Below are 62,771 nucleotides of genomic sequence, written 5' to 3'. Positions count from 1 at the left end.
TGTTATCTCTTTTCGTACTTCAGTTTCCCTCTATGCTTGTAACTTTTACTTGTAATTCTTTCTCCACATTTTAATAAAATTCTCTTTTCTCAGATCAAAAAAAAGAAAAAAGAATATGCGGATGAGTCTCGTGGAGCTTTTTTTTTCAGATTCATCTGAAACTAAAACTCACGTCAGATATCTCTTTTCTCGCGATCAATACTCTGGATCGATACCTTTACGTAAATTTTGTCGCCAGAAAAGAATTCCAATTGGTAGGGTTGACTTGTTTGATCATGTCCGGAAAATATGAAGAAGGCTCTGCGGCAAAAGTGGAGAAATACCTCAATGCAGCAAACCATGTTTATTGCAACAAAAAAGAGATCCGAGATATGGAGAGATTGATTGTGAAGAAGCTTGGATGGAATTTAAGCTTTGTCAAGGCGCTGCTGAAGCTGATACAGAGATGGAGAGGACAATGTTTTGGTTGGCGGCATAGGGTCTGATGAATTATGCAGCGGTAAAGTCGTATTCCCCCTCCATGATAGCAGCATCTTCTATCTACGCAGGAAATCGCATCCTCGAAAAGAACACCCTTTGGAATGCAACTCTGCAGCATTATTTTTGAAGATGTGAAGTCAGATTTTATGATATTTTACTCGAAGTCTGCTCCCTTTCTTTTTTTTTTTGAAGATATGGGATTTCTGTGGAACTAGTTTCAACAAAGCTGCGGTAGCTTTGTTGAAACTAACTCTTAATGTTTCAACCGAGCAAAAAATAAATAAAAAGCTGGGATAGCTCTTAATTGAAGGTAATAAACTAACTCTTCTGGGTTTTCTTTTTCGTTCAATTTTATGATACCGAGAAAAACAACGAGATAGATTTAGTTTTGAATCCACTTATTAGTGTTACATATATGTCTAAACTAGAAGTGGAGTATAGTGTAGAATCAGAGATAAGCTTTAAAGACTGATGGTTCAGGGTGCAAAAAACAACTTGCGTAAAAAAATATCTGCAAAAACAGTTGCAAATTTTTTTTTTTGCACAGGAGTCGGTCTTTTTAGGTTGGATTTGAGTTTTCAGTATACAGAACTGAAGGTAGGATAATATTAATGCTAACAGGTCAAATAGGTGCCTGCACTGCAACTAAAACAGTGTAAGTGGCCGTTAAACTGAGGAAGGGTAGTGGTTCTATCGGTAGCATTGAGTTGAATGAAACAGATTAGTACAGAAGAGATAGGTTATGAATTTGATTAGGGGTTTCTGCACTGGTTTAGTTTTTTTTTTCTTTCCTGAAATCCCGAGGAAGTGTAATTCATATTTATCAATGTTATATTATATTCAGAATGTGAATATTGCTGCAATGTTACAAATCTGTCTTCTCCTCAGCTAAACTTTCTACTGAGAAGCCCTCTGGCCATGAGAATAATCACAAGATTGATAAATATTTATCAAGGTTTTAGAAGCACAGACAATGCTCACAATGATTTCTCCAAACCATTCTTGGACTCGATTTTCTTCTTGTGCTCTTAATCCCCTGTCTTGTACATTTCTGCCTCTTGCACCATCTTCTTCTTCGCTGTAGTTTTGTCCTCGGCAGACACATTAAAAACAGTTATCTGAGGCATACCACGAGGTGCAGGTGGAATTCCAGAAAGCTCAAATTTACCAAGCAAGTTGTTATCCCTTGTTCTTGCTCGCTCCCCTTCAAAGACCTGAATCAGCACTACATGTTGGTTGTCGGAGTAGGTAGAGAAAACTTGCTCCTTCTTGGTAGGAATGGTGGTGTTTCTAGGTCAACTTCTCAGTACTATCACCACTCAAAATTGCTGCCTGCACAGCCGCTCCATAAGCCACATGTTGGAATCTGTTGGAAGTTAGTATGTGAAGATAATCGGAAGACCAAGTCTCTCGCATATAATCCTGTATTGTAGCTAGATAAGTATAGTGTACCTGGTCAAGATAGTTTGTTGCTCTAGGTTTACTGCTTATTCAATAAACCTATAAATAGGATTCATTATGTAAATATAACCTATCCCAGAATGATCAAACTCTCTGGAGATCAATAATCTAATTCACTCTACGGGGTTTCTGTCCGTGGACGTAGGCGTTAGTGCCGAACCACGTTAAGTTCTTGTGTTCTTAATTTGTCTTTTATTTAGTTTTCTGTAATCGATGATCCGTCTCGATACTCATAATTTATTATGGTATCAGAGCGGGGAAATCCGCTCGAATTGCTTCCGCATCAGTATTTTTTTTTTTTTTGCGTCTGTTATCAGACTGATTTAGCTCTTATTTCAATTCATTTTATGCAATCCCTTCATGCTTATCGTGTATTGACTGATGATAGGTCCTCAAGCAATCAAAAGTAAATCGTTGCTTGCCATTTCTACCCAAAGTTTTAATGAGGAAGATTATCATATTACAATTCTTTCTCTTTAACAAACTTTTCATTCTGGGTTACAGATTGCATAATTAGTTTTTATTCTCATCGATAGCTTATCACTACGTGCTATCAATAAACAGAGAAACCAATATTCATGGTTTTCTCTGGACGTCAAAGAGAGTTATCATCAATTAACATAACTCTTCTTATTATTTTTTTGTGAACATAATTAATCTTCGGAAAATACATCTTTTGCGATCTTATTTCCAAAAGAGAAATATCTTAATTTCATTACAATTCTTAATTTCATTGGGTATCGATCATAGACCAAGTGGTATCTTAATTTCATTAGTCCGACACGATTTTGATGTTAATCAAAGTTTGTCTCATCTCTGATTCAATTAAACTGATCACCGTCGGATTCTCCAAGTTTATCTCACTGAGGTCTTGTTTTATTAAGACCTAATATTTTTCAAAATTCATCTGCACCTATACTATATTTCCTCAAAATTTAGTCATACAGTATCCAAGTAATCAATCTCCTCAGAACTAATAGATCATTCTTGTTTCTATAGAAGAAAAAAAACATCAAACTGATGATGAAAACTAATTTAACCCTAGAAGGTACAAATATTTCTATTAACCCTAACCTTTTGGTCGAGAAACATCAAATCAAGCATGAGGATTTCTTTACCCATCTATGTAGAAACCTAAAAATACATACAAGCCTAACTTTTTTTGGTTCAGAAAAAATCTAGGGTTTGGTAAAGCAATCAAAAAGATAATGAAAACAACCACCATGGAGGAAGAACAGAGGAATCTTCACAAGAATTAAGGATACAACATAGAGAGATTAGTGAGAACTACCCAGATTTATGCTTAGTGATTTTCTATCAATGGCGGAATTTTGGGGAAGATGAGAAGAAATGGAGAAGAAAGAGAAAGTGACGGAAAATGCTATTTATATGGGTGGAAAATAAGGAGGTAGTTCCAACTCTGCCAACTTAATTTCCACTGGACTAGGGAAAATAAGTTCCCGGGAATACGAACCAAAGGAATTGTTCCCAAGTGGGTGACTTAATACAAGTTGGAGGTGCATGGATACTGAGGAAACTAGGTGAACTATAAGCTTAGTTGCTTGGTCTCAACTATACGAAGTTGGTTTAGATTTTGTATAACGGCTTAATTCTGAGAGTATTTAATCTGAACTAGGTCCCAAGGTTTTTCTGCATTTGCGGTTTCCTCGTTATTTTTCTATTTTCGCAATTATAATTGTTACTTTATTATTAAAATTATTTTATTTGGTAATACAATTTGGTTTACTTTTACAAGAGTAAAGCGTCGTTACACAGCGGTAGTAGGAAGCCGGGCTACAAGCTGGACGCCAACAACTTTTTGAATAACGATCCGTCTATGAAAAAGAGAACCACCTATTTTCTGATTGACATATTGACTGGTCAGACTGTTTCTTAATCTCTTCAGAATGTAATTGTATCCTCGCCTAGTTCCCCTAAAGAAGTGAAAGCTAGAACCCAAAACTCATAACCATATGTGGTACAAATGTCAAGATATTTTTGACATTTTCGCTTGATTTCCATAGTGATGGCGTGACCCGGCGTAAAGTTGCGTGTGCATGCACTTGTGAAGGGAGAAACCCCAGTGACGTCCAAACATATATCTCTCCCATTGATCCAATTGAGGACAAGGATATCCACTGGCTTTAGTTCTTTGACAGTGGTTGAAAGTCCAAGAGACGCTTCTTTCCTGGCGGACACTCCCGCTTTGTAACACATATCGAACAAGATATCCCGAACAAGATCGTGTCGGAATTTAAGACCGATACCCTTAGCACAATGCAAAGTGTGGTCGCCAAAGATGTCCACAGGGTGGCCGCAACTAGAGCATACACTGTCACTATCGAAGAGTGGTATACCAAAACGGTACATGAGACAACACAAAATTGTCTTGGCCTTATGGACTGATTAAGCCCATTGATAGGGATTTCCTTGAGAAAGTCCATAGAGTGTGGAATTCTGTTACAGTGCCATAAGAACAATTCACGTTCTGATAATGAGAAGCAGGTAGGGAGAGTGGATTTAATAACATCAAATTATTTTACCGCCAATGACTTCATGTATTGAGGGGCGGCTTCGTTGATGATGAAATTAGCCAACGGGATCCCACATGCTTCCGTATAAATCTGCACTGCCTGTTGATAGGTTGGGCAAGATTGCAACGTTACAGGGTGTGATAGAATGGAACTTTGTAGCTCCTGGGTCTGTGCATAAGAAGCGATCTAGCAGTATTTTCCTGTTTCCTGCAACAAGAACACAGGAAAATCTCTCTTTTCCTTGCTTCTTAGCATGTGTATTAATAATTATTATAAATTGATGAAATGCAACAAATGCATTTCAATGGTCGATTCCTGGTTTTTGTAGGAAGAGCATGAAGCAATTTTTAGAAGAAAGGAAAATGTGGATGCTTCACTTACATGGAAAGATTTTAAATCGATGGCTTTTACATCTCAGGTACACAATCTAAGTGCAAGAGTGCCGCATATTAAAAATGAGCACCCACAGAATTAAAACCAGTCCGGTTAAGAAAAGTTACATAAATCCATTGAGTTTATTTTTTGCAGGTACTCAATGAAACATTTAGGATGGCCAACATTGCCCCAGGGATTCCTAGGAGGGTGATCAAAGATATCCATAAACGGTACTTGAGTAGTATTTTATTAAGAAAGAAAATGTGTTTTTAAGAAAGAAAATGTGAATTTAGCTCTAAAACTGTATTGCATATTAACCTTTGCAGGATATGTAATCCCAAAAGGATGGACACTTATGGTTGTTGCTACGGCTATTCACATGAACCCTAAAAAGTTTGATGATCCTCATATCTTTAATCCATGGAGATGGAATGTAAGTTGCATTTTTAAAGTTTGTTTAAGTTCTTTTGTTGGTTGATACTGAATGTAGAAAATCTGATATCAAATACTTAATGAACACAATTCGTAACTCAAACAAATCTCTTTGATTGATGTAAATAAACTCATGGATTAACAACCTATTTATAGTTTAACAAACTTGACTCTCAAGCAAAGACTCTTTCCTAATAAATCAAATTCTAAAACAAGACTCTTCTAGAATATTCTAAAATCTATACGTAAAATACTATACGTAACCAAACTTTAAAACCGGCAAACTTGTTTCTCAAGTTTACTACACATTCACAATAACGCGTAATATCTCCTACTGATTGTTTCCATACACCAACTTCCACTGGTTGCTTTCACTCAGACAGTAGAAACTCCACCTAGTTACTTCCACAGTATCATGTCAACTTCTCTAAGTTGCTTCCTCTTAACAACATCAACTTCTACTTGTTGCTTTCACAAACTATATCTTGGTTTAATCTTCAACATCCTCCCTTAAACCAAGATATTCCTTACTAATCATTCCAAGTTTTCCACGCAAATAGATGAAGGTATTAGACTTCAAATACTTGGTAAATATATCAGCCACTTGATCTTTACTTTCACAAAATTCAACAACAATCTCCTTATTTCTGACAAGCTCTCTAATGTAATGATATTTGATATCAATGTGTTTACTCCTTCCATGAAAAACCAGATTCTTTGTTAATGAAATTGAGGACTTGTTATCACATATTATTGTTGTAGGTGTAATCTCCTCACTGAAAAGAGACTTCAACATCATCCTTAGCCATACAACTTGTGTAGCACAATTTCCAGCAGCTATGTATTCAGCTTCTATTGTAGACAAGGAAACAACTTGTTGTTTCTTTGATGACCAGGAAAAGAATCATGTTCCTAAATGAAATGCATAACCAGATGTACTCTTACTTCCTTCTGTGTCTCCAGCCTAATCACTATCTATATAACCAACCAATTTTGGATCTTCAGAAATTGTAAAAAGCATTCCCAAACTAATTGTTCCTTTGACATACTTCAAAATCCTCTTTGCATCTTGTAGATGTGACTGTCTTGGTAACTCCATAAACCTACTAACTAATCCGACTGCATACATAATGTCCGGTCTTGTAGCAGTTAAATATCTCAGACATGCAACAAGACTCTTAAAATCTGTTGAGTTCACAAGTTCTCCTGATTCATCTAACAATTTGTTAGCTTCAACCTTTCTTTAGTTGGTGTTAAAATTGGATTACAATTATCCATATTGAAACGCTTAAGTATTCCTTCTGCATATCTTTATTGATTAATAAAGATACCTCTTTCTTTGTTGTATTTCAATGCCAAGAAAGTATGACATTAATCCAAGATCTGTCATCTCAAATTCTTTCACCATATCCTCCCTGAATTCCTTGATCATCTTTGAGTTATTGCCATTAAAAATAAGATCATCCACGTACAAACAAACTATAATATGATTGCCGAATTAGCTTTCAAATACAGTGTATGCTCATGTGGACATCTTGTAAAACATTTCTCAATGAAGTATGAATATATTCTTGTATACCAAACACGTGGTGCTTGTTTTAAACCGTACAAAGCCTTTTTTAGCTTGTACACTTGATTATCCTTCCCCTCCATAACATAACCTGCTGGTTGCTCAACATATACTTCTTCTTCTAGTACACCATTCAAGAATGCACTCTTTACATCCATCTGAAATATCTTCCATTGCTTCTGAGAAGCTAGAGCAATGATCATTCGAACTGTATCAAGTCTTGAAACTGGTGCAAAGACTTCAGAATAGTCTATTCCTTGTTTTTGTCTATATCCCTTAGCAACTAACCTTGCTTTCAATTTATCAACTTCACCATATGATTTGTACTTTGTATTGTAAACCCATTTGACTCTTATTGAGTTATTTCCTTCTGGAAGTTCTGTAAGTTCCCATGTGTTGTTCTTCTTTATTGAGTTTATCTCAGCTTCCATTGCTTGTACCCATCCATTATCTTTAGAGGCTTCTTTATAAACAACAGGATCACAATCTCCATATAAAGAAAAATTAATCTCCTCTTCATCAGTATCATCATCTCTTGTTATCACATAATCTTTCATTCTTGCTGGTATAACATATTTTCTTCTTGGTCTTGCAGTCTCTTGTTGTGGTATCACATCAGTTCTTACCACTTCAGTTGTTGCTTCTTCAGTTCTTCTTTCTTCTTGTTGTTTAATAACTTCATCTTGAGTATTTATTTGTTCTTCAACTGCTATTGGAACTGTTCTGACATTTTCTCTTGTTGAGCTGGTTGCATTCCAATTCCACGAGAGTCTTCATCAAAGATTACATCTATACTAATAATTATTTTCCCCGTTACAGGATTGAAAAGTTTATATCCTTTGGTTACTGAACTATAACCAACAAGAATACACTTTTCACTCTTGTCATCTAGCTTCTTTCTAAGTTCTTTAGGTACATGTGCATAAGCGATGCACCCAAAAACTCTCAGATGTCTTACACTTGGTCTTGCACCTCTCCAAGCTTCTTCTGGTGTTTTATTATTCAAACTATTTGTTGGACATCTATTAAGTAAATACACTGTTGTATCAACTGCATAACTCCAAAAGTTCTTTGGTAAATCTTTTGTTCTTCTTATAGTTCTTGCCATCTCCATTATTGTTCTATTCTTTCTTTTTCAACACCATTTTGTTGAGGTGTATATTTAGCTGTTAATTTATGTAGAATGCCATGTTCTTCCATAAAACTATCAACAACGGTATATTCTGTTCCTCTATCAGTTCTTAGTATCTTGATATTCTTTCCAATCTGCTTCTCAGCATATGCTTTAAAGCTTCTAAAAGCATGAAAAGCATCACTTTTCTGTCTAAGTTGATACACCCAAGCTTTTATACTAAAATCATCAATTAAAGTTATGAAATAATTATTACCTCCATGTGATGTTACTTCAATAGAACCACACAGATCAGTGTACAATCTCCAACTGTTGTTCTGCTCTTCTAGCTTTGTTCATTGGGAATGGATCTCTGTGTTGTTTGCCAAAGATACAATTTTCACACCTTGACTCTGGAAGTATTGTGGACTATTTGGCAAGGTGTTCCACAATACTTTCTTCAGATAACACTGCACCTTTCATAAATTGTATCTTTGTACATGAAGTTGTTAAACCAAGATATAGTTTGTGAAAGGAACTAGTAGAAGTTGATGCTGTTAAGAGGAAGCAACTTAGAGAAGTTGACATTATATTGTGGAAGCAACTAGGTGGAGTTGCTACTGTCTGAGTGAAAGCAACCAGTGGAAGTTGGTGTCATCTATGGAAACAATCAGTAGGAGATATTACGCGTTATTGTGAAACGTGTAGTAAACTTGAGAAACAAGTTTGCCAGTTTTAAAGTTTGGTTACGTATAGATTTCAGAATATTCTAGAAGAGTCTTGTTTTAGAATTTGTTTTGTTAGGAAAGAGTCTTTGCTTGAGAGTCAAGTTTGTTAAACTATAAATAGGTTGTTAAGCCATGAGTTTATTTACATCAATACAAGAGATTTGTTTGAGTTACGAATTGTGTTCATTAAGTCTTTGATATCATATTTTCTACATTCAGTATCAACCAACAAAAGAACTTAAACAAACTTTAAAAATCCAACTTACATTCCATCTCCATGGATTAAAGATATGAGGATCATCAAACTTTTTAGGGTTCATGTGAATAGCCGTAGCAACAACCATAAGTGTCCATCCTTTTGGGATTACATATCCTGCAAAGGTTAATATGCAATACAGTTTTAGAGCTAAATTCACATTTTCTTTCTTAAAGACACATTTCTTTCTTAATAAAATACTACTCAAGTACCGTTTATATGGATATCTTTGATCACCCTCCTAGGAATCCCTGGGGCAATGTTGGCCATCCTAAATGTTTCATTGAGTACCTGCAAAAAATAAACTCAATGGATTTATGTAACTTTTCTTAACCGGACTGGTTTTAATTCTGTGGGTGCTCATTTCTAATATGCGGCACTCTTGCACTTAGATTGTGTACCTGAGATGTAAAAGCCATCGATTTAAAATCTTTCCATGTAAGTGAAGCATCCACATTTTCCTTTCTTCTAAAACTTGCTTCATGCTCTTCCTACAAAAACCAGGAATCGACCATTGAATATTTTCAAGCTTATGTTTGTGAATTGTTGTAATCGTAATTTTGCTTATCAAATAAATGGTTATAAAGAATGTATAGCACGGACCTTTACTTCCTTGTTCACTAAAGGATTCTCTGTCATTAACCTTACAGCTGTTGTCAGGTTCGCAGAAATAGACATAAAACTGGCAAGTTGAAGCCCAAACATCATATAAACCACAAAATCTTCCGTCAAGAAATCCTCCTTTTTCATGTCCTCTATGAGTTGATCAATAAAATCACACCGGCGCTTCCCTTGTGAATTGATTCTCTCATGCAGAATATCCTTCATAAGCTCTAAAGCCTTTTTTCGGTTCTATATTTAAACCACGCAGAGTTACATTAGAAATCAGTTTAAGCTAGTGTAAACTGTTGATGAATTACATAAATAAAATAGAAGAGAGTATTACCTTCATACATCGGTGGAAAGCAGTGCCAGGAATGTTTACGGGAAAGGTCATAAGACCTGAAAAGAAGTCGGTGAACATCTTACTAAGGAATTTTGATGATTTCGAAGAATCATAACCAAATAACTCCATCAACGTTAATTCGAATACCATCTGACCGAAAATTAATCTGTTATCTACAGAAAACCATTTACTAGTGCACACAAAATCATAGCACCAACGTTCAAGATAAATGTGTTCTTACAGTTGCAATCTATGTTGTGAAAGGCGAGCGCCTTTGGCGCTAAGGCGCTTTAAGCGCTGGACTAGCGCCTAAGCAAAAAAGGCGTCTAGGCGCCAAATTATGCATGTTGGTGTTTTCTTTTATTTTTCGGGCGCTCGCCTAGGACGCCTTAGGCGCTGGGCTTGGCGCCTCGCCTTGCCCAGCGCCTTTTACAACATAGGTTGGAATAGAAGTTTTTAGCTCAACTGAGGATTGAGTGGACCAAGACTGTAGACCTTGGTTTGCAATGACCTCAATTTTTTCGAGAAGCTGATTTTTCAAAGCTTCTGTTCCGAGGTAATCTAGAATTATGTTTCTGATGTACCTCTGAATGTAACTACTCGTTGTCACTGCATTCATCGTTTTCCTAAAATGGTAGTGAACGAATCCATGTACCACAACTCTACTAACTTCCTCTCTTGTTGCAAGTAGTTGAATTCTGGGTCATTTGAAATTACCACTGGCTGACCGGCCAAGCTGGTCCGAAACAACGTTTCTGGTGAAAAATGACCATATATTAGTTTGTAAATGATGTTATAAAAGATATAAATTTTCCTAAAGAATCCAAATCCTAAACTACTACAAAGAATGTACTCCATCCGTTACTTTTTAACAGGCTGGTTTGGTTTTTAGAGAAAATTAAGGAAATTAAGAAAACCAATCATTGAAAGTGGTCCTCATGACACTTGTCAATAAAAGAAATGAAGTGAAATGGTCCCCATGACACTTGTCAGCAAAAGAAGTAAAGTGAAATGGTCACATGACACTTGTCGTCAAAAGAAGTTAAAAGAATAGTGGTCCCACAAAACCAAAGTAGCATTTGACTTTCCCAATTAGGAAACCAGCCTATATTTTTGAAACATTTATTTATGAAAACCAGCCTATTAAAAAGTAACAGAGGGAGTAATTACCTAACTGTTCTCTTGTTGACGAAGCGTTGCATATTTAACGAGTTGCCCGGGATGAACAGCTGAATGGTCTCTCCGATGAGAGGGAAACCTGGTGGTGATATTCCATTACATTTTGGGTTACTCCATCTATACACATAATGTGTTAATCTAACTACGCACATACTTATAAAACATACACCAAAATAGTAGTAGATATCCATGATTTCCTGACCTAGAAATCTCTCAAGCTATATCTGGATCTATGAAGTTCACCTCTATTAATTCAACTAAATTATAAAAGAACTTGTCTTTCCTCCTGCCTTTATCGGCTATATGTTTGGCTTTTCTTAAATTTAGCCTACACATTTATTAACCATAGCCCGTTTGAGTAATTGCTTAAAGTAATCAAACAAACCTTTAATCATTTCATATAGCCCATAAAATTATATATAATTATTAAATATAGCTCAAATAATTTCATATTAAATCCCTAAATCAACATCAACAACAAAAAAAAAGAAGAATCTGGTGTACTGAAACTGTCTCCATTAATTTTCATAATCGAGAGTATAGGGAACAATTGATTGTGTTGTTTCATAGCCAAGTTGAATTCACTACTTTAGTATTTTTTTATTCAGGACGAGTATATGATGCTCTTAGAAATGGTACGAAAAGAAATTGAATTGGGGTTTCTCTGTGTTTGGATTTGGTTATTGTGGGAGATGATTTACATGTTGCACGGCTTATATGCTTTGGTAGGAAACGAAGAACACGTTCATGAGAAACATCAAGTACCTATCCAAGTGTGTCACGCCTTCTTAGAAATATTACTTTTCTTTAATCAAGTAGATGACAAGAACAGAACTTATTCATTGAGACATCTGCCATGATATCAACTTTTTCAGCTGTATATAGTTCTTGCAGATGCTGTAATATGGATTCGATGTATCTCATACTAGTAAGATAAGACTAATTCAAAGTTGGCTCACGGTATTTCTCCCTTTCCATCTCTCTATTATTTCCGTGCGATGATCCTAAAAGACTATCAAGAGAACAGTCAATGATTGGGTTTACTGAACTTGCTTTAAGTATATTAAGAAACAAAATTAGGGTTTATTTTGATTTTGAGTAAGAGGGATATTTAATTATTAGCAAAAAGTTAAAACTTGTTTGATTTTTCATATTAGTTTTTGACTTTTCATTTTAGCTTATATTTTTTTGGAGTATGGTTAATAAGTATGTGGGTTATATTTAAAAGAAGCCCATATGTTTTATGCACATCATCATTTCTTTAAAAAATTAGACATTGATTATTGGTTCTGTTAATGTGATTAATTTAAGTGCATCTCTCTTTGGCTACCATATATATTATAAATAAATCCACTGTACTCGTGCAAATCAAGATGCAAGGTGTGATTGATTTTATACTGTATTTGTCGTTAGAGCATCTCCAATATAGCTTGCACTAAAAGTCTTAGATCTTTGCTTACTAAGGTTCGAACTCTTTACAGATATATTACTTCTTGGCTTACGGACCATCTCCAATAGTACGAGGTTTTAACTTTGTAGGCGGTTACAACTAATTTTCTTTTTTTCTTGTAAATACTCGGAAATATGAAGGAGAAAAGATAGACAAAGAGTCGGGGCTTCGGCTCGTCCATAGCTGGAGCCATTAGCAATGATGGTGTCGCCGATAACGAATGGCTGTCATAGCAAAATGTTGTTGTAAGGTACACGTGTATGGTTAACATTGGTAATCATATAAAAGTGGGCTCTAAGTGCACGTGTAAGTCATCCCGATGCCAGACTTTTTCGTATAAAGGAAGCTGAGAATTCGGAGATAAACATAGCATATTTCAGATAATTAAACCATGTACAGTGTACGTGTATTGAGATTAGTCCTTGTGACCTTTACGCAAATGCATTAGAAAGAAAATACATAACACGCAAATGCATGTTAATAACCAGACTTGTCCACAGAATTGCAGCATTTAATTTTCATTGCAAATAATTGTTTTGAGTCTTTCCAGTTGTTCAAGGCACTAAAAACTGTGAAAGCATGGTTAAGAGGGAAAGGAGCATTTGGTTGCTCAGGTGCCATAAGTAAAGTTCTCAGAATTGGATATGGTGATTGGTTAAGAGGGAATTGATGGGTGTAGGTCATGGTTGACAGCTTTCCACATGGAAAAGAGTTTCTACTGCTTCATCACAGAAATGATCCAAACAATACGAAAATTGGTACAGCTGAACTTTGGATGCAGGCATGAAACGTATGGCTAACTACAAGTCTAAGAAAACCCATCCATGGTAAGAAGATGCCCAAATTCTCGCCAAAGCAAGAATCCATAGACTAGACATATTAACACTCCTGGCAATGCAATGAGCAGTTTGACTTGCTTGCCTTTAGACATACTAGCTACCACTGAAAACCATAGAAATAGATGAATTTCAGTTTCCCTCTTCTTGGGAAATATGACTACTACTACTATGCTTGAGAAACTAAAGCTTTGTATAGAGAACAACAAAAGACACTATCGAGTAAAAAGAAAAATAGAAATGAAACAAATGAGTACAACATATCTTAAAGATTTTTGGAGGAACAAGTCAAATCATATAATCTGGTAATTTTGGAAGTAACAAATGCAACAAACCTAGTACTGAGTATTACAGGTTAGACATTGTTTGCAGATCACATCAATGTCCAAGTTACCAATCTTCAAGTCCGAGTGACAAAATCCTCTAGCTTAAGATGGAAACATAGAAATAATATATATCGACGCCTTCATTATCACTGTCAAACTGGGTGATATTTGTGTTAAAAGACGATGCAGCATTGAATTGCGGAAAGTGTCACGTCTGTGGTAGGCATGAAATGTTGGGTACAGCATGAATTATTAGAAAATCCATCCATTGGTAAGAAGATGGGAATTTCCTTCAATGCCAGCAGAATATTTGCCATGTAAGTCTTGGTACTAGTGTGTAAAGTACCCAGCCAGAATTGAGCTTTATAATGGAGATGGAAAGTAGAATTATTTGAAGACAGAATTCTGAATAATTGACAACATCCTATCAATTAGCTTGGTTGTAGTTAACGATACAATTTATACTAAATGTTGATAGCTATAGCATAGAACATTGAACAATTGAGTAATTGACTTATCTGCTTGACTCTATGTTCTTACGAATTTTATAGATGAATAATAACAGACTTTAGTGTTGTTCCCTATTCAGACTTCCAATTCACCTTAACAGGCCTCGTGAAGGTTGTTAGAAGTGCGTGGGCTTCCAACTCAAAACCAATTGGTTATGAGTGGAGTGGCTCCACACCTTATATATTAAGATCCAGGTTAAGGAGTTAGTTATGTGGGACTATCTTATAGTTTCTCCAACATGCTCCCCCTCCACGTATAGGACGGAGATTAAACTACTACAACGTGGACCTCTGTACGGGTGGACGGGCAGCCCTTTCGGTCTACTTCTTATTCCACTCTCATACGGGCCTAGCTCTGATACCATGTTTGAAATGTGTGGGCTTCCAATTCAAAACCAATTGGCAAAGAGTGGAGTGGCTCCACACCTTATATATTAAGATATAGGCTAAGGAGTTAGCTATTGGGACTATCTTATAGTTTCTCCAACATGCTGCCCCTCCACGTGTAGGGCGGAGAAGATTAAGCCACTACAACGTGGACTTCTGTACGGGTGGACAGGCAGCCCTTTGGATCTACTTCTCATTTCACTCTCATACGGGCCTATCTCTGATACCATGTTAGAAGTGTGTGGGCTTCCAACTCAAAGCCAACTAGTTTTGAGTTGGAAGCCCACACACTTCGAACAAAAGTTCATACTTTGGACCCCAAATTATCAATACACATGCTAAGAAGCAAGGAAAAGAGAGATTTCGCGTTAAAAAGAAAAAGAAACACTTCCTTGTATTTCTGATAAAGCTTTCACTTTCCACTCTTTTGCTTCTATTAGGAAAAGTCATGTATAAGTCAAGTCTCATTGACTTGATTCTAGTCTATTGGTCTGTATTAATACCTCTCCTCCCTATCTATGTAAGACACCTGATCATTACTGTGTAATAATATTGCATCCACACATTCATTACAGCTTTTTCATGGTATCCGAGAGGGACGATCTAGGTCAAATTCTGTAACAATTTTCTACACATACTAGTGATTCTTCACTTCTTATTGATCAAATATATTTTTCGACAAATTTCTGATCATTAATCAACTTGTTTGATTTCATAAGTTCTTCAAATCATCATTCTGGATCTTGATTTCTTCAAAATCTTGATTTGTTGTCTTCATCATACTTCAAATGTCGAATACCAGAGGATCAATGAATAATCAAACTCAACATAACTCAACAATTCCTCCGCAATCTTCAATTCAAGATCCACAAATCGAACAACCGATTTCCGCTGCTTCTGTATCTGGTAATTCAAGCTATTTTCCTCTACCTTTTAATAATATTGGTAACTTTGTATCTCTGAAATTAGATCATACGAACTTCCTTCTATGGCCTGACCAATTTGAATCTGTGTTGATTTCTACTGATCTTGATGGTCATGTTACTGGTGAAATTGTTGAACCTTCTCAAATTATTGTTAATGGTGTATCTACTGTTAATTCAAGATGGGTTTATTGGAGAAATACAGATATGTTTGTTATGATCATATGCTTGTTCGACTTTGTTTGATTGTTTAGTCAATTCAGTTAGCAATATAACCACCAATTAAGCGTCTGGTTGATTTCTCCTCAGGGACCTTCCAACCGATATAAGGTTGCTCTTGAAATCAACACCAACCCATCTCAGGAGGGTTCCCATCTTTGAAAATACAGCAAAAAACTAGTAGAAATTACGGCTTGCAAGGCCAGTTTTTGCTAAATGGCATTTTTTTAGTAAAAAATATAGCAAAAACTAGCAGGAGCCTCATACACTAGGCATAACTAAACCACTTCTTAGCAATGCCATAAGCAGCTTGAAATGCTTGCCTTCTGACATATGACCATTGAGGATCCAAAATAGAGCCAATTTAAGTTTTACATTCCGATAAAAGTATTTTTAAATCCTATATATACCAATAGTAGAAGTCAGAACCTCCTTTCCTCCCTTGTTATCCGTACTTCTATGCTGCAGAATAAAAATCCACTACACCGATATAAGCAACACTAGAGCTTCTGCATGCTGTAGGTCCCTGGTCCTTGTTTGATATTTCCAGATCTGCTAAGCATTCTCCTGCACGATTTTGTTAAAAAATTAGACCCAAACCGGCAAAACTAGCATCTTGGAAATGTTTTGCATTACGTTTGAGGCAGTTATGTGGAGTCGAACTTGCTGAGACTATGAGTGTTATTTCTATCATCATACATAAATGGTTGCTGCTAAGAATTCACATAAAAAATGGGACAGTTGGGAGCTAGAGTTGTGTTAAATGTATCTCTTGTTTTTATACTGAATAGCTATGTTGTAAGAGAATGACAGTATTACTCAGATTACTAAAGAGTAAATATATTTGGCACCAAACTTTACACAGACATTGCATATTAACAGTGAATACATACATGAATAAGAGTACCTGCTGCCTCATCACAAAAAGGACATTATGGGTTTTCAATACATGAATATTGATGCTGTTGTTGTTGTCAGGCTCGGTGCCATCCCTAACAACTGACTCATTGTTAAACAATACAAAAAGTGATCTACAGCTGAGGATGCAGGAATGAAATTTGTGGATTTCAACTCTGCCTATTTGACTTTTGTTCCTACAAAATTTATTGATGAATGATGACATGCTTCAGTGTTGTTTCCTATTCAAGTGATTGTATCTTAACATAACATGGGGAGAGTCAAATTTGGATCCCCAGATTATCTACCAACTATGCTAATTAGTACGAACAAACTAGACTCCCTTATACTTCTGAGAAAGCTCTCACTTTCCAAGACTTTGCTTTCATATACTTGTTCAACCCCAATGCATGTAAACAAAAATAGTTACTAAAAGTATGCATCACGTTCTTCTCTTGAAATTAGTTCAAGTGGGCAAATTTCATATTAACAAAGCAATATAGCCTGACTAAAAAAAAGCAATAAACTCCCATAAAGTCAAAGATAATGTGAAAAGGTTTGCGCAATCTCAAGTTGAAACACACATAAACATATATATAGAATGACATGAATATCAGTTTCATGTTTTATCTATTTTCATTTTTGTTCATAAGTTTCATCTGTTGAATTCAGACCAAGGGCATGTTATTGAGGCTTGTAAAAGCAGCTTGTAGAAATTTAAGCTGGAACCAACCTAAGAACATGCTGCATATGGAGGATCCACTCTACAACTTATGCAAAATTAGAGCTTGGAGAAACCTAAGCTCGATTATCTATTCTTGTTGAAATATCTGTACTTTTTGTATCAAAAGATTTAGATCAAATTGATAAAGTAACAGAGAAAACTACCAGTGGAGACGTTCCCGTAAGTATGGATCATCTATGTCAGTCATGACCTGCACTAACATAGAAATTAATTAACTAGCCAAAATGTTATTTTATATGTATTATATATTTTTTATCAGGAAAAACCAAAATGCTAATTAACAGCATTTTGTTGCGCATTGCGTTTGGGCATTGCTATTTTTTTTTAGTAAATGAATCTTTATGTGTCTTGTTAGAATGTATTTGATGTGCTTTGCAGTTAATGGTTTTGTTTGAAAAAAATCTACACCTTCTCAATCGATAATAATTCCTGCAAATAATCTAATCATCCAGGATTTATCTAAGGACCCAACAGTAAAACTTTCCCCTGACCATCTCCACATAGACTCAACCAAGGATTGTAACATCTCAGGGAGAATAATGCATCCTATCTATACGGCCAAAACTTGGAAGAGCCGGGTCACCTGTGCTTGCAAGTCTGGAAAAGTATTAAGTGTTGTAATTTGGGGAAAAACTAGATGCAGACAAATAAGTCACAGATTAACATAAATTGAGCTGGATACCAAACAAAATCTCTGAAGATGAATAAAAGGCGAACAAGCAATTCTGCATCCTTCACAACTGAGGGATGGAGAAACCCTAATCTCTACATTGTGAAGAGATGATAAAAGGGTCTATTTTATTGATTGGAAGATTACATGTTACAGACACAGGACGAGTTTATATACCCAGTTATTCCTCTCTCGATACAATTCACTCATAAGCACCGACACTCTCACGTGGATACGACCTCACACTATTATCCCCTCTCAAGGTTAAAGTGACTGGCAAAGACACATTGAGATTGTACACAAGCATACCACATCACACACAAATGAAATAAAGGACTGACATACAATGAAATACAGAAAGATGGTTGCAGCCGGCACAAAAGTGTAGAGGACTGAAACTGTAAGTGATGCAGAAAAATAACCTGCTGACTCGATAGATTTCCACCCACTGTTGAAGTAGCAGAAATAATGAAGCATAGCGAGCAAACAGGAGAGCGGTGGTCATCATACATATGCACGGCGAGAGTAATAGTTTGCAGCAGCACATGACTCAGTAAGCAAGAGACTGAACAAACCAGGACCTAAACCCCTCCGAGTAAAATCAGAAATAAACATAACATGACTAGCCAAAATCGTATAAGCTAAACCCTGTTCTCTGTTGGAAGTGTGAGTTTTCATCATTTTTGAGTTTGTTCTTTGATTGAACTTGTACTGTTACGATGGTTGGAAAAAAAAGGCGAAGCAGCAGTAGGAATAGATTTAGGGACAACATATTCATGTGTAGCAGTTTGGGAACATGGTCGTGTTGAGATTATTGCCAATGATCAAGGAAATTGCACTACTCCTTCGTATGTTGCTTTTACTGATTCTGAATGTTTTATTGCTGATGCTGCTAAAAATCAAGTTGGCACAAATCCTACTAACTCCATTTTTGATAAGCTTTCTACATAGCTAATTTCCTTGACTATGTGTCTTATATTATGGAGTATTTAATGTAGCTAGTAAGTTCGTTGATTTTGACAAACCCATGATTCGAGTGATATGGAGCTATGGCCCTTCAATGTCATTCCTGTCCTGGATGACAATCCCATGATTCGTGTCAAATACAAGGGAATGGATAAAGAGTTTTCAGCGCAGAAAATTTCTGCCATGGTTCTCAGTAAGATGGTAAAAACTGCTGAAGCATATCTTGGTTCAAGTGTTAAGAAAGCTGTTGTTACAGTCCCGTCTTGCTTTAATAATTATTAACGTCAAGCTACTATGGATGCTGATAAAATTGCTGGCCTTGATGAAATGCGTATCATCAATGAACCAACCTCGGCTGGACTTGCTTATGGTCTTCATAACTAGGGTGGATGGTGCCCGCGCTGGACTCTAAATCCAAGGAGTATGGATTGGTTTATTACTTTTCTTGTGAGTCCTACTTCCATCTTAAGGTCATTATTTTCTTGAGAAACGGTTAGAAATGAAGCATATTATTCTATTCTGTTTTCTAGGTCAATATCCATATAAAAAAAATTTAATAAAAGATATCGATAAAAAAAACATCAAAAACCCTTTGGCTGTAGTGGAGTACGTCGATGAATTACACAACAACTACAAACTCCTAGAAGATCAAAATTGTGATTACAACATGGAGATGCAAACGGAGATCGATGAGACTATGCGGATGAGTAAGTGTCGATGTCAAAGCGTCTTTTCTTGCATGGAGTTTAGCCTTCAAAAGAAACTTTAACTTCAGGTTAGACCACTGCATCTTTTCTTGGTATAGCAGCATTTCGTTAACACATAGTTGTAATACTATTGTTCCTCTCACTTACATCCCATTCTGATTGGAATGTATCCCATTGTTATCTCTTTTCGTACTTCAGTTTCCCTCTATGCTTGTAACTTTTACTTGTAATTCTTTCTCCACATTTTAATAAAATTCTCTTTTCTCAGATCAAAAAAAGAAAAAGATGCGGATGAGTCTCGTGGAGCTTTTTTTTTCAGATTCATCTGAAACTAAAACTCACGTCAGATATCTCTTTTCTCGCGATCAATACTCTGGATCGATACCTTTACGTAAATTTTGTCGCCAGAAAAGAATTCCAATTGGTAGGGTTGACTTGTTTGATCATGTCCGGAAAATATGAAGAAGGCTCTGCGGCAAAAGTGGAGAAATACCTCAATGCAGCAAACCATGTTTATTGCAACAAAAAAGAGATCCGAGATATGGAGAGATTGATTGTGAAGAAGCTTGGATGGAATTTAAGCTTTGTCAAGGCGCTGCTGAAGCTGATACAGAGATGGAGAGGACAATGTTTTGGTTGGCGGCATAGGGTCTGATGAATTATGCAGCGGTAAAGTCGTATTCCCCCCCATGATAGCAGCATCTTCTATCTACGCAGGAAATCGCATCCTCGAAAAGAACACCCTTTGGAATGCAACTCTGCAGCATTATTTTTGAAGATGTGAAGTCAGATTATTATGATATTTTACTCGAAGTCTGCTCCTTTCTTTTCTTTTTTTGAAGATATGGGATTTCTGTGGAACTAGTTTCAACAAAGCTGCGGTAGCTTTGTTGAAACTAACTCTTAATGTTTCAACCGAGCAAAAAATAAATAAAAAGCTGGGATAGCTCTTAATTGAAGGTAATAAACTAACTCTTCTGGGTTTTCTTTTTCGTTCAATTTTATGATACCGAGAAAAACAACGAGATAGATTTAGTTTTGAATCCACTTATTAGTGTTACATATATGTCTAAACTAGAAGTGGAGTATAGTGTAGAATCAGAGATAAGCTTTAAAGACTGATGGTTCAGGGTGCAAAAAACAACTTGCGTAAAAAAATATCTGCAAAAACAGTTGCAAATTTTTTTTTTTGCACAGGAGTCGGTCTTTTTAGGTTGGATTTGAGTTTTCAGTATACAGAACTGAAGGTAGGATAATATTAATGCTAACAGGTCAAATAGGTGCCTGCACTGCAACTAAAACAGTGTAAGTGGCCGTTAAACTGAGGAAGGGTAGTGGTTCTATCGGTAGCATTGAGTTGAATGAAACAGATTAGTACAGAAGAGATAGGTTATGAATTTGATTAGGGGTTTCTGCACTGGTTTAGTTTTTTTTTTCTTTCCTGAAATCCCGAGGAAGTGTAATTCATATTTATCAATGTTATATTATATTCAGAATGTGAATATTGCTGCAATGTTACAAATCTGTCTTCTCCTCAGCTAAACTTTCTACTGAGAAGCCCTCTGGCCATGAGAATAATCACAAGATTGATAAATATTTATCAAGGTTTTAGAAGCACAGACAATGCTCACAATGATTTCTCCAAACCATTCTTGGACTCGATTTTCTTCTTGTGCTCTTAATCCCCTGTCTTGTACATTTCTGCCTCTTGCACCATCTTCTTCTTCGCTGTAGTTTTGTCCTCGGCAGACACATTAAAAACAGTTATCTGAGGCATACCACGAGGTGCAGGTGGAATTCCAGAAAGCTCAAATTTACCAAGCAAGTTGTTATCCCTTGTTCTTGCTCGCTCCCCTTCAAAGACCTGAATCAGCACTACATGTTGGTTGTCGGAGTAGGTAGAGAAAACTTGCTCCTTCTTGGTAGGAATGGTGGTGTTTCTAGGTCAACTTCTCAGTACTATCACCACTCAAAATTGCTGCCTGCACAGCCGCTCCATAAGCCACATGTTGGAATCTGTTGGAAGTTAGTATGTGAAGATAATCGGAAGACCAAGTCTCTCGCATATAATCCTGTATTGTAGCTAGATAAGTATAGTGTACCTGGTCAAGATAGTTTGTTGCTCTAGGTTTACTGCTTATTCAATAAACCTATAAATAGGATTCATTATGTAAATATAACCTATCCCAGAATGATCAAACTCTCTGGAGATCAATAATCTAATTCACTCTACGGGGTTTCTGTCCGTGGACGTAGGCGTTAGTGCCGAACCACGTTAAGTTCTTGTGTTCTTAATTTGTCTTTTATTTAGTTTTCTGTAATCGATGATCCGTCTCGATACTCATAATTTATTATGGTATCAGAGCGGGGAAATCCGCTCGAATTGCTTCCGCATCAGTATTTTTTTTTTTTTGCGTCTGTTATCAGACTGATTTAGCTCTTATTTCAATTCATTTTATGCAATCCCTTCATGCTTATCGTGTATTGACTGATGATAGGTCCTCAAGCAATCAAAAGTAAATCGTTGCTTGCCATTTCTACCCAAAGTTTTAATGAGGAAGATTATCATATTACAATTCTTTCTCTTTAACAAACTTTTCATTCTGGGTTACAGATTGCATAATTAGTTTTTATTCTCATCGATAGCTTATCACTACGTGCTATCAATAAACAGAGAAACCAATATTCATGGTTTTCTCTGGACGTCAAAGAGAGTTATCATCAATTAACATAACTCTTCTTATTATTTTTTTGTGAACATAATTAATCTTCGGAAAATACATCTTTTGCGATCTTATTTCCAAAAGAGAAATATCTTAATTTCATTACAATTCTTAATTTCATTGGGTATCGATCATAGACCAAGTGGTATCTTAATTTCATTAGTCCGACACGATTTTGATGTTAATCAAAGTTTGTCTCATCTCTGATTCAATTAAACTGATCACCGTCGGATTCTCCAAGTTTATCTCACTGAGGTCTTGTTTTATTAAGACCTAATATTTTTCAAAATTCATCTGCACCTATACTATATTTCCTCAAAATTTAGTCATACAGTATCCAAGTAATCAATCTCCTCAGAACTAATAGATCATTCTTGTTTCTATAGAAGAAAAAAAACATCAAACTGATGATGAAAACTAATTTAACCCTAGAAGGTACAAATATTTCTATTAACCCTAACCTTTTGGTCGAGAAACATCAAATCAAGCATGAGGATTTCTTTACCCATCTATGTAGAAACCTAAAAATACATACAAGCCTAACTTTTTTTGGTTCAGAAAAAATCTAGGGTTTGGTAAAGCAATCAAAAAGATAATGAAAACAACCACCATGGAGGAAGAACAGAGGAATCTTCACAAGAATTAAGGATACAACATAGAGAGATTAGTGAGAACTACCCAGATTTATGCTTAGTGATTTTCTATCAATGGCGGAATTTTGGGGAAGATGAGAAGAAATGGAGAAGAAAGAGAAAGTGACGGAAAATGCTATTTAATGGGTGGAAAATAAGGAGGTAGTTCCAACTCTGCCAACTTAATTTCCACTGGACTAGGGAAAATAAGTTCCCGGGAATACGAACCAAAGGAATTGTTCCCAAGTGGGTGACTTAATACAAGTTGGAGGTGCATGGATACTGAGGAAACTAGGTGAACTATAAGCTTAGTTGCTTGGTCTCAACTATACGAAGTTGGTTTAGATTTTGTATAACGGCTTAATTCTGAGAGTATTTAATCTGAACTAGGTCCCAAGGTTTTTCTGCATTTGCGGTTTCCTCGTTATTTTTCTATTTTCGCAATTATAATTGTTACTTTATTATTAAAATTATTTTATTTGGTAATACAATTTGGTTTACTTTTACAAGAGTAAAGCGTCGTTACACAGCGGTAGTAGGAAGCCGGGCTACAAGCTGGACGCCAACAACTTTTTGAATAACGATCCGTCTATGAAAAAGAGAACCACCTATTTTCTGATTGACATATTGACTGGTCAGACTGTTTCTTAATCTCTTCAGAATGTAATTGTATCCTCGCCTAGTTCCCCTAAAGAAGTGAAAGCTAGAACCCAAAACTCATAACCATATGTGGTACAAATGTCAAGATATTTTTGACATTTTCGCTTGATTTCCATAGTGATGGCGTGACCCGGCGTAAAGTTGCGTGTGCATGCACTTGTGAAGGGAGAAACCCCAGTGACGTCCAAACATATATCTCTCCCATTGATCCAATTGAGGACAAGGATATCCACTGGCTTTAGTTCTTTGACAGTGGTTGAAAGTCCAAGAGACGCTTCTTTCCTGGCGGACACTCCCGCTTTGTAACACATATCGAACAAGATATCCCGAACAAGATCGTGTCGGAATTTAAGACCGATACCCTTAGCACAATGCAAAGTGTGGTCGCCAAAGATGTCCACAGGGTGGCCGCAACTAGAGCATACACTGTCACTATCGAAGAGTGGTATACCAAAACGGTACATGAGAACAACACAAAATTGTCTTGGCCTTATGGACTGATTAAGCCCATTGATAGGGATTTCCTTGAGAAAGTCCATAGAGTGTGGAATTCTGTTACAGTGCCATAAGAACAATTCACGTTCTGATAATGAGAAGCAGGTAGGGAGAGTGGATTTAATAACATCAAATTATTTTACCGCCAATGACTTCATGTATTGAGGGGCGGCTTCGTTGATGATGAAATTAGCCAACGGGATCCCACATGCTTCCGTATAAATCTGCACTGCCTGTTGATAGGTTGGGCAAGATTGCAACGTTACAGGGTGTGATAGAATGGAACTTTGTAGCTCCTGGGTCTGTGCATAAGAAGCGATCTAGCAGTATTTTCCTGTTTCCTGCAACAAGAACACAGGAAAATCTCTCTTTTCCTTGCTTCTTAGCATGTGTATTAATAATTATTATAAATTGATGAAATGCAACAAATGCATTTCAATGGTCGATTCCTGGTTTTTGTAGGAAGAGCATGAAGCAATTTTTAGAAGAAAGGAAAATGTGGATGCTTCACTTACATGGAAAGATTTTAAATCGATGGCTTTTACATCTCAGGTACACAATCTAAGTGCAAGAGTGCCGCATATTAAAAATGAGCACCCACAGAATTAAAACCAGTCCGGTTAAGAAAAGTTACATAAATCCATTGAGTTTATTTTTTGCAGGTACTCAATGAAACATTTAGGATGGCCAACATTGCCCCAGGGATTCCTAGGAGGGTGATCAAAGATATCCATATAAACGGTACTTGAGTAGTATTTTATTAAGAAAGAAAATGTGTTTTTAAGAAAGAAAATGTGAATTTAGCTCTAAAACTGTATTGCATATTAACCTTTGCAGGATATGTAATCCCAAAAGGATGGACACTTATGGTTGTTGCTACGGCTATTCACATGAACCCTAAAAAGTTTGATGATCCTCATATCTTTAATCCATGGAGATGGAATGTAAGTTGCATTTTTAAAGTTTGTTTAAGTTCTTTTGTTGGTTGATACTGAATGTAGAAAATCTGATATCAAATACTTAATGAACACAATTCGTAACTCAAACAAATCTCTTTGTATTGATGTAAATAAACTCATGGATTAACAACCTATTTATAGTTTAACAAACTTGACTCTCAAGCAAAGACTCTTTCCTAATAAATCAAATTCTAAAACAAGACTCTTCTAGAATATTCTAAAATCTATACGTAAAATACTATACGTAACCAAACTTTAAAACCGGCAAACTTGTTTCTCAAGTTTACTACACATTCACAATAACGCGTAATATCTCCTACTGATTGTTTCCATACACCAACTTCCACTGGTTGCTTTCACTCAGACAGTAGAAACTCCACCTAGTTACTTCCACAGTATCATGTCAACTTCTCTAAGTTGCTTCCTCTTAACAACATCAACTTCTACTTGTTGCTTTCACAAACTATATCTTGGTTTAATCTTCAACATCCTCCCTTAAACCAAGATATTCCTTACTAATCATTCCAAGTTTTCCACGCAAATAGATGAAGGTATTAGACTTCAAATACTTGGTAAATATATCAGCCACTTGATCTTTACTTTCACAAAATTCAACAACAATCTCCTTATTTCTGACAAGCTCTCTAATGTAATGATATTTGATATCAATGTGTTTACTCCTTCCATGAAAAACCAGATTCTTTGTTAATGAAATTGAGGACTTGTTATCACATATTATTGTTGTAGGTGTAATCTCCTCACTGAAAAGAGACTTCAACATCATCCTTAGCCATACAACTTGTGTAGCACAATTTCCAGCAGCTATGTATTCAGCTTCTATTGTAGACAAGGAAACAACTTGTTGTTTCTTTGATGACCAGGAAAAGAATCATGTTCCTAAATGAAATGCATAACCAGATGTACTCTTACTTCCTTCTGTGTCTCCAGCCTAATCACTATCTATATAACCAACCAATTTTGGATCTTCAGAAATTGTAAAAAGCATTCCCAAACTAATTGTTCCTTTGACATACTTCAAAATCCTCTTTGCATCTTGTAGATGTGACTGTCTTGGTAACTCCATAAACCTACTAACTAATCCGACTGCATACATAATGTCCGGTCTTGTAGCAGTTAAATATCTCAGACATGCAACAAGACTCTTAAAATCTGTTGAGTTCACAAGTTCTCCTGATTCATCTAACAATTTGTTAGCTTCAACCTTTCTTTAGTTGGTGTTAAAATTGGATTACAATTATCCATATTGAAACGCTTAAGTATTCCTTCTGCATATCTTTATTGATTAATAAAGATACCTCTTTCTATTTGTTGTATTTCAATGCCAAGAAAGTATGACATTAATCCAAGATCTGTCATCTCAAATTCTTTCACCATATCCTCCCTGAATTCCTTGATCATCTTTGAGTTATTGCCATTAAAAATAAGATCATCCACGTACAAACAAACTATATATGATTGCCGAATTAGCTTTCAAATACAGTGTATGCTCATGTGGACATCTTGTAAAACATTTCTCAATGAAGTATGAATATATTCTTGTATACCAAACACGTGGTGCTTGTTTTAAACCGTACAAAGCCTTTTTTAGCTTGTACACTTGATTATCCTTCCCCTCCATAACATAACCTGCTGGTTGCTCAACATATACTTCTTCTTCTAGTACACCATTCAAGAATGCACTCTTTACATCCATCTGAAATATCTTCCATTGCTTCTGAGAAGCTAGAGCAATGATCATTCGAACTGTATCAAGTCTTGAAACTGGTGCAAAGACTTCAGAATAGTCTATTCCTTGTTTTTGTCTATATCCCTTAGCAACTAACCTTGCTTTCAATTTATCAACTTCACCATATGATTTGTACTTTGTATTGTAAACCCATTTGACTCTTATTGAGTTATTTCCTTCTGGAAGTTCTGTAAGTTCCCATGTGTTGTTCTTCTTTATTGAGTTTATCTCAGCTTCCATTGCTTGTACCCATCCATTATCTTTAGAGGCTTCTTTATAAACAACAGGATCACAATCTCCATATAAAGAAAAATTAATCTCCTCTTCATCAGTATCATCATCTCTTGTTATCACATAATCTTTCATTCTTGCTGGTATAACATATTTTCTTCTTGGTCTTGCAGTCTCTTGTTGTGGTATCACATCAGTTCTTACCACTTCAGTTGTTGCTTCTTCAGTTCTTCTTTCTTCTTGTTGTTTAATAACTTCATCTTGAGTATTTATTTGTTCTTCAACTGCTATTGGAACTGTTCTGACATTTTCTCTTGTTGAGCTGGTTGCATTCCAATTCCACTGAGAGTCTTCATCAAAGATTACATCTATACTAATAATTATTTTCCCCGTTACAGGATTGAAAAGTTTTATCCTTTGGTTACTGAACTATAACCAACAAGAATACACTTTTCACTCTTGTCATCTAGCTTCTTTCTAAGTTCTTTAGGTACATGTGCATAAGCGATGCACCCAAAAACTCTCAGATGTCTTACACTTGGTCTTGCACCTCTCCAAGCTTCTTCTGGTGTTTTATTATTCAAACTATTTGTTGGACATCTATTAAGTAAATACACTGTTGTATCAACTGCATAACTCCAAAAGTTCTTTGGTAAATCTTTTGTTCTTCTTATAGTTCTTGCCATCTCCATTATTGTTCTATTCTTTCTTTTTCAACACCATTTTGTTGAGGTGTATATTTAGCTGTTAATTTATGTAGAATGCCATGTTCTTCCATAAAACTATCAACAACGGTATATTCTGTTCCTCTATCAGTTCTTAGTATCTTGATATTCTTTCCAATCTGCTTCTCAGCATATGCTTTAAAGCTTCTAAAAGCATGAAAAGCATCACTTTTCTGTCTAAGTTGATACACCCAAGCTTTTATACTAAAATCATCAATTAAAGTTATGAAATAATTATTACCTCCATGTGATGTTACTTCAATAGAACCACACAGATCACTGTGTACAATCTCCAACTGTTGTTCTGCTCTTCTAGCTTTGTTCATTGGGAATGGATCTCTGTGTTGTTTGCCAAAGATACAATTTTCACACCTTGACTCTGGAAGTATTGTGGACTATTTGGCAAGGTGTTCCACAATACTTTCTTCAGATAACACTGCACCTTTCATAAATTGTATCTTTGTACATGAAGTTGTTAAACCAAGATATAGTTTGTGAAAGGAACTAGTAGAAGTTGATGCTGTTAAGAGGAAGCAACTTAGAGAAGTTGACATTATATTGTGGAAGCAACTAGGTGGAGTTGCTACTGTCTGAGTGAAAGCAACCAGTGGAAGTTGGTGTCATCTATGGAAACAATCAGTAGGAGATATTACGCGTTATTGTGAACGTGTAGTAAACTTGAGAAACAAGTTTGCCAGTTTTAAAGTTTGGTTACGTATAGATTTCAGAATATTCTAGAAGAGTCTTGTTTTAGAATTTGTTTTGTTAGGAAAGAGTCTTTGCTTGAGAGTCAAGTTTGTTAAACTATAAATAGGTTGTTAAGCCATGAGTTTATTTACATCAATACAAGAGATTTGTTTGAGTTACGAATTGTGTTCATTAAGTCTTTGATATCATATTTTCTACATTCAGTATCAACCAACAAAAGAACTTAAACAAACTTTAAAAATCCAACTTACATTCCATCTCCATGGATTAAAGATATGAGGATCATCAAACTTTTTAGGGTTCATGTGAATAGCCGTAGCAACAACCATAAGTGTCCATCCTTTTGGGATTACATATCCTGCAAAGGTTAATATGCAATACAGTTTTAGAGCTAAATTCACATTTTCTTTCTTAAAGACACATTTTCTTTCTTAATAAATACTACTCAAGTACCGTTTATATGGATATCTTTGATCACCCTCCTAGGAATCCCTGGGGCAATGTTGGCCATCCTAAATGTTTCATTGAGTACCTGCAAAAAATAAACTCAATGGATTTATGTAACTTTTCTTAACCGGACTGGTTTTAATTCTGTGGGTGCTCATTTCTAATATGCGGCACTCTTGCACTTAGATTGTGTACCTGAGATGTAAAAGCCATCGATTTAAAATCTTTCCATGTAAGTGAAGCATCCACATTTTCCTTTCTTCTAAAACTTGCTTCATGCTCTTCCTACAAAAACCAGGAATCGACCATTGAATATTTTCAAGCTTATGTTTGTGAATTGTTGTAATCGTAATTTTGCTTATCAAATAAATGGTTATAAAGAATGTATAGCACGGACCTTTACTTCCTTGTTCACTAAAGGATTCTCTGTCATTAACCTTACAGCTGTTGTCAGGTTCGCAGAAATAGACATAAAACTGGCAAGTTGAAGCCCAAACATCATATAAACCACAAAATCTTCCGTCAAGAAATCCTCCTTTTTCATGTCCTCTATGAGTTGATCAATAAAATCACACCGGCGCTTCCCTTGTGAATTGATTCTCTCATGCAGAATATCCTTCATAAGCTCTAAAGCCTTTTTTCGGTTCTATATTTAAACCACGCAGAGTTACAATTAGAAATCAGTTTAAGCTAGTGTAAACTTGTTGATGAATTACATAAATAAAATAGAAGAGAGTATTACCTTCATACATCGGTGGAAAGCAGTGCCAGGAATGTTTACGGGAAAGGTCATAAGACCTGAAAAGAAGTCGGTGAACATCTTACTAAGGAATTTTGATGATTTCGAAGAATCATAACCAAATAACTCCATCAACGTTAATTCGAATACCATCTGCACCGAAAATTAATCTGTTATCTACAGAAAACCATTTACTAGTGCACACAAAATCAGGCATAGCACCAACGTTCAAGATAAATGTGTTCTTACAGTTGCAATCTATGTTGTGAAAGGCGAGCGCCTTTGGCGCTAAGGCGCTTTAAGCGCTGGACTAGCGCCTAAGCAAAAAAGGCGTCTAGGCGCCAAATTATGCATGTTGGTGTTTTCTTTTATTTTTCGGGCGCTCGCCTAGGACGCCTTAGGCGCTGGGCTTGGCGCCTCGCCTTGCCCAGCGCCTTTTACAACATAGGTTGGAATAGAAGTTTTTAGCTCAACTGAGGATTGAGTGGACCAAGACTGTAGACCTTGGTTTGCAATGACCTCAATTTTTTCGAGAAGCTGATTTTTCAAAGCTTCTGTTCCGAGGTAATCTAGAATTATGTTTCTGATGTACCTCTGAATGTAACTACTCGTTGTCACTGCATTCATCGTTTTCCTAAAATGGTAGTGAACGAATCCATGTACCACAACTCTACTAACTTCCTCTCTTGTTGCAAGTAGTTGAATTCTGGGTCATTTGAAATTACCACTGGCTGACCGGCCAAGCTGGTCCGAAACAACGTTTCTGGTGAAAAATGACCATATATTAGTTTGTAAATGATGTTATAAAAGATATAAATTTTCCTAAAGAATCCAAATCCTAAACTACTACAAAGAATGTACTCCATCCGTTACTTTTTAACAGGCTGGTTTGGTTTTTAGAGAAAATTAAGGAAATTAAGAAAACCAATCATTGAAAGTGGTCCTCATGACACTTGTCAATAAAAGAAATGAAGTGAAATGGTCCCCATGACACTTGTCAGCAAAAGAAGTAAAGTGAAATGGTCACATGACACTTGTCGTCAAAAGAAGTTAAAAGAATAGTGGTCCCACAAAACCAAAGTAGCATTTGACTTTCCCAATTAGGAAACCAGCCTATATTTTTGAAACATTTATTTATGAAAACCAGCCTATTAAAAAGTAACAGAGGGAGTAATTACCTAACTGTTCTCTTGTTGACGAAGCGTTGCATATTTAACGAGTTGCCCGGGATGAACAGCTGAATGGTCTCTCCGATGAGAGGGAAACCTGGTGGTGATATTCCATTACATTTTGGGTTACTCCATCTATACACATAATGTGTTAATCTAACTACGCACATACTTATAAAACATACACCAAAATAGTAGTAGATATCCATGATTTCCTGACCTAGAAATCTCTCAAGCTATATCTGGATCTATGAAGTTCACCTCTATTAATTCAACTAAATTATAAAAAAGAACTTGTCTTTCCTCCTGCCTTTATCGGCTATATGTTTGGCTTTTCTTAAATTTAGCCTACACATTTATTAACCATAGCCCGTTTGAGTAATTGCTTAAAGTAATCAAACAAACCTTTATAATCATTTCATATAGCCCATAAAATTATATATAATTATTAAATATAGCTCAAATAATTTCATATTAAATCCCTAAATCAACATCAACAACAAAAAAAAAAGAAGAATCTGGTGTACTGAAACTGTCTCCATTAATTTTCATAATCGAGAGTATAGGGAACAATTGATTGTGTTGTTTCATAGCCAAGTTGAATTCACTACTTTAGTATTTTTTTATTCAGGACGAGTATATGATGCTCTTAGAAATGGTACGAAAAGAAATTGAATTGGGGTTTCTCTGTGTTTGGATTTGGTTATTGTGGGAGATGATTTACATGTTGCACGGCTTATATGCTTTGGTAGGAAACGAAGAACACGTTCATGAGAAACATCAAGTACCTATCCAAGTGTGTCACGCCTTCTTAGAAATATTACTTTTCTTTAATCAAGTAGATGACAAGAACAGAACTTATTCATTGAGACATCTGCCATGATATCAACTTTTTCAGCTGTATATAGTTCTTGCAGATGCTGTAATATGGATTCGATGTATCTCATACTAGTAAGATAAGACTAATTCAAAGTTGGCTCACGGTATTTCTCCCTTTCCATCTCTCTATTATTTCCGTGCGATGATCCTAAAAGACTATCAAGAGAACAGTCAATGATTGGGTTTACTGAACTTGCTTTAAGTATATTAAGAAACAAAATTAGGGTTTATTTTGATTTTGAGTAAGAGGGATATTTAATTATTAGCAAAAAGTTAAAACTTGTTTGATTTTTCATATTAGTTTTTGACTTTTCATTTTAGCTTATATTTTTTGGAGTATGGTTAATAAGTATGTGGGTTATATTTAAAAGAAGCCCATATGTTTTATGCACATCATCATTTCTTTAAAAAATTAGACATTGATTATTGGTTCTGTTAATGTGATTAATTTAAGTGCATCTCTCTTTGGCTACCATATATATTATAAATAAATCCACTGTACTCGTGCAAATCAAGATGCAAGGTGTGATTGATTTTATACTGTATTTGTCGTTAGAGCATCTCCAATATAGCTTGCACTAAAAGTCTTAGATCTTTGCTTACTAAGGTTCGAACTCTTTACAGATATATTACTTCTTGGCTTACGGACCATCTCCAATAGTACGAGGTTTTAACTTTGTAGGCGGTTACAACTAATTTTCTTTTTTTCTTGTAAATACTCGGAAATATGAAGGAGAAAAGATAGACAAAGAGTCGGGGCTTCGGCTCGTCCATAGCTGGAGCCATTAGCAATGATGGTGTCGCCGATAACGAATGGCTGTCATAGCAAAATGTTGTTGTAAGGTACACGTGTATGGTTAACATTGGTAATCATATAAAAGTGGGCTCTAAGTGCACGTGTAAGTCATCCCGATGCCAGACTTTTTCGTATAAAGGAAGCTGAGAATTCGGAGATAAACATAGCATATTTCAGATAATTAAACCATGTACAGTGTACGTGTATTGAGATTAGTCCTTGTGACCTTTACGCAAATGCATTAGAAAGAAAATACATAACACGCAAATGCATGTTAATAACCAGACTTGTCCACAGAATTGCAGCATTTAATTTTCATTGCAAATAATTGTTTTGAGTCTTTCCAGTTGTTCAAGGCACTAAAAACTGTGAAAGCATGGTTAAGAGGGAAAGGAGCATTTGGTTGCTCAGGTGCCATAAGTAAAGTTCTCAGAATTGGATATGGTGATTGGTTAAGAGGGAATTGATGGGTGTAGGTCATGGTTGACAGCTTTCCACATGGAAAAGAGTTTCTACTGCTTCATCACAGAAATGATCCAAACAATACGAAAATTGGTACAGCTGAACTTTGGATGCAGGCATGAAACGTATGGCTAACTACAAGTCTAAGAAAACCCATCCATGGTAAGAAGATGCCCAAATTCTCGCCAAAGCAAGAATCCATAGACTAGACATATTAACACTCCTGGCAATGCAATGAGCAGTTTGACTTGCTTGCCTTTAGACATACTAGCTACCACTGAAAACCATAGAAATAGATGAATTTCAGTTTCCCTCTTCTTGGGAAATATGACTACTACTACTATGCTTGAGAAACTAAAGCTTTGTATAGAGAACAACAAAAGACACTATCGAGTAAAAAGAAAAATAGAAATGAAACAAATGAGTACAACATATCTTAAAGATTTTTGGAGGAACAAGTCAAATCATATAATCTGGTAATTTTGGAAGTAACAAATGCAACAAACCTAGTACTGAGTATTACAGGTTAGACATTGTTTGCAGATCACATCAATGTCCAAGTTACCAATCTTCAAGTCCGAGTGACAAAATCCTCTAGCTTAAGATGGAAACATAGAAATAATATATATCGACGCCTTCATTATCACTGTCAAACTGGGTGATATTTGTGTTAAAAGACGATGCAGCATTGAATTGCGGAAAGTGTCACGTCTGTGGTAGGCATGAAATGTTGGGTACAGCATGAATTATTAGAAAATCCATCCATTGGTAAGAAGATGGGAATTTCCTTCAATGCCAGCAGAATATTTGCCATGTAAGTCTTGGTACTAGTGTGTAAAGTACCCAGCCAGAATTGAGCTTTATAATGGAGATGGAAAGTAGAATTATTTGAAGACAGAATTCTGAATAATTGACAACATCCTATCAATTAGCTTGGTTGTAGTTAACGATACAATTTATACTAAATGTTGATAGCTATAGCATAGAACATTGAACAATTGAGTAATTGACTTATCTGCTTGACTCTATGTTCTTACGAATTTTATAGATGAATAATAACAGACTTTAGTGTTGTTCCCTATTCAGACTTCCAATTCACCTTAACAGGCCTCGTGAAGGTTGTTAGAAGTGCGTGGGCTTCCAACTCAAAACCAATTGGTTATGAGTGGAGTGGCTCCACACCTTATATATTAAGATCCAGGTTAAGGAGTTAGTTATGTGGGACTATCTTATAGTTTCTCCAACATGCTCCCCCTCCACGTATAGGACGGAGATTAAACTACTACAACGTGGACCTCTGTACGGGTGGACGGGCAGCCCTTTCGGTCTACTTCTTATTCCACTCTCATACGGGCCTAGCTCTGATACCATGTTTGAAATGTGTGGGCTTCCAATTCAAAACCAATTGGAAAAGAGTGGAGTGGCTCCACACCTTATATATTAAGATATAGGCTAAGGAGTTAGCTATTGGGACTATCTTATAGTTTCTCCAACATGCTGCCCCTCCACGTGTAGGGCGGAGAAGATTAAGCCACTACAACGTGGACTTCTGTACGGGTGGACAGGCAGCCCTTTGGATCTACTTCTCATTTCACTCTCATACGGGCCTATCTCTGATACCATGTTAGAAGTGTGTGGGCTTCCAACTCAAAGCCAACTAGTTTTGAGTTGGAAGCCCACACACTTCGAACAAAAGTTCATACTTTGGACCCCAAATTATCAATACACATGCTAAGAAGCAAGGAAAAGAGAGATTTCGCGTTAAAAAGAAAAAGAAACACTTCCTTGTATTTCTGATAAAGCTTTCACTTTCCACTCTTTTGCTTCTATTAGGAAAAGTCATGTATAAGTCAAGTCTCATTGACTTGATTCTAGTCTATTGGTCTGTATTAATACCTCTCCTCCCTATCTATGTAAGACACCTGATCATTACTGTGTAATAATATTGCATCCACACATTCATTACAGCTTTTTCATGGTATCCGAGAGGGACGATCTAGGTCAAATTCTGTAACAATTTTCTACACATACTAGTGATTCTTCACTTCTTATTGATCAAATATATTTTTCGACAAATTTCTGATCATTAATCAACTTGTTTGATTTCATAAGTTCTTCAAAATCATTCTGGATCTTGATTTCTTCAAAATCTTGATTTGTTGTCTTCATCATACTTCAAATGTCGAATACCAGAGGATCAATGAATAATCAAACTCAACATAACTCAACAATTCCTCCGCAATCTTCAATTCAAGATCCACAAATCGAACAACCGATTTCCGCTGCTTCTGTATCTGGTAATTCAAGCTATTTTCCTCTACCTTTTAATAATATTGGTAACTTTGTATCTCTGAAATTAGATCATACGAACTTCCTTCTATGGCCTGACCAATTTGAATCTGTGTTGATTTCTACTGATCTTGATGGTCATGTTACTGGTGAAATTGTTGAACCTTCTCAAATTATTGTTAATGGTGTATCTACTGTTAATTCAAGATGGGTTTATTGGAGAAAGACAGATATGTTTGTTATGATCATATGCTTGTTCGACTTTGTTTGATTGTTTAGTCAATTCAGTTAGCAATATAACCACCAATTAAGCGTCTGGTTGATTTCTCCTCAGGGACCTTCCAACCGATATAAGGTTGCTCTTGAAATCAACACCAACCCATCTCAGGAGGGTTCCCATCTTTGAAAATACAGCAAAAACTAGTAGAAATTACGGCTTGCAAGGCCAGTTTTTGCTAAATGGCATTTTTTTAGTAAAAAATATAGCAAAAACTAGCAGGAGCCTCATACACTAGGCATAACTAAACCACTTCTTAGCAATGCCATAAGCAGCTTGAAATGCTTGCCTTCTGACATATGACCATTGAGGATCCAAAATAGAGCCAATTTAAGTTTTACATTCCGATAAAAGTATTTTTAAATCCTATATATACCAATAGTAGAAGTCAGAACCTCCTTTCCTCCCTTGTTATCCGTACTTCTATGCTGCAGAATAAAAATCCACTACACCGATATAAGCAACACTAGAGCTTCTGCATGCTGTAGGTCCCTGGTCCTTGTTTGATATTTCCAGATCTGCTAAGCATTCTCCTGCACGATTTTGTTAAAAAATTAGACCCAAACCGGCAAAACTAGCATCTTGGAAATGTTTTGCATTACGTTTGAGGCAGTTATGTGGAGTCGAACTTGCTGAGACTATGAGTGTTATTTCTATCATACATAAATGGTTGCTGCTAAGAATTCACATAAAAAATGGGACAGTTGGGAGCTAGAGTTGTGTTAAATGTATCTCTTGTTTTTATACTGAATAGCTATGTTGTAAGAGAATGACAGTATTACTCAGATTACTAAAGAGTAAATATATTTGGCACCAAACTTTACACAGACATTGCATATTAACAGTGAATACATACATGAATAAGAGTACCTGCTGCCTCATCACAAAAAGGACATTATGGGTTTTCAATACATGAATATTGATGCTGTTGTTGTTGTCAGGCTCGGTGCCATCCCTAACAACTGACTCATTGTTAAACAATACAAAAAGTGATCTACAGCTGAGGATGCAGGAATGAAATTTGTGGATTTCAACTCTGCCTATTTGACTTTTGTTCCTACAAAATTTATTGATGAATGATGACATGCTTCAGTGTTGTTTCCTATTCAAGTGATTGTATCTTAACATAACATGGGGAGAGTCAAATTTGGATCCCCAGATTATCTACCAACTATGCTAATTAGTACGAACAAACTAGACTCCCTTATACTTCTGAGAAAGCTCTCACTTTCCAAGACTTTGCTTTCATATACTTGTTCAACCCCCAATGCATGTAAACAAAAATAGTTACTAAAAGTATGCATCACGTTCTTCTCTTGAAATTAGTTCAAGTGGGCAAATTTCATATTAACAAAGCAATATAGCCTGACTAAAAAAAAGCAATAAACTCCCATAAAGTCAAAGATAATGTGAAAAGGTTTGCGCAATCTCAAGTTGAAACACACATAAACATATATATAGAATGACATGAATATCAGTTTCATGTTTTATCTATTTTCATTTTTGTTCATAAGTTTCATCTGTTGAATTCAGACCAAGGGCATGTTATTGAGGCTTGTAAAAGCAGCTTGTAGAAATTTAAGCTGGAACCAACCTAAGAACATGCTGCATATGGAGGATCCACTCTACAACTTATGCAAAATTAGAGCTTGGAGAAACCTAAGCTCGATTATCTATTCTTGTTGAAATATCTGTACTTTTTGTATCAAAAGATTTAGATCAAATTGATAAAGTAACAGAGAAAACTACCAGTGGAGACGTTCCCGTAAGTATGGATCATCTATGTCAGTCATGACCTGCACTAACATAGAAATTAATTAACTAGCCAAAATGTTATTTTATATGTATATATATATTTTTTATCAGGAAAAACCAAAATGCTAATTAACAGCATTTTGTTGCGCATTGCGTTTGGGCATTGCTATTTTTTTTTAGTAAATGAATCTTTATGTGTCTTGTTAGAATGTATTTGATGTGCTTTGCAGTTAATGGTTTTGTTTGAAAAAAATCTACACCTTCTCAATCGATAATAATTCCTGCAAATAATCTAATCATCCAGGATTTATCTAAGGACCCAACAGTAAAACTTTCCCCTGACCATCTCCACATAGACTCAACCAAGGATTGTAACATCTCAGGGAGAATAATGCATCCTATCTATACGGCCAAAACTTGGAAGAGCCGGGTCACCTGTGCTTGCAAGTCTGGAAAAGTATTAAGTGTTGTAATTTGGGGAAAAACTAGATGCAGACAAATAAGTCACAGATTAACATAAATTGAGCTGGATACCAAACAAAATCTCTGAAGATGAATAAAAGGCGAACAAGCAATTCTGCATCCTTCACAACTGAGGGATGGAGAAACCCTAATCTCTACATTGTGAAGAGATGATAAAAGGGTCTATTTTATTGATTGGAAGATTACATGTTACAGACACAGGACGAGTTTATATACCCAGTTATTCCTCTCTCGATACAATTCACTCATAAGCACCGACACTCTCACGTGGATACGACCTCACACTATTATCCCCTCTCAAGGTTAAAGTGACTGGCAAAGACACATTGAGATTGTACACAAGCATACCACATCACACACAAATGAAATAAAGGACTGACATACAATGAAATACAGAAAGATGGTTGCAGCCGGCACAAAAGTGTAGAGGACTGAAACTGTAAGTGATGCAGAAAAATAACCTGCTGACTCGATAGATTTCCACCCACTGTTGAAGTAGCAGAAATAATGAAGCATAGCGAGCAAACAGGAGAGCGGTGGTCATCATACATATGCACGGCGAGAGTAATAGTTTGCAGCAGCACATGACTCAGTAAGCAAGAGACTGAACAAACCAGGACCTAAACCCCTCCGAGTAAAATCAGAAATAAACATAACATGACTAGCCAAAATCGTATAAGCTAAACCCTGTTCTCTGTTGGAAGTGTGAGTTTTCATCATTTTTGAGTTTGTTCTTTGATTGAACTTGTACTGTTACGATGGTTGGAAAAAAAAGGCGAAGCAGCAGTAGGAATAGATTTAGGGACAACATATTCATGTGTAGCAGTTTGGGAACATGGTCGTGTTGAGATTATTGCCAATGATCAAGGAAATTGCACTACTCCTTCGTATGTTGCTTTTACTGATTCTGAATGTTTTATTGCTGATGCTGCTAAAAATCAAGTTGGCACAAATCCTACTAACTCCATTTTTGATAAGCTTTCTACATAGCTAATTTCCTTGACTATGTGTCTTATATTATGGAGTATTTAATGTAGCTAGTAAGTTCGTTGATTTTGACAAACCCATGATTCGAGTGATATGGAGCTATGGCCCTTCAATGTCATTCCTGTCCTGGATGACAATCCCATGATTCGTGTCAAATACAAGGGAATGGATAAAGAGTTTTCAGCGCAGAAAATTTCTGCCATGGTTCTCAGTAAGATGGTAAAAACTGCTGAAGCATATCTTGGTTCAAGTGTTAAGAAAGCTGTTGTTACAGTCCCGTCTTGCTTTAATAATTATTAACGTCAAGCTACTATGGATGCTGATAAAATTGCTGGCCTTGATGAAATGCGTATCATCAATGAACCAACCTCGGCTGGACTTGCTTATGGTCTTCATAACTAGGGTGGATGGTGCCCGCGCTGGACTCTAAATCCAAGGAGTATGGATTGGTTTATTACTTTTCTTGTGAGTCCTACTTCCATCTTAAGGTCATTATTTTCTTGAGAAACGGTTAGAAATGAAGCATATTATTCTATTCTGTTTTCTAGGTCAATATCCATATAAAAAAAATTTAATAAAAGATATCGATAAAAAAAACATCAAAAACCCTTTGGCTGTAGTGGAGTACGTCGATGAATTACACAACAACTACAAACTCCTAGAAGATCAAAATTGTGATTACAACATGGAGATGCAAACGGAGATCGATGAGACTATGCGGATGAGTAAGTGTCGATGTCAAAGCGTCTTTTCTTGCATGGAGTTTAGCCTTCAAAAGAAACTTTAACTTCAGGTTAGACCACTGCATCTTTTCTTGGTATAGCATTTTCGTTAACACATAGTTGTAATACTATTGTTCCTCTCACTTACATCCCATTCTGATTGGAATGTATCCCATTGTTATCTCTTTTCGTACTTCAGTTTCCCTCTATGCTTGTAACTTTTACTTGTAATTCTTTCTCCACATTTTAATAAAATTCTCTTTTCTCAGATCAAAAAAAAGAAAAAAGAATATGCGGATGAGTCTCGTGGAGCTTTTTTTTTCAGATTCATCTGAAACTAAAACTCACGTCAGATATCTCTTTTCTCGCGATCAATACTCTGGATCGATACCTTTACGTAAATTTTGTCGCCAGAAAAGAATTCCAATTGGTAGGGTTGACTTGTTTGATCATGTCCGGAAAATATGAAGAAGGCTCTGCGGCAAAAGTGGAGAAATACCTCAATGCAGCAAACCATGTTTATTGCAACAAAAAAGAGATCCGAGATATGGAGAGATTGATTGTGAAGAAGCTTGGATGGAATTTAAGCTTTGTCAAGGCGCTGCTGAAGCTGATACAGAGATGGAGAGGACAATGTTTTGGTTGGCGGCATAGGGTCTGATGAATTATGCAGCGGTAAAGTCGTATTCCCCCTCCATGATAGCAGCATCTTCTATCTACGCAGGAAATCGCATCCTCGAAAAGAACACCCTTTGGAATGCAACTCTGCAGCATTATTTTTGAAGATGTGAAGTCAGATTATTATGATATTTTACTCGAAGTCTGCTCCTTTCTTTTCTTTTTTTGAAGATATGGGATTTCTGTGGAACTAGTTTCAACAAAGCTGCGGTAGCTTTGTTGAAACTAACTCTTAATGTTTCAACCGAGCAAAAAATAAATAAAAAGCTGGGATAGCTCTTAATTGAAGGTAATAAACTAACTCTTCTGGGTTTTCTTTTTCGTTCAATTTTATGATACCGAGAAAAAAACGAGATAGATTTAGTTTTGAATCCACTTATTAGTGTTACATATATGTCTAAACTAGAAGTGGAGTATAGTGTAGAATCAGAGATAAGCTTTAAAGACTGATGGTTCAGGGTGCAAAAAACAACTTGCGTAAAAAAATATCTGCAAAAACAGTTGCAAATTTTTTTTTTTGCACAGGAGTCGGTCTTTTTAGGTTGGATTTGAGTTTTCAGTATACAGAACTGAAGGTAGGATAATATTAATGCTAACAGGTCAAATAGGTGCCTGCACTGCAACTAAAACAGTGTAAGTGGCCGTTAAACTGAGGAAGGGTAGTGGTTCTATCGGTAGCATTGAGTTGAATGAAACAGATTAGTACAGAAGAGATAGGTTATGAATTTGATTAGGGGTTTCTGCACTGGTTTAGTTTTTTTTTTCTTTCCTGAAATCCCGAGGAAGTGTAATTCATATTTATCAATGTTATATTATATTCAGAATGTGAATATTGCTGCAATGTTACAAATCTGTCTTCTCCTCAGCTAAACTTTCTACTGAGAAGCCCTCTGGCCATGAGAATAATCACAAGATTGATAAATATTTATCAAGGTTTTAGAAGCACAGACAATGCTCACAATGATTTCTCCAAACCATTCTTGGACTCGATTTTCTTCTTGTGCTCTTAATCCCCTGTCTTGTACATTTCTGCCTCTTGCACCATCTTCTTCTTCGCTGTAGTTTTGTCCTCGGCAGACACATTAAAAACAGTTATCTGAGGCATACCACGAGGTGCAGGTGGAATTCCAGAAAGCTCAAATTTACCAAGCAAGTTGTTATCCCTTGTTCTTGCTCGCTCCCCTTCAAAGACCTGAATCAGCACTACATGTTGGTTGTCGGAGTAGGTAGAGAAAACTTGCTCCTTCTTGGTAGGAATGGTGGTGTTTCTAGGTCAACTTCTCAGTACTATCACCACTCAAAATTGCTGCCTGCACAGCCGCTCCATAAGCCACATGTTGGAATCTGTTGGAAGTTAGTATGTGAAGATAATCGGAAGACCAAGTCTCTCGCATATAATCCTGTATTGTAGCTAGATAAGTATAGTGTACCTGGTCAAGATAGTTTGTTGCTCTAGGTTTACTGCTTATTCAATAAACCTATAAATAGGATTCATTATGTAAATATAACCTATCCCAGAATGATCAAACTCTCTGGAGATCAATAATCTAATTCACTCTACGGGGTTTCTGTCCGTGGACGTAGGCGTTAGTGCCGAACCACGTTAAGTTCTTGTGTTCTTAATTTGTCTTTTATTTAGTTTTCTGTAATCGATGATCCGTCTCGATACTCATAATTTATTATGGTATCAGAGCGGGGAAATCCGCTCGAATTGCTTCCGCATCAGTATTTTTTTTTTTTTGCGTCTGTTATCAGACTGATTTAGCTCTTATTTCAATTCATTTTATGCAATCCCTTCATGCTTATCGTGTATTGACTGATGATAGGTCCTCAAGCAATCAAAAGTAAATCGTTGCTTGCCATTTCTACCCAAAGTTTTAATGAGGAAGATTATCATATTACAATTCTTTCTCTTTAACAAACTTTTCATTCTGGGTTACAGATTGCATAATTAGTTTTTATTCTCATCGATAGCTTATCACTACGTGCTATCAATAAACAGAGAAACCAATATTCATGGTTTTCTCTGGACGTCAAAGAGAGTTATCATCAATTAACATAACTCTTCTTATTATTTTTTTGTGAACATAATTAATCTTCGGAAAATACATCTTTTGCGATCTTATTTCCAAAAGAGAAATATCTTAATTTCATTACAATTCTTAATTTCATTGGGTATCGATCATAGACCAAGTGGTATCTTAATTTCATTAGTCCGACACGATTTTGATGTTAATCAAAGTTTGTCTCATCTCTGATTCAATTAAACTGATCACCGTCGGATTCTCCAAGTTTATCTCACTGAGGTCTTGTTTTATTAAGACCTAATATTTTTCAAAATTCATCTGCACCTATACTATATTTCCTCAAAATTTAGTCATACAGTATCCAAGTAATCAATCTCCTCAGAACTAATAGATCATTCTTGTTTCTATAGAAGAAAAAAAACATCAAACTGATGATGAAAACTAATTTAACCCTAGAAGGTACAAATATTTCTATTAACCCTAACCTTTTGGTCGAGAAACATCAAATCAAGCATGAGGATTTCTTTACCCATCTATGTAGAAACCTAAAAATACATACAAGCCTAACTTTTTTTGGTTCAGAAAAAATCTAGGGTTTGGTAAAGCAATCAAAAAGATAATGAAAACAACCACCATGGAGGAAGAACAGAGGAATCTTCACAAGAATTAAGGATACAACATAGAGAGATTAGTGAGAACTACCCAGATTTATGCTTAGTGATTTTCTATCAATGGCGGAATTTTGGGGAAGATGAGAAGAAATGGAGAAGAAAGAGAAAGTGACGGAAAATGCTATTTATATGGGTGGAAAATAAGGAGGTAGTTCCAACTCTGCCAACTTAATTTCCACTGGACTAGGGAAAATAAGTTCCCGGGAATACGAACCAAAGGAATTGTTCCCAAGTGGGTGACTTAATACAAGTTGGAGGTGCATGGATACTGAGGAAACTAGGTGAACTATAAGCTTAGTTGCTTGGTCTCAACTATACGAAGTTGGTTTAGATTTTGTATAACGGCTTAATTCTGAGAGTATTTAATCTGAACTAGGTCCCAAGGTTTTTCTGCATTTGCGGTTTCCTCGTTATTTTTCTATTTTCGCAATTATAATTGTTACTTTATTATTAAAATTATTTTATTTGGTAATACAATTTGGTTTACTTTTACAAGAGTAAAGCGTCGTTACACAGCGGTAGTAGGAAGCCGGGCTACAAGCTGGACGCCAACAACTTTTTGAATAACGATCCGTCTATGAAAAAGAGAACCACCTATTTTCTGATTGACATATTGACTGGTCAGACTGTTTCTTAATCTCTTCAGAATGTTGTAATTGTATCCTCGCCTAGTTCCCCTAAAGAAGTGAAAGCTAGAACCCAAAACTCATAACCATATGTGGTACAAATGTCAAGATATTTTTGACATTTTCGCTTGATTTCCATAGTGATGGCGTGACCCGGCGTAAAGTTGCGTGTGCATGCACTTGTGAAGGGAGAAACCCCAGTGACGTCCAAACATATATCTCTCCCATTGATCCAATTGAGGACAAGGATATCCACTGGCTTTAGTTCTTTGACAGTGGTTGAAAGTCCAAGAGACGCTTCTTTCCTGGCGGACACTCCCGCTTTGTAACACATATCGAACAAGATATCCCGAACAAGATCGTGTCGGAATTTAAGACCGATACCCTTAGCACAATGCAAAGTGTGGTCGCCAAAGATGTCCACAGGGTGGCCGCAACTAGAGCATACACTGTCACTATCGAAGAGTGGTATACCAAAACGGTACATGAGAACAACACAAAATTGTCTTGGCCTTATGGACTGATTAAGCCCATTGATAGGGATTTCCTTGAGAAAGTCCATAGAGTGTGGAATTCTGTTACAGTGCCATAAGAACAATTCACGTTCTGATAATGAGAAGCAGGTAGGGAGAGTGGATTTAATAACATCAAATTATTTTACCGCCAATGACTTCATGTATTGAGGGGCGGCTTCGTTGATGATGAAATTAGCCAACGGGATCCCACATGCTTCCGTATAAATCTGCACTGCCTGTTGATAGGTTGGGCAAGATTGCAACGTTACAGGGTGTGATAGAATGGAACTTTGTAGCTCCTGGGTCTGTGCATAAGAAGCGATCTAGCAGTATTTTCCTGTTTCCTGCAACAAGAACACAGGAAAATCTCTCTTTTCCTTGCTTCTTAGCATGTGTATTAATAATTATTATAAATTGATGAAATGCAACAAATGCATTTCAATGGTCGATTCCTGGTTTTTGTAGGAAGAGCATGAAGCAATTTTTAGAAGAAAGGAAAATGTGGATGCTTCACTTACATGGAAAGATTTTAAATCGATGGCTTTTACATCTCAGGTACACAATCTAAGTGCAAGAGTGCCGCATATTAAAAATGAGCACCCACAGAATTAAAACCAGTCCGGTTAAGAAAAGTTACATAAATCCATTGAGTTTATTTTTTGCAGGTACTCAATGAAACATTTAGGATGGCCAACATTGCCCCAGGGATTCCTAGGAGGGTGATCAAAGATATCCATATAAACGGTACTTGAGTAGTATTTTATTAAGAAAGAAAATGTGTTTTTAAGAAAGAAAATGTGAATTTAGCTCTAAAACTGTATTGCATATTAACCTTTGCAGGATATGTAATCCCAAAAGGATGGACACTTATGGTTGTTGCTACGGCTATTCACATGAACCCTAAAAAGTTTGATGATCCTCATATCTTTAATCCATGGAGATGGAATGTAAGTTGCATTTTTAAAGTTTGTTTAAGTTCTTTTGTTGGTTGATACTGAATGTAGAAAATCTGATATCAAATACTTAATGAACACAATTCGTAACTCAAACAAATCTCTTTGTATTGATGTAAATAAACTCATGGATTAACAACCTATTTATAGTTTAACAAACTTGACTCTCAAGCAAAGACTCTTTCCTAATAAATCAAATTCTAAAACAAGACTCTTCTAGAATATTCTAAAATCTATACGTAAAACTATACGTAACCAAACTTTAAAACCGGCAAACTTGTTTCTCAAGTTTACTACACATTCACAATAACGCGTAATATCTCCTACTGATTGTTTCCATACACCAACTTCCACTGGTTGCTTTCACTCAGACAGTAGAAACTCCACCTAGTTACTTCCACAGTATCATGTCAACTTCTCTAAGTTGCTTCCTCTTAACAACATCAACTTCTACTTGTTGCTTTCACAAACTATATCTTGGTTTAATCTTCAACATCCTCCCTTAAACCAAGATATTCCTTACTAATCATTCCAAGTTTTCCACGCAAATAGATGAAGGTATTAGACTTCAAATACTTGGTAAATATATCAGCCACTTGATCTTTACTTTCACAAAATTCAACAACAATCTCCTTATTTCTGACAAGCTCTCTAATGTAATGATATTTGATATCAATGTGTTTACTCCTTCCATGAAAAACCAGATTCTTTGTTAATGAAATTGAGGACTTGTTATCACATATTATTGTTGTAGGTGTAATCTCCTCACTGAAAAGAGACTTCAACATCATCCTTAGCCATACAACTTGTGTAGCACAATTTCCAGCAGCTATGTATTCAGCTTCTATTGTAGACAAGGAAACAACTTGTTGTTTCTTTGATGACCAGGAAAAGAATCATGTTCCTAAATGAAATGCATAACCAGATGTACTCTTACTTCCTTCTGTGTCTCCAGCCTAATCACTATCTATATAACCAACCAATTTTGGATCTTCAGAAATTGTAAAAAGCATTCCCAAACTAATTGTTCCTTTGACATACTTCAAAATCCTCTTTGCATCTTGTAGATGTGACTGTCTTGGTAACTCCATAAACCTACTAACTAATCCGACTGCATACATAATGTCCGGTCTTGTAGCAGTTAAATATCTCAGACATGCAACAAGACTCTTAAAATCTGTTGAGTTCACAAGTTCTCCTGATTCATCTAACAATTTGTTAGCTTCAACCTTTCTTTAGTTGGTGTTAAAATTGGATTACAATTATCCATATTGAAACGCTTAAGTATTCCTTCTGCATATCTTTATTGATTAATAAAGATACCTCTTTCTATTTGTTGTATTTCAATGCCAAGAAAGTATGACATTAATCCAAGATCTGTCATCTCAAATTCTTTCACCATATCCTCCCTGAATTCCTTGATCATCTTTGAGTTATTGCCATTAAAAATAAGATCATCCACGTACAAACAAACTATAATATGATTGCCGAATTAGCTTTCAAATACAGTGTATGCTCATGTGGACATCTTGTAAAACATTTCTCAATGAAGTATGAATATATTCTTGTATACCAAACACGTGGTGCTTGTTTTAAACCGTACAAAGCCTTTTTTAGCTTGTACACTTGATTATCCTTCCCCTCCATAACATAACCTGCTGGTTGCTCAACATATACTTCTTCTTCTAGTACACCATTCAAGAATGCACTCTTTACATCCATCTGAAATATCTTCCATTGCTTCTGAGAAGCTAGAGCAATGATCATTCGAACTGTATCAAGTCTTGAAACTGGTGCAAAGACTTCAGAATAGTCTATTCCTTGTTTTTGTCTATATCCCTTAGCAACTAACATTGCTTTCAATTTATCAACACCATATGATTTGTACTTTGTATTGTAAACCCATTTGACTCTTATTGAGTTATTTCCTTCTGGAAGTTCTGTAAGTTCCCATGTGTTGTTCTTCTTTATTGAGTTTATCTCAGCTTCCATTGCTTGTACCCATCCATTATCTTTAGAGGCTTCTTTATAAACAACAGGATCACAATCTCCATATAAAGAAAAATTAATCTCCTCTTCATCAGTATCATCATCTCTTGTTATCACATAATCTTTCATTCTTGCTGGTATAACATATTTTCTTCTTGGTCTTGCAGTCTCTTGTTGTGGTATCACATCAGTTCTTACCACTTCAGTTGTTGCTTCTTCAGTTCTTCTTTCTTCTTGTTGTTTAATAACTTCATCTTGAGTATTTATTTGTTCTTCAACTGCTATTGGAACTGTTCTGACATTTTCTCTTGTTGAGCTGGTTGCATTCCAATTCCACTGAGAGTCTTCATCAAAGATTACATCTATACTAATAATTATTTTCCCCGTTACAGGATTGAAAAGTTTATATCCTTTGGTTACTGAACTATAACCAACAAGAATACACTTTTCACTCTTGTCATCTAGCTTCTTTCTAAGTTCTTTAGGTACATGTGCATAAGCGATGCACCCAAAAACTCTCAGATGTCTTACACTTGGTCTTGCACCTCTCCAAGCTTCTTCTGGTGTTTTATTATTCAAACTATTTGTTGGACATCTATTAAGTAAATACACTGTTGTATCAACTGCATAACTCCAAAAGTTCTTTGGTAAATCTTTTGTTCTTCTTATAGTTCTTGCCATCTCCATTATTGTTCTATTCTTTCTTTTTTCAACACCATTTTGTTGAGGTGTATATTTAGCTGTTAATTTATGTAGAATGCCATGTTCTTCCATAAAACTATCAACAACGGTATATTCTGTTCCTCTATCAGTTCTTAGTATCTTGATATTCTTTCCAATCTGCTTCTCAGCATATGCTTTAAAGCTTCTAAAAGCATGAAAAGCATCATTTTTCTGTCTAAGTTGATACACCCAAGCTTTTATACTAAAATCATCAATTAAAGTTATGAAATAATTATTACCTCCATGTGATGTTACTTCAATAGAACCACACAGATCACTGTGTACAATCTCCAACTGTTGTTCTGCTCTTCTAGCTTTGTTCATTGGGAATGGATCTCTGTGTTGTTTGCCAAAGATACAATTTTCACACCTTGACTCTGGAAGTATTGTGGACTATTTGGCAAGGTGTTCCACAATACTTTCTTCAGATAACACTGCACCTTTCATAAATTGTATCTTTGTACATGAAGTTGTTAAACCAAGATATAGTTTGTGAAAGGAACTAGTAGAAGTTGATGCTGTTAAGAGGAAGCAACTTAGAGAAGTTGACATTATATTGTGGAAGCAACTAGGTGGAGTTGCTACTGTCTGAGTGAAAGCAACCAGTGGAAGTTGGTGTCATCTATGGAAACAATCAGTAGGAGATATTACGCGTTATTGTGAACGTGTAGTAAACTTGAGAAACAAGTTTGCCAGTTTTAAAGTTTGGTTACGTATAGATTTCAGAATATTCTAGAAGAGTCTTGTTTTAGAATTTGTTTTGTTAGGAAAGAGTCTTTGCTTGAGAGTCAAGTTTGTTAAACTATAAATAGGTTGTTAAGCCATGAGTTTATTTACATCAATACAAGAGATTTGTTTGAGTTACGAATTGTGTTCATTAAGTCTTTGATATCATATTTTCTACATTCAGTATCAACCAACAAAAGAACTTAAACAAACTTTAAAAATCCAACTTACATTCCATCTCCATGGATTAAAGATATGAGGATCATCAAACTTTTTAGGGTTCATGTGAATAGCCGTAGCAACAACCATAAGTGTCCATCCTTTTGGGATTACATATCCTGCAAAGGTTAATATGCAATACAGTTTTAGAGCTAAATTCACATTTTCTTTCTTAAAGACACATTTTCTTTCTTAATAAAATACTACTCAAGTACCGTTTATATGGATATCTTTGATCACCCTCCTAGGAATCCCTGGGGCAATGTTGGCCATCCTAAATGTTTCATTGAGTACCTGCAAAAAATAAACTCAATGGATTTATGTAACTTTTCTTAACCGGACTGGTTTTAATTCTGTGGGTGCTCATTTCTAATATGCGGCACTCTTGCACTTAGATTGTGTACCTGAGATGTAAAAGCCATCGATTTAAAATCTTTCCATGTAAGTGAAGCATCCACATTTTCCTTTCTTCTAAAACTTGCTTCATGCTCTTCCTACAAAAACCAGGAATCGACCATTGAATATTTTCAAGCTTATGTTTGTGAATTGTTGTAATCGTAATTTTGCTTATCAAATAAATGGTTATAAAGAATGTATAGCACGGACCTTTACTTCCTTGTTCACTAAAGGATTCTCTGTCATTAACCTTACAGCTGTTGTCAGGTTCGCAGAAATAGACATAAAACTGGCAAGTTGAAGCCCAAACATCATATAAACCACAAAATCTTCCGTCAAGAAATCCTCCTTTTTCATGTCCTCTATGAGTTGATCAATAAAATCACACCGGCGCTTCCCTTGTGAATTGATTCTCTCATGCAGAATATCCTTCATAAGCTCTAAAGCCTTTTTTCGGTTCTATATTTAAACCACGCAGAGTTACAATTAGAAATCAGTTTAAGCTAGTGTAAACTTGTTGATGAATTACATAAATAAAATAGAAGAGAGTATTACCTTCATACATCGGTGGAAAGCAGTGCCAGGAATGTTTACGGGAAAGGTCATAAGACCTGAAAAGAAGTCGGTGAACATCTTACTAAGGAATTTTGATGATTTCGAAGAATCATAACCAAATAACTCCATCAACGTTAATTCGAATACCATCTGCACCGAAAATTAATCTGTTATCTACAGAAAACCATTTACTAGTGCACACAAAATCAGGCATAGCACCAACGTTCAAGATAAATGTGTTCTTACAGTTGCAATCTATGTTGTGAAAGGCGAGCGCCTTTGGCGCTAAGGCGCTTTAAGCGCTGGACTAGCGCCTAAGCAAAAAAGGCGTCTAGGCGCCAAATTATGCATGTTGGTGTTTTCTTTTATTTTTCGGGCGCTCGCCTAGGACGCCTTAGGCGCTGGGCTTGGCGCCTCGCCTTGCCCAGCGCCTTTTACAACATAGGTTGGAATAGAAGTTTTTAGCTCAACTGAGGATTGAGTGGACCAAGACTGTAGACCTTGGTTTGCAATGACCTCAATTTTTTCGAGAAGCTGATTTTTCAAAGCTTCTGTTCCGAGGTAATCTAGAATTATGTTTCTGATGTACCTCTGAATGTAACTACTCGTTGTCACTGCATTCATCGTTTTCCTAAAATGGTAGTGAACGAATCCATGTACCACAACTCTACTAACTTCCTCTCTTGTTGCAAGTAGTTGAATTCTGGGTCATTTGAAATTACCACTGGCTGACCGGCCAAGCTGGTCCGAAACAACGTTTCTGGTGAAAAATGACCATATATTAGTTTGTAAATGATGTTATAAAAGATATAAATTTTCCTAAAGAATCCAAATCCTAAACTACTACAAAGAATGTACTCCATCCGTTACTTTTTAACAGGCTGGTTTGGTTTTTAGAGAAAATTAAGGAAATTAAGAAAACCAATCATTGAAAGTGGTCCTCATGACACTTGTCAATAAAAGAAATGAAGTGAAATGGTCCCCATGACACTTGTCAGCAAAAGAAGTAAAGTGAAATGGTCACATGACACTTGTCGTCAAAAGAAGTTAAAAGAATAGTGGTCCCACAAAACCAAAGTAGCATTTGACTTTCCCAATTAGGAAACCAGCCTATATTTTTGAAACATTTATTTATGAAAACCAGCCTATTAAAAAGTAACAGAGGGAGTAATTACCTAACTGTTCTCTTGTTGACGAAGCGTTGCATATTTAACGAGTTGCCCGGGATGAACAGCTGAATGGTCTCTCCGATGAGAGGGAAACCTGGTGGTGATATTCCATTACATTTTGGGTTACTCCATCTATACACATAATGTGTTAATCTAACTACGCACATACTTATAAAACATACACCAAAATAGTAGTAGATATCCATGATTTCCTGACCTAGAAATCTCTCAAGCTATATCTGGATCTATGAAGTTCACCTCTATTAATTCAACTAAATTATAAAAGAACTTGTCTTTCCTCCTGCCTTTATCGGCTATATGTTTGGCTTTTCTTAAATTTAGCCTACACATTTATTAACCATAGCCCGTTTGAGTAATTGCTTAAAGTAATCAAACAAACCTTTATAATCATTTCATATAGCCCATAAAATTATATATAATTATTAAATATAGCTCAAATAATTTCATATTAAATCCCTAAATCAACATCAACAACAAAAAAAAAAGAAGAATCTGGTGTACTGAAACTGTCTCCATTAATTTTCATAATCGAGAGTATAGGGAACAATTGATTGTGTTGTTTCATAGCCAAGTTGAATTCACTACTTTAGTATTTTTTTTATTCAGGACGAGTATATGATGCTCTTAGAAATGGTACGAAAAGAAATTGAATTGGGGTTTCTCTGTGTTTGGATTTGGTTATTGTGGGAGATGATTTACATGTTGCACGGCTTATATGCTTTGGTAGGAAACGAAGAACACGTTCATGAGAAACATCAAGTACCTATCCAAGTGTGTCACGCCTTCTTAGAAATATTACTTTTCTTTAATCAAGTAGATGACAAGAACAGAACTTATTCATTGAGACATCTGCCATGATATCAACTTTTTCAGCTGTATATAGTTCTTGCAGATGCTGTAATATGGATTCGATGTATCTCATACTAGTAAGATAAGACTAATTCAAAGTTGGCTCACGGTATTTCTCCCTTTCCATCTCTCTATTATTTCCGTGCGATGATCCTAAAAGACTATCAAGAGAACAGTCAATGATTGGGTTTACTGAACTTGCTTTAAGTATATTAAGAAACAAAATTAGGGTTTATTTTGATTTTGAGTAAGAGGGATATTTAATTATTAGCAAAAAGTTAAAACTTGTTTGATTTTTCATATTAGTTTTTGACTTTTCATTTTAGCTTATATTTTTTGGAGTATGGTTAATAAGTATGTGGGTTATATTTAAAAGAAGCCCATATGTTTTATGCACATCATCATTTCTTTAAAAAATTAGACATTGATTATTGGTTCTGTTAATGTGATTAATTTAAGTGCATCTCTCTTTGGCTACCATATATATTATAAATAAATCCACTGTACTCGTGCAAATCAAGATGCAAGGTGTGATTGATTTTATACTGTATTTGTCGTTAGAGCATCTCCAATATAGCTTGCACTAAAAGTCTTAGATCTTTGCTTACTAAGGTTCGAACTCTTTACAGATATATTACTTCTTGGCTTACGGACCATCTCCAATAGTACGAGGTTTTAACTTTGTAGGCGGTTACAACTAATTTTCTTTTTTTCTTGTAAATACTCGGAAATATGAAGGAGAAAAGATAGACAAAGAGTCGGGGCTTCGGCTCGTCCATAGCTGGAGCCATTAGCAATGATGGTGTCGCCGATAACGAATGGCTGTCATAGCAAAATGTTGTTGTAAGGTACACGTGTATGGTTAACATTGGTAATCATATAAAAGTGGGCTCTAAGTGCACGTGTAAGTCATCCCGATGCCAGACTTTTTCGTATAAAGGAAGCTGAGAATTCGGAGATAAACATAGCATATTTCAGATAATTAAACCATGTACAGTGTACGTGTATTGAGATTAGTCCTTGTGACCTTTACGCAAATGCATTAGAAAGAAAATACATAACACGCAAATGCATGTTAATAACCAGACTTGTCCACAGAATTGCAGCATTTAATTTTCATTGCAAATAATTGTTTTGAGTCTTTCCAGTTGTTCAAGGCACTAAAAACTGTGAAAGCATGGTTAAGAGGGAAAGGAGCATTTGGTTGCTCAGGTGCCATAAGTAAAGTTCTCAGAATTGGATATGGTGATTGGTTAAGAGGGAATTGATGGGTGTAGGTCATGGTTGACAGCTTTCCACATGGAAAAGAGTTTCTACTGCTTCATCACAGAAATGATCCAAACAATACGAAAATTGGTACAGCTGAACTTTGGATGCAGGCATGAAACGTATGGCTAACTACAAGTCTAAGAAAACCCATCCATGGTAAGAAGATGCCCAAATTCTCGCCAAAGCAAGAATCCATAGACTAGACATATTAACACTCCTGGCAATGCAATGAGCAGTTTGACTTGCTTGCCTTTAGACATACTAGCTACCACTGAAAACCATAGAAATAGATGAATTTCAGTTTCCCTCTTCTTGGGAAATATGACTACTACTACTATGCTTGAGAAACTAAAGCTTTGTATAGAGAACAACAAAAGACACTATCGAGTAAAAAGAAAAATAGAAATGAAACAAATGAGTACAACATATCTTAAAGATTTTTGGAGGAACAAGTCAAATCATATAATCTGGTAATTTTGGAAGTAACAAATGCAACAAACCTAGTACTGAGTATTACAGGTTAGACATTGTTTGCAGATCACATCAATGTCCAAGTTACCAATCTTCAAGTCCGAGTGACAAAATCCTCTAGCTTAAGATGGAAACATAGAAATAATATATATCGACGCCTTCATTATCACTGTCAAACTGGGTGATATTTGTGTTAAAAGACGATGCAGCATTGAATTGCGGAAAGTGTCACGTCTGTGGTAGGCATGAAATGTTGGGTACAGCATGAATTATTAGAAAATCCATCCATTGGTAAGAAGATGGGAATTTCCTTCAATGCCAGCAGAATATTTGCCATGTAAGTCTTGGTACTAGTGTGTAAAGTACCCAGCCAGAATTGAGCTTTATAATGGAGATGGAAAGTAGAATTATTTGAAGACAGAATTCTGAATAATTGACAACATCCTATCAATTAGCTTGGTTGTAGTTAACGATACAATTTATACTAAATGTTGATAGCTATAGCATAGAACATTGAACAATTGAGTAATTGACTTATCTGCTTGACTCTATGTTCTTACGAATTTTATAGATGAATAATAACAGACTTTAGTGTTGTTCCCTATTCAGACTTCCAATTCACCTTAACAGGCCTCGTGAAGGTTGTTAGAAGTGCGTGGGCTTCCAACTCAAAACCAATTGGTTATGAGTGGAGTGGCTCCACACCTTATATATTAAGATCCAGGTTAAGGAGTTAGTTATGTGGGACTATCTTATAGTTTCTCCAACATGCTCCCCCTCCACGTATAGGACGGAGATTAAAACTACAACGTGGACCTCTGTACGGGTGGACGGGCAGCCCTTTCGGTCTACTTCTTATTCCACTCTCATACGGGCCTAGCTCTGATACCATGTTTGAAATGTGTGGGCTTCCAATTCAAAACCAATTGGCAAAGAGTGGAGTGGCTCCACACCTTATATATTAAGATATAGGCTAAGGAGTTAGCTATTGGGACTATCTTATAGTTTCTCCAACATGCTGCCCCTCCACGTGTAGGGCGGAGAAGATTAAGCCACTACAACGTGGACTTCTGTACGGGTGGACAGGCAGCCCTTTGGATCTACTTCTCATTTCACTCTCATACGGGCCTATCTCTGATACCATGTTAGAAGTGTGTGGGCTTCCAACTCAAAGCCAACTAGTTTTGAGTTGGAAGCCCACACACTTCGAACAAAAGTTCATACTTTGGACCCCAAATTATCAATACACATGCTAAGAAGCAAGGAAAAGAGAGATTTCGCGTTAAAAAGAAAAAGAAACACTTCCTTGTATTTCTGATAAAGCTTTCACTTTCCACTCTTTTGCTTCTATTAGGAAAAGTCATGTATAAGTCAAGTCTCATTGACTTGATTCTAGTCTATTGGTCTGTATTAATACCTCTCCTCCCTATCTATGTAAGACACCTGATCATTACTGTGTAATAATATTGCATCCACACATTCATTACAGCTTTTTCATGGTATCCGAGAGGGACGATCTAGGTCAAATTCTGTAACAATTTTCTACACATACTAGTGATTCTTCACTTCTTATTGATCAAATATATTTTTCGACAAATTTCTGATCATTAATCAACTTGTTTGATTTCATAAGTTCTTCAAAATCATTCTGGATCTTGATTTCTTCAAAATCTTGATTTGTTGTCTTCATCATACTTCAAATGTCGAATACCAGAGGATCAATGAATAATCAAACTCAACATAACTCAACAATTCCTCCGCAATCTTCAATTCAAGATCCACAAATCGAACAACCGATTTCCGCTGCTTCTGTATCTGGTAATTCAAGCTATTTTCCTCTACCTTTTAATAATATTGGTAACTTTGTATCTCTGAAATTAGATCATACGAACTTCCTTCTATGGCCTGACCAATTTGAATCTGTGTTGATTTCTACTGATCTTGATGGTCATGTTACTGGTGAAATTGTTGAACCTTCTCAAATTATTGTTAATGGTGTATCTACTGTTAATTCAAGATGGGTTTATTGGAGAAATACAGATATGTTTGTTATGATCATATGCTTGTTCGACTTTGTTTGATTGTTTAGTCAATTCAGTTAGCAATATAACCACCAATTAAGCGTCTGGTTGATTTCTCCTCAGGGACCTTCCAACCGATATAAGGTTGCTCTTGAAATCAACACCAACCCATCTCAGGAGGGTTCCCATCTTTGAAAATACAGCAAAAACTAGTAGAAATTACGGCTTGCAAGGCCAGTTTTTGCTAAATGGCATTTTTTTAGTAAAAAATATAGCAAAAACTAGCAGGAGCCTCATACACTAGGCATAACTAAACCACTTCTTAGCAATGCCATAAGCAGCTTGAAATGCTTGCCTTCTGACATATGACCATTGAGGATCCAAAATAGAGCCAATTTAAGTTTTACATTCCGATAAAAGTATTTTTAAATCCTATATATACCAATAGTAGAAGTCAGAACCTCCTTTCCTCCCTTGTTATCCGTACTTCTATGCTGCAGAATAAAAATCCACTACACCGATATAAGCAACACTAGAGCTTCTGCATGCTGTAGGTCCCTGGTCCTTGTTTGATATTTCCAGATCTGCTAAGCATTCTCCTGCACGATTTTGTTAAAAAATTAGACCCAAACCGGCAAAACTAGCATCTTGGAAATGTTTTGCATTACGTTTGAGGCAGTTATGTGGAGTCGAACTTGCTGAGACTATGAGTGTTATTTCTATCATACATAAATGGTTGCTGCTAAGAATTCACATAAAAAATGGGACAGTTGGGAGCTAGAGTTGTGTTAAATGTATCTCTTGTTTTTATACTGAATAGCTATGTTGTAAGAGAATGACAGTATTACTCAGATTACTAAAGAGTAAATATATTTGGCACCAAACTTTACACAGACATTGCATATTAACAGTGAATACATACATGAATAAGAGTACCTGCTGCCTCATCACAAAAAGGACATTATGGGTTTTCAATACATGAATATTGATGCTGTTGTTGTTGTCAGGCTCGGTGCCATCCCTAACAACTGACTCATTGTTAAACAATACAAAAAGTGATCTACAGCTGAGGATGCAGGAATGAAATTTGTGGATTTCAACTCTGCCTATTTGACTTTTGTTCCTACAAAATTTATTGATGAATGATGACATGCTTCAGTGTTGTTTCCTATTCAAGTGATTGTATCTTAACATAACATGGGGAGAGTCAAATTTGGATCCCCAGATTATCTACCAACTATGCTAATTAGTACGAACAAACTAGACTCCCTTATACTTCTGAGAAAGCTCTCACTTTCCAAGACTTTGCTTTCATATACTTGTTCAACCCCCAATGCATGTAAACAAAAATAGTTACTAAAAGTATGCATCACGTTCTTCTCTTGAAATTAGTTCAAGTGGGCAAATTTCATATTAACAAAGCAATATAGCCTGACTAAAAAAAAGCAATAAACTCCCATAAAGTCAAAGATAATGTGAAAAGGTTTGCGCAATCTCAAGTTGAAACACACATAAACATATATATAGAATGACATGAATATCAGTTTCATGTTTTATCTATTTTCATTTTTGTTCATAAGTTTCATCTGTTGAATTCAGACCAAGGGCATGTTATTGAGGCTTGTAAAAGCAGCTTGTAGAAATTTAAGCTGGAACCAACCTAAGAACATGCTGCATATGGAGGATCCACTCTACAACTTATGCAAAATTAGAGCTTGGAGAAACCTAAGCTCGATTATCTATTCTTGTTGAAATATCTGTACTTTTTGTATCAAAAGATTTAGATCAAATTGATAAAGTAACAGAGAAAACTACCAGTGGAGACGTTCCCGTAAGTATGGATCATCTATGTCAGTCATGACCTGCACTAACATAGAAATTAATTAACTAGCCAAAATGTTATTTTATATGTATATATATATTTTTTATCAGGAAAAACCAAAATGCTAATTAACAGCATTTTGTTGCGCATTGCGTTTGGGCATTGCTATTTTTTTTTAGTAAATGAATCTTTATGTGTCTTGTTAGAATGTATTTGATGTGCTTTGCAGTTAATGGTTTTGTTTGAAAAAAATCTACACCTTCTCAATCGATAATAATTCCTGCAAATAATCTAATCATCCAGGATTTATCTAAGGACCCAACAGTAAAACTTTCCCCTGACCATCTCCACATAGACTCAACCAAGGATTGTAACATCTCAGGGAGAATAATGCATCCTATCTATACGGCCAAAACTTGGAAGAGCCGGGTCACCTGTGCTTGCAAGTCTGGAAAAGTATTAAGTGTTGTAATTTGGGGAAAAACTAGATGCAGACAAATAAGTCACAGATTAACATAAATTGAGCTGGATACCAAACAAAATCTCTGAAGATGAATAAAAGGCGAACAAGCAATTCTGCATCCTTCACAACTGAGGGATGGAGAAACCCTAATCTCTACATTGTGAAGAGATGATAAAAGGGTCTATTTTATTGATTGGAAGATTACATGTTACAGACACAGGACGAGTTTATATACCCAGTTATTCCTCTCTCGATACAATTCACTCATAAGCACCGACACTCTCACGTGGATACGACCTCACACTATTATCCCCTCTCAAGGTTAAAGTGACTGGCAAAGACACATTGAGATTGTACACAAGCATACCACATCACACACAAATGAAATAAAGGACTGACATACAATGAAATACAGAAAGATGGTTGCAGCCGGCACAAAAGTGTAGAGGACTGAAACTGTAAGTGATGCAGAAAAATAACCTGCTGACTCGATAGATTTCCACCCACTGTTGAAGTAGCAGAAATAATGAAGCATAGCGAGCAAACAGGAGAGCGGTGGTCATCATACATATGCACGGCGAGAGTAATAGTTTGCAGCAGCACATGACTCAGTAAGCAAGAGACTGAACAAACCAGGACCTAAACCCCTCCGAGTAAAATCAGAAATAAACATAACATGACTAGCCAAAATCGTATAAGCTAAACCCTGTTCTCTGTTGGAAGTGTGAGTTTTCATCATTTTTGAGTTTGTTCTTTGATTGAACTTGTACTGTTACGATGGTTGGAAAAAAAAGGCGAAGCAGCAGTAGGAATAGATTTAGGGACAACATATTCATGTGTAGCAGTTTGGGAACATGGTCGTGTTGAGATTATTGCCAATGATCAAGGAAATTGCACTACTCCTTCGTATGTTGCTTTTACTGATTCTGAATGTTTTATTGCTGATGCTGCTAAAAATCAAGTTGGCACAAATCCTACTAACTCCATTTTTGATAAGCTTTCTACATAGCTAATTTCCTTGACTATGTGTCTTATATTATGGAGTATTTAATGTAGCTAGTAAGTTCGTTGATTTTGACAAACCCATGATTCGAGTGATATGGAGCTATGGCCCTTCAATGTCATTCCTGTCCTGGATGACAATCCCATGATTCGTGTCAAATACAAGGGAATGGATAAAGAGTTTTCAGCGCAGAAAATTTCTGCCATGGTTCTCAGTAAGATGGTAAAAACTGCTGAAGCATATCTTGGTTCAAGTGTTAAGAAAGCTGTTGTTACAGTCCCGTCTTGCTTTAATAATTATTAACGTCAAGCTACTATGGATGCTGATAAAATTGCTGGCCTTGATGAAATGCGTATCATCAATGAACCAACCTCGGCTGGACTTGCTTATGGTCTTCATAACTAGGGTGGATGGTGCCCGCGCTGGACTCTAAATCCAAGGAGTATGGATTGGTTTATTACTTTTCTTGTGAGTCCTACTTCCATCTTAAGGTCATTATTTTCTTGAGAAACGGTTAGAAATGAAGCATATTATTCTATTCTGTTTTCTAGGTCAATATCCATATAAAAAAAATTTAATAAAAGATATCGATAAAAAAACATCAAAAACCCTTTGGCTGTAGTGGAGTACGTCGATGAATTACACAACAACTACAAACTCCTAGAAGATCAAAATTGTGATTACAACATGGAGATGCAAACGGAGATCGATGAGACTATGCGGATGAGTAAGTGTCGATGTCAAAGCGTCTTTTCTTGCATGGAGTTTAGCCTTCAAAAGAAACTTTAACTTCAGGTTAGACCACTGCATCTTTTCTTGGTATAGCATTTTCGTTAACACATAGTTGTAATACTATTGTTCCTCTCACTTACATCCCATTCTGATTGGAATGTATCCCATTGTTATCTCTTTTCGTACTTCAGTTTCCCTCTATGCTTGTAACTTTTACTTGTAATTCTTTCTCCACATTTTAATAAAATTCTCTTTTCTCAGATCAAAAAAAAGAAAAAAGAATATGCGGATGAGTCTCGTGGAGCTTTTTTTTTCAGATTCATCTGAAACTAAAACTCACGTCAGATATCTCTTTTCTCGCGATCAATACTCTGGATCGATACCTTTACGTAAATTTTGTCGCCAGAAAAGAATTCCAATTGGTAGGGTTGACTTGTTTGATCATGTCCGGAAAATATGAAGAAGGCTCTGCGGCAAAAGTGGAGAAATACCTCAATGCAGCAAACCATGTTTATTGCAACAAAAAAGAGATCCGAGATATGGAGAGATTGATTGTGAAGAAGCTTGGATGGAATTTAAGCTTTGTCAAGGCGCTGCTGAAGCTGATACAGAGATGGAGAGGACAATGTTTTGGTTGGCGGCATAGGGTCTGATGAATTATGCAGCGGTAAAGTCGTATTCCCCCTCCATGATAGCAGCATCTTCTATCTACGCAGGAAATCGCATCCTCGAAAAGAACACCCTTTGGAATGCAACTCTGCAGCATTATTTTTGAAGATGTGAAGTCAGATTATTATGATATTTTACTCGAAGTCTGCTCCTTTCTTTTCTTTTTTTGAAGATATGGGATTTCTGTGGAACTAGTTTCAACAAAGCTGCGGTAGCTTTGTTGAAACTAACTCTTAATGTTTCAACCGAGCAAAAAATAAATAAAAAGCTGGGATAGCTCTTAATTGAAGGTAATAAACTAACTCTTCTGGGTTTTCTTTTTCGTTCAATTTTATGATACCGAGAAAAACAACGAGATAGATTTAGTTTTGAATCCACTTATTAGTGTTACATATATGTCTAAACTAGAAGTGGAGTATAGTGTAGAATCAGAGATAAGCTTTAAAGACTGATGGTTCAGGGTGCAAAAAACAACTTGCGTAAAAAAATATCTGCAAAAACAGTTGCAAATTTTTTTTTTTGCACAGGAGTCGGTCTTTTTAGGTTGGATTTGAGTTTTCAGTATACAGAACTGAAGGTAGGATAATATTAATGCTAACAGGTCAAATAGGTGCCTGCACTGCAACTAAAACAGTGTAAGTGGCCGTTAAACTGAGGAAGGGTAGTGGTTCTATCGGTAGCATTGAGTTGAATGAAACAGATTAGTACAGAAGAGATAGGTTATGAATTTGATTAGGGGTTTCTGCACTGGTTTAGTTTTTTTTTTCTTTCCTGAAATCCCGAGGAAGTGTAATTCATATTTATCAATGTTATATTATATTCAGAATGTGAATATTGCTGCAATGTTACAAATCTGTCTTCTCCTCAGCTAAACTTTCTACTGAGAAGCCCTCTGGCCATGAGAATAATCACAAGATTGATAAATATTTATCAAGGTTTTAGAAGCACAGACAATGCTCACAATGATTTCTCCAAACCATTCTTGGACTCGATTTTCTTCTTGTGCTCTTAATCCCCTGTCTTGTACATTTCTGCCTCTTGCACCATCTTCTTCTTCGCTGTAGTTTTGTCCTCGCAGACACATTAAAAACAGTTCTCTGAGGCATACCACGAGGCAGGTGGAATTCCAGAAAGCTCAATTTACCACAAGTTGTATCCCTTGTTCTTGCTCGCTCCCCTTCAAAGACCTGAATCAGCACTACATGTTGGTTGTCGGAGTAGGTAGAGAAAACTTGCTCCTTCTTGGTAGGAATGGTGGTGTTTCTAGGTCAACTTCTCAGTACTATCACCACTCAAAATTGCTGCCTGCACAGCCGCTCCATAAGCCACATGTTGGAATCTGTTGGAAGTTAGTATGTGAAGATAATCGGAAGACCAAGTCTCTCGCATATAATCCTGTATTGTAGCTAGATAAGTATAGTGTACCTGGTCAAGATAGTTTGTTGCTCTAGGTTTACTGCTTATTCAATAAACCTATAAATAGGATTCATTATGTAAATATAACCTATCCCAGAATGATCAAACTCTCTGGAGATCAATAATCTAATTCACTCTACGGGGTTTCTGTCCGTGGACGTAGGCGTTAGTGCCGAACCACGTTAAGTTCTTGTGTTCTTAATTTGTCTTTTATTTAGTTTTCTGTAATCGATGATCCGTCTCGATACTCATAATTTATTATGGTATCAGAGCGGGGAAATCCGCTCGAATTGCTTCCGCATCAGTATTTTTTTTTTTTGCGTCTGTTATCAGACTGATTTAGCTCTTATTTCAATTCATTTTATGCAATCCCTTCATGCTTATCGTGTATTGACTGATGATAGGTCCTCAAGCAATCAAAAGTAAATCGTTGCTTGCCATTTCTACCCAAAGTTTTAATGAGGAAGATTATCATATTACAATTCTTTCTCTTTAACAAACTTTTCATTCTGGGTTACAGATTGCATAATTAGTTTTTATTCTCATCGATAGCTTATCACTACGTGCTATCAATAAACAGAGAAACCAATATTCATGGTTTTCTCTGGACGTCAAAGAGAGTTATCATCAATTAACATAACTCTTCTTATTATTTTTTTGTGAACATAATTAATCTTCGGAAAATACATCTTTTGCGATCTTATTTCCAAAAGAGAAATATCTTAATTTCATTACAATTCTTAATTTCATTGGGTATCGATCATAGACCAAGTGGTATCTTAATTTCATTAGTCCGACACGATTTTGATGTTAATCAAAGTTTGTCTCATCTCTGATTCAATTAAACTGATCACCGTCGGATTCTCCAAGTTTATCTCACTGAGGTCTTGTTTTATTAAGACCTAATATTTTTCATATGTTCTATCTTTACCGTTTTTGGTAATCTCATTTAGTGAAAATATTTTCTATATTTCTGGAAATTAAATTTATGCTTTCCAGAGATATCTTTATTCCGAATATTTTCTTTGATATCCAAAAATATTTTCGGAAATCCATTCATTACCAAATATACCATTCCATATTTTAGATATCTCAAAATTTCTGAACATATTTTAGATGTGTTATGTTTGGTTATTTCTTAAATATTCTCTTTTCCTTCTTTTCTGAGAATTTATTTCCGAAAATATCTATAATTT

General features: G+C 36.0%; 4 protein-coding genes and 3 long non-coding RNA genes across 7 annotated transcripts; 6 read left to right on the top strand and 1 right to left on the bottom strand.

Moving 5' to 3' along the window:
- The first annotated feature begins 4,218 nt into the window (after nucleotides 1-4,218).
- Nucleotides 4,219-5,349, top strand: LOC113294189 (cytochrome P450 87A3-like). The gene is made up of 6 exons (XM_026542601.1): nucleotides 4,219-4,305; nucleotides 4,408-4,446; nucleotides 4,804-4,893; nucleotides 5,004-5,091; nucleotides 5,177-5,283; nucleotides 5,341-5,349. Exons 1-6 carry the CDS (start codon nucleotides 4,219-4,221, stop codon nucleotides 5,347-5,349), a joined length of 420 nt encoding a protein of 139 aa, XP_026398386.1.
- A 9,983-nt stretch (nucleotides 5,350-15,332) lies between these two features.
- LOC113293197 lies at nucleotides 15,333-16,971 on the top strand. Its single transcript, XR_003332114.1, has 2 exons — nucleotides 15,333-15,486; nucleotides 16,701-16,971. It is a non-coding gene; the product is annotated as an uncharacterized LOC113293197 (long non-coding RNA).
- Nucleotides 16,972-24,093: 7,122 nt separating this feature from the next.
- LOC113294188 (cytochrome P450 87A3-like) lies at nucleotides 24,094-25,227 on the top strand. Its single transcript, XM_026542600.1, has 6 exons — nucleotides 24,094-24,180; nucleotides 24,284-24,322; nucleotides 24,680-24,769; nucleotides 24,880-24,958; nucleotides 25,055-25,161; nucleotides 25,219-25,227. Exons 1-6 carry the CDS (start codon nucleotides 24,094-24,096, stop codon nucleotides 25,225-25,227), a joined length of 411 nt encoding a protein of 136 aa, XP_026398385.1.
- A 9,820-nt stretch (nucleotides 25,228-35,047) lies between these two features.
- LOC113292959 lies at nucleotides 35,048-36,857 on the top strand. The gene is made up of 2 exons (XR_003331972.1): nucleotides 35,048-35,376; nucleotides 36,587-36,857. It is a non-coding gene; the product is annotated as an uncharacterized LOC113292959 (long non-coding RNA).
- A 7,131-nt stretch (nucleotides 36,858-43,988) lies between these two features.
- Nucleotides 43,989-45,122, top strand: LOC113294187 (cytochrome P450 87A3-like). The gene is made up of 6 exons (XM_026542599.1): nucleotides 43,989-44,075; nucleotides 44,179-44,217; nucleotides 44,575-44,664; nucleotides 44,775-44,853; nucleotides 44,950-45,056; nucleotides 45,114-45,122. The coding sequence occupies exons 1-6, from the start codon at nucleotides 43,989-43,991 to the stop codon at nucleotides 45,120-45,122; spliced, it is 411 nt and encodes a 136-aa protein (XP_026398384.1).
- Nucleotides 45,123-48,665: 3,543 nt separating this feature from the next.
- On the bottom strand, nucleotides 48,666-50,294 carry LOC113294186 (cytochrome P450 87A3-like). The gene is made up of 7 exons (XM_026542598.1): nucleotides 50,187-50,294; nucleotides 49,671-49,820; nucleotides 49,326-49,574; nucleotides 49,124-49,213; nucleotides 48,935-49,013; nucleotides 48,732-48,838; nucleotides 48,666-48,674 (listed from the first exon to the last, which is right to left on the bottom strand). The coding sequence occupies exons 1-7, from the start codon at nucleotides 50,292-50,294 to the stop codon at nucleotides 48,666-48,668; spliced, it is 792 nt and encodes a 263-aa protein (XP_026398383.1).
- A 4,644-nt stretch (nucleotides 50,295-54,938) lies between these two features.
- On the top strand, nucleotides 54,939-56,748 carry LOC113292995. Its single transcript, XR_003331990.1, has 2 exons — nucleotides 54,939-55,267; nucleotides 56,478-56,748. It is a non-coding gene; the product is annotated as an uncharacterized LOC113292995 (long non-coding RNA).
- Nucleotides 56,749-62,771: the final 6,023 nt, after the last annotated feature.

Source organism: Papaver somniferum, chromosome 7 (genome assembly GCF_003573695.1).
Source record: "Papaver somniferum cultivar HN1 chromosome 7, ASM357369v1, whole genome shotgun sequence".
Classification (NCBI taxonomy): Eukaryota; Viridiplantae; Streptophyta; class Magnoliopsida; order Ranunculales; family Papaveraceae; genus Papaver; species Papaver somniferum.
This window is presented reverse-complemented; position numbering and strand designations above follow the sequence as displayed.

Bases quoted from the DNA above. Each gene is read 5' to 3' on its own strand.
- LOC113294187 (XM_026542599.1), top strand. From the start codon at position 43,989: ATGCAAAGTGTGGTCGCCAAAGATGTCCACAGGGTGGCCGCAACTAGA. The intron at 44,076-44,178 runs GTACATGAGAAC...ATTCTGTTACAG, and splicing joins AAGAGTGGTATACCAAAACG to TGCCATAAGAACAATTCACG. The intron at 44,218-44,574 runs GTAGGGAGAGTG...TGGTTTTTGTAG, and splicing joins GTTCTGATAATGAGAAGCAG to GAAGAGCATGAAGCAATTTT.
- LOC113294186 (XM_026542598.1), bottom strand. From the start codon at position 50,294: ATGAATGCAGTGACAACGAGTAGTTACATTCAGAGGTACATCAGAAAC. The intron at 49,821-50,186 runs GTCATTGCAAAC...TTTTCGGTGCAG, and splicing joins AGCTTCTCGAAAAAATTGAG to ATGGTATTCGAATTAACGTT. The intron at 48,839-48,934 runs GTACTTGAGTAG...TAACCTTTGCAG, and splicing joins CAAAGATATCCATATAAACG to GATATGTAATCCCAAAAGGA.
- LOC113294188 (XM_026542600.1), top strand. From the start codon at position 24,094: ATGCAAAGTGTGGTCGCCAAAGATGTCCACAGGGTGGCCGCAACTAGA. The intron at 24,323-24,679 runs GTAGGGAGAGTG...TGGTTTTTGTAG, and splicing joins GTTCTGATAATGAGAAGCAG to GAAGAGCATGAAGCAATTTT. The intron at 24,770-24,879 runs GTACACAATCTA...TATTTTTTGCAG, and splicing joins CGATGGCTTTTACATCTCAG to GTACTCAATGAAACATTTAG.
- LOC113294189 (XM_026542601.1), top strand. From the start codon at position 4,219: ATGCAAAGTGTGGTCGCCAAAGATGTCCACAGGGTGGCCGCAACTAGA. The intron at 4,447-4,803 runs GTAGGGAGAGTG...TGGTTTTTGTAG, and splicing joins GTTCTGATAATGAGAAGCAG to GAAGAGCATGAAGCAATTTT. The intron at 5,092-5,176 runs GTATTTTATTAA...TAACCTTTGCAG, and splicing joins CCATAAACGGTACTTGAGTA to GATATGTAATCCCAAAAGGA.